Source organism: Convolutriloba macropyga, chromosome 3 (genome assembly GCF_964194025.1).
Source record: "Convolutriloba macropyga chromosome 3, txConMacr16.3, whole genome shotgun sequence".
Lineage (NCBI taxonomy): Eukaryota > Metazoa > Xenacoelomorpha > Acoela > Convolutidae > Convolutriloba > Convolutriloba macropyga.
The window spans coordinates 71,861,709-71,913,932 of record NC_134470.1 but is presented as its reverse complement, the minus strand read 5'-3'; the positions used below and the strand labels follow the sequence as shown (position 1 = coordinate 71,913,932).

At 33.2% G+C, this 52,224-nt stretch overlaps 1 protein-coding gene across 2 annotated transcripts; it reads right to left on the bottom strand.

Moving 5' to 3' along the window:
• Positions 1 to 13,488: 13,488 nt before the first annotated feature.
• On the bottom strand, positions 13,489 to 45,642 carry LOC142337271 (uncharacterized). 2 transcript variants are annotated; one of them, XM_075386435.1, is made up of 13 exons: positions 45,397 to 45,642; positions 44,728 to 44,960; positions 42,584 to 43,359; positions 38,641 to 38,739; positions 37,123 to 37,233; positions 29,333 to 29,425; positions 29,060 to 29,146; positions 28,166 to 28,288; positions 24,694 to 24,786; positions 22,977 to 23,069; positions 16,479 to 16,556; positions 16,050 to 16,136; positions 13,489 to 13,762 (listed from the first exon to the last, which is right to left on the bottom strand). In XM_075386435.1, exons 1-13 carry the CDS (start codon positions 45,568 to 45,570, stop codon positions 13,749 to 13,751), a joined length of 2,061 nt encoding a protein of 686 aa, XP_075242550.1. In that variant the 5' UTR covers positions 45,571 to 45,642; the 3' UTR covers positions 13,489 to 13,748. The 2 variants fall into 2 exon arrangements, with proteins under 2 accessions (XP_075242550.1, XP_075242551.1); XM_075386436.1 differs by lacking the exon at positions 24,694 to 24,786.
• Between the last annotated feature and the right edge of the window lie 6,582 nt (positions 45,643 to 52,224).

Genomic DNA, 52,224 nt, shown 5'->3' with positions numbered 1-52,224 from the left:
TACCCATATTTCGGTTTGTTCGGTCTGGCCAATACCCATATTTTGGTCTGTCCGGTCTGGCCAATACCCATATTTCGGTCTGTTCGATCTGGCCAATACCCAAATTTCGGCCTGTTCGGTCTGGCCAATACCCAAATTTCGGCCTGTTCGGTCTGGCCAATACCCATATTTTGGTCTGTTCGGTCTGGCCAATACCCATATTTTGGTCTATTCGGTCTGGCCAATACCCATATTTCTGTCTGTTCGGTCTGGCCAATACCCATATTTCTGTCTGTTCGGTCTGGCCAATACCCATATTTCGGTCTGTTCGGTCTGGCCAATACCTAATTTCAAGGCCTAGAGGTCCAGCCAAATAAGAGCCAAATTGTATAAATGCGTGCTGTATTGACTGTTTTTCAAAATAGCAGCCCATAAATGGTAAACGACATCTACTTCTAGATGATTAGAATACTTCATTAACCTTCTTTTGAAATTTGCATTTGTCTTTAAATCGACGCTTTTTTTCAATAATTTTTTTTCAAAATCTCATATTCATTTGTCATTCAAAAAAAATGAAACGAATAAATTGTAAATTTTAATGGATGCTCATACACGTTTAAATGAGTCCGGCTAATAGTCTGGCCTAGGATCTGTTCGGTCTGGCCAATGGTCTGGACAACGGTCTGGCGGAAGGTCTGGCCTACGGTCTGGACAAGGGTCTGGCGTAGGGTCTGCTCGGTCTGGCCATCGGGCTGGACAACGGTCTGGCGGATGGTCTGGCTACGGTCTGGACAATGGTCTGGCCTAAGGTCCGTTCGGTCTGCCCAATGGTTTGGACAATATCTGGTCAGTCTGTCCAATGGTGCCCAAAGTCTGCTCGGTCTGGTCAACATCTATCTTTGGGTATTGTCGGTCTGGCCAATGCCTGTTTTGAGTATGGTCGGTCTGGCCAATACCTGTCTTGGGTCGCGGACTTCATCCTGGGTATATATATATATATATATATATATATATATATATATATATATATATATATATATTGTATATTTTTTTTGTGAAAAATTACTCGACCACTATGGTTGCGAAGATAACTTGAGAATTGAGGGAGAGAAAAAATTATAGCAAAGTTTTGTGCGGTGATTTTCTGTTGCTCTGATTAAAAAAAAATGCTCTATTTCACTTGCAGGAAACGTTTTAATTTCAGAAGTTTGGTTCTAAATTTAAATTTATTATTTCAGTAAAAGAAAATTGAAAGTGAAAACAGAGGTTTATCTCGTCTCGTCCAAAAATTATAACAGGCTTAAGAATCCCAAGACCCTAATCGTGAAAAATTCCATACTTGATAATTCAGGTTCACAGCAAAAATTTTTTGAGCTATCCTGCAAAAACACTTATATGTCAGACTTTGGATATTTATGTTATGAAAAATGTAGCTGTTTGTAACATAAACAATGAAATCATACAACATTTATTTCTGATCACTACACTACTCGTGATTGTCTTGGACCTGGTTATTAGTCATTTGCAGTGCACTCTGCTTTAGATTTATTTCCACTCAGCATTCCTATTTTTTTAAGAATACGTTTTATATGCGTCTCGTCGTTCTAGTATGAAGTCGTCAAAAAATTGGTACTAGTTTGACTGGTTTAAAACAATTGATCGAGATCAAATCATTCAAGTACTTCTTCCAATTAATCACAAATACAGAAAAGCCTAAGCGTGCAGTGGCTATTTTAGGGAGTTTTTTTAAATGGGATGATCCATTGTAACAGACCTAATATTTTATTACTAGAAATATTCCAACTGTTTCATCTTTGTCACAAATAATCTATCACAATGCATCCTTGAAGTCCAAATCGCTAGCGATGTATGTGATTAAATTATTGAGGGCCTTTGCAGGCATTTAGGAGCCGATTGAAATAATACCCGATGTTAAAGTTTGCATTAGGTCTATTCAACTAGGTGGCTGTTAAATTTGGATCAATTTGGAACAGACCGCGACTGATATGCCACTTATAAGTACACATATATCTCTCCGTTTTCAAATATTTCATAGTTCTCTATTTAAAAATCACTTCAACTTTTAACGGTTAGGTGAATGTTTCTTTTGAATTTTTTTTTGGGTAACTCTGTTCTACCTGAAAAAAGATACCACGTTTCAGATTAATTTTATTTTAACTGGAACGCATCAGATGATCGAAATTTGAACAAAAATTTGTTGCCGCCTTGAATTATTTGACAGACATTCTGGCGTTCTTTGACAGATTAATTACATTTTTATTCATCTTTAAGTTTTCAGAGTGTTTGATTTTTGAAAATCTGTAACGTGTTATATTAGGCCCAATTAGGAAACAATGTTTATAAAATTTTTTGAGCTGTTTTTTAGGTTAAGAACTAACTGCAAGCATTCGTGTATTATTAGAGAAACTAAACTCAGCGGACAAAACAGAAAAAAGCAAATTTTATTTGTTTGTGCTTATTTTATCGGCGTGTTGCTATGCCTTTTTATTTTAAGCTAAATGGAATCAGATTGAAAAGTGGACTCCAATAAACAATTTGTGTCGACGTTGTAATTTATACTTAAATTGATTAGAAATACCGTTAGGTTTGCTGCCTTCATCGTGTAAACGTGCTCACGCAGTCCGGCAATAATTATATTTTTCTGAAATTCTCAATTTTTTCCATGCATAAATTATGAATGTCAGTTGAGACAATATTGAAAACTCACAGTCATCTATAGCTCATGTTGTATCTTTGATAGGACTCAGTGGATTGTTTTGATTTTTCTATTTAATGAAAATATTTTTTTAGTTTCAAAATTAAAAAGTTTTTCTCTGATAAAGTTTAGATGCGTAATTTCGATAGCTTTGTTGCTCTTTCATTTCTTGAAATAGTTTCCTTCACTAGCGCCAATAATATCAAAAATTTTAATCAAGACGATAGAATATTATCGGCTGAAATTGACGAGTTTCTTTTTTGGCTTTTTCTTTATATTTATTTTCACGTGCACACTAAATAAAGTTAAGGTATTTTTACCTTAACGCAGTTAAGGTAAACCGTTTATAAGGTAAAGTTAAGGTAAAGTTTACCTTAATTTTATCTTAACTTGAGTTAAGGTAAAAGTTTACGTTAACTCTGTTAAGGTAAAATTACCTTAAATTACTTTAACTTTCTTATTTTACGTTCTGCTGTAAAATTACCACAAAAATATTAGTACTGTAAAACAATCATAAACAAGCCTCCAATACTCCGCTTCGATGAATTACACGATTTAAAAGGCTTGATCCAAAAATTTTAACCTTTTTACCTTAAGTTTTGCCCCTTTAAGTTAATTTTTCCTTAAATTTTTATACATTAACCGGTTCAGGTGGAATTGCCCTGCCTGTATTCTACCTGAAGTTATCTCTGCTTGACTTAATTCCAGCCGTTTTTACCTCCATTTTACTTGAATTTTACCTGAAAAGTTAAGGCCTCACTACCTTAACAAATACGTTAATTTTACCCTAATTTCCCTTGAAATTACCTTTAATAATTACCGTAACTGTGGCGGTAAATTTATCCTATCTTTACTCTAACTCACTTTTATTGTTTACCCTAACTTACCCTAATTTTAAGGTAAATTCCAGGTTTAGTTAAGGAGAAGTTAAGGGAATTTTTAAGGTAATGCTAAGGAAATTTTTTAAGGTAATTTTAAAGCAAGTTGGAGAAGAATTTAAGATTTTTATAAGGTAGTGAGGCCTTAACTTTTTTGGTAAAGAACAGGTAAAGTTAGGGTTACCCAAGGTGAGTTGAGGAAAAGCAAATCTACCTTAACAGTTAAGGTGAGTTAGGATGTTTTTTAAGGCAAAATTTCCTTAACTGTAATTAGTGTGTGGTATTTGTGTTAATATCAGTTGGGAGTATCTTATTTGAAACTGATTTCATCTTATATCTCTCATTTTTCGTTCGGTTTTGAAAAGCATATTTTTTGTTGAGTTTAACGTTTTCCTTTACCTGGGGAGAAGGTTGATTGCGTCTGATAAAAACTTCAATTAATTATTGAATATAAACGAGACATTACTAAACTAGAGTATGTAGTGGACTGGGATTGTGAGAAGAGAATCATATATATAACTCTTATGGTGGTAGTTTCTATACTGAAAAAATTTATCATGAATCTATCCTTAAATTTTTGCCCTTCAGTTTTAACTCCTAATCAAAGCCGTGAAAAGAAAAATACTGCATACAGTTTAAAGAGAATTTTCGTTACAAAAAATAATTTTGTGTGACTTAATAGTGAATAAACTGAAGACATAATTGTAAGATCCATCATTGATGCCGTTTAAGAACCGCACGATACACAAATTCTGCTCGATCTATTGCATTTAAGGGTTATACGTGTAACATAGAAATATTTTGTTTGCGTTTGATATTCAATTTCTGACATTTAACAAACTGAACAATAATTTTAAATAGATTAAAGTCAAGCTCTTTTCGCCAAATTCTTGGAAACAAACGGAGCTAAAATTCCTCAGCATTTTTGTATATTAGAGGCGTTAGTTTTTCAGGTAATTGAATATAAGGAACTTGAATCCCAAAATTCGTACAGGTTTTCGCGAAGAACAGATTTCACATAAACGAAATCTTTCAGGGTCAGACATATTTATGAAGTTATTAGCTTCAATTGATACGCTCTGAGCGTTTCAGTTAAACGATTTATGTTATGAACAAGTCAGTTTTTTGATATTGATTGAACCGAATGGTGGTTCAAAGAGTGCATTAATTTTGTCCAGTAATTTCACATAATGCAAGCAAAAAAAATTTTTTTTTAAAAAAAAGAACTTCGTTTGACGTGCCATCTAACGTGACAAAAGAGTAGAGAAACATAAGTACTTTATAATGAGTAATTTCAACTGCTCGAGAAAGAGAGAGAGAGAGAGAGAGAGAGTAACATAAAAAATGAAATCATACAACATTTATTTCTGATCACTACACTACTCGTGATTGTCTTCGACCTGGTTATTAGTCATTTGCAGTGCACTCTGCTTTAGATTTATTTTCACTCAGCATTTCTATTTTTTTAAGAACACGTTTTATATGCGTCTCGTCGTTCTAGTATGAAGTCGTCAAAAAATTGGTACTAGTTTGACTGGTTTAAAACAATTGATCGAGATCAAATTATTCAAGTACTTCTTCCAATTAATCACAAATACAGAAAAACCTAAGCGTGCAGTGGCTATTTTAGAGAGTTTTTTAAATGGAATGATCCATTGTAACAGACCTAATGTTTTATTACTAGAAATATTCCAACTGTTTCATCTTTGTCGGCAGGCATTTAGGAGCCGATTGAAATAATACCCGATGTTAAAGTTTGCATTAGGTCTATTCAACTAGGTGGCTGTTAAATTTGGATCAATTTGGAACAGACCGCGACTGATATGCCACTTATAAGTACACATATATCTCTCCGTTTTCAAATAGTTCATAGTTCTCTATTTAAAAATCACTTCAACTTTTAACGGTTAGGTGAATGTTTCTTTTGAATTTTTTTTTGGGTAACTCTGGTCTACCTGAAAAAGATACCACATTTCAGATTAAATTTATTTTAACTGGAACGCATCAGATGATCGAAATTTGAACAAAAATTTGTTGCCGCCTTGAATTATTTGACAGACATTCTGGCGTTCTTTGACAGATTAATTACATTTTTATTCATCTTTGAATTTTCAGAGTGTTTTTTGATTTTTGTAAATCTGTAACGTGTTAAATTAGGAAACAACGTTTATAAAACCTTTTTAAGCTGTTTTTTAGGTTAAGAACTTACTGCAAGTATTCGTGTATTATTAGAGAAACTAAACTAAGCGGAAAAAAACAGAAAAAAGCAAATTTTGTTTGTTTGTGCTTATTTTATCGGCGTGTTGCTATGCCTTTTTATTTTAAGCTAAATGGAATCAGATTAAAAAGTGGACTCCAATAAACAATTTGTGTCGACGTTGTAATTTATACTTATGTTGATTAGAAATACCGTTAGTTTTGCTGCCTTCATCGTGTAAAGGTGCTCACGCAGTCCGGCAATAATTATATTTTTCTGAAATTCTCAATTTTTTCCATGCATAAATTATGAATGTCAGTTAAGACAAAATTGAAAACTCACAGTCATCTATAGCTCATGTTGTATCTCTGATAGGACTCAGTGGATTGTTTTGATTTTTCTATTTAATGAAAATATTTTTTTAGTTTCAAAATTAAAAAGTTTTTCTCTGATAACGTTTAGATGCGTAATTTCGATAGCTTTGTTGCTCTTTCATTTCTTGAAATAGTTTCCTTCACTAGTGCCAATAATATCAAAAATTTTAATCAAGACGATAGAATATTATCGGCTGAAATTGTAAAAGCAATGGGTACCTTGTGATTGTTTTCATGACCTTTAATAGACATGTTTAGTATACAAGCTTATCATTGTTGAAAAAAAACTTATTTTTTGTCCCGTCAGGTACAGGTAAGTTAGACCGATGCATCGAAGCAGTTTTTTTTTGAATTCAGTAGACTTGACGAGTTTCTTTTTTGGCTTTTTCTTTATATTTATTTTCACGTGCACACTAAATAAGGTTAAGGTATTTTTACCTTAACGCAGTTAAGGTAAACCGTTCATAAGGTGAAGTTAAGGTAAAGTTTACCTTAATTTTATCTTAACTTGAGTTAAGGTAAATGTTTACGTTAACTCTGTTAAGGTAAAATTACCTTAAATTACTTTAACTTTCTTACTTTACGTTCTGCTGTAAAATTACCACAAAAATATTAGTACTGTAAAACAATCATAAACAAGCCTCCAATACTCCGCTTCGATGAACTACACAATTTAAAAGGCTTGATCCAAAAGTTTTAACCTTTTTACCTTAAGTTTTGCCCCTTTAAGTTAATTTTTCCTTAAATTTTTATACATTAACCGGTTCAGGTGGAATTGCCCTGCCTGTATTCTACCTGAAGTTATCTCTGCTTGACTTAATTCCAGCCGTTTTTACCTCCATTTTACTTGAATTTTACCTGAAAAGTTAAGGCCTCACTACCTTAACAAATACGTTAATTTTACCCTAATTTCCCTTGAAATTACCTTTAATAATTACCGTAACTGTGGCGGTAAATTTATCCTATCTTTACTCTAACTCACTTTTATTGTTTACCCTAACTTACCCTAATTTTAAGGTAAATTCCAGGTTTAGTTAAGGAGAAGTTAAGGGAATTTTTAAGGTAATGCTAAGGAAATTTTTTAAGGTAATTTTAAAGCAAGTTGGAGAAGAATTTAAGATTTTTATAAGGTAGTGAGGCCTTAACTTTTTTGGTAAAGAACAGGTAAAGTTAGGGTTACCTAAGGTGAGTTGAGGAAAAGCAAATCTACCTTAACAGTTAAGGTGAGTTAGGATGTTTTTTAAGGCAAAATTTCCTTAACTGTAATTAGTGTGTGGTATTTGTGTTAATATCAGTTGGGAGTATCTTATTTGAAACTGATTTCATCTTATATCTCACATTTTTCGTTCGGTTTTGAAAAGCATATTTTTTGTTGAGTTTAACGTTTTCCTTTACCTGGGGAGAAGGTTGATTGCGTCTGATAAAAGTTTCAATTAATTATTGAATATAAACGAGACATTACTAAACTAGAGTATGTAGTGGACTGGGATTGTGAGAAGAGAATCATATATATAACTCTTATGGTGGTAGTTTCTATACTGAAAAAATTTACCATGAATCTATCCTTAAATTTTTGCCCTTCAGTTTTAACTCCTAATCAAAGCCGTGAAAAGAAAAATACTGCATACAGTTTAAAGGGAATTTTGGTTACAAAAATTAATTTTGTGTGACTTATTAGTGAATAAACTGAAGACATAATTGTAAGATCCATCATTGATGCCGTTTAAGAACCGCACGATACACAAATTCTGCTCGATCTATTGCATTTAAGGGTTATATGTGCAACATAGAAATATTTTGATTGCGTATGATATTCAATTTCTGACATTTAACAAACTGAACAATAATTTTAAATAGATTATAGTCAAGCTCTTTTCGCCAATTTCTTGGAAACAAACGGAGCTAAAATTCCTCAGCATTTTTGTATTTTAGAAGCGTTAGTTTTTCAGGTAATTGAATATGTGGAACTTGAATCCCAAAATTCGTACAGGTTTTCGCGAAGAACAGATTTCACATAAACGAAATCTTTCAGGGTCAGACATATTTATGAAGTTATTAGCTTCAATTGATACGCTCTGAGCGTTTCAGTTAAACAATTTATGTTATGAACAAGTCAGTTTTTCGATATTGCTTGAACCGAATGGTGGTTCAAAGAGTGCATTAATTTTGTCCTGTAATTTCACATGATGCAAGCAAAAAATTGTTTTTTTTTTTAAAAAAAAAGAACTTCGTTTGACGTGCCATCTAACGTGACAAAAGAGTAGAGAAACATAAGTACTTTATAATGAGTAATTTCAACTTCCTCGAGAAAGAGAGAGAGAGAGAGAGAGAGAGAGAGAGAGAGAGAGAGAGAGAGAGAGAGAGAGAGAGAGAGAGAGAGAGAGAGAGAGAGAGAGAGAGAGAGAGAGAGAGAGCCTCCGTTTAACTATGGAACCTTGCAAGTCATTTAATTCTGATTAACAATAGATCTAACTCTGGTTACGCATCAATACACTAAAATGACTTGGTCAGATAGTTATATCAGAATTTTTACAAAAGTGTAATGCCAGAGACAACCCAAACTCAGGAAATATATGATTTTCTGTAATACAACATATAGATCTAATTAAAACTTGTTTGCGGATGATAACGCCAGTCGACAACAGATGGTTATCTTGCTTCCAAGATGTTTAAAGATGATGGCTATCTTGCAAGATCTTGCAAGACGAACGGTTATCTTGCATGGTACTGGCAAATTCGTTCCTGTCAAGCTCTGATGAATACTATAACGGAGAAGCTTTCAAAAAGATACCTTAGTTAGGCGTGAGAGATAATTTGAAACAAAGTACATATCAGATGTTTTTTTTAAAGTACATCATAAATTCAGTCTGCTATGACTATTTTCATTGAGTTTTCTTCGAGCAAGACAAATACATATAGCGAACATCTCAAACTGTTCATTTAGTTTCATCATATTTGCAGAATTATGCATTTCAAATTACTTTCTTTAGAACAATGGAAGTATTTGATATTAATAACTGTTATTGTAGTTTTTTCACACTTTTTATTACAATGCATTTCACAATGTGAAGTTGACTGGGGAAGTTTTTTATTTTTGAAACAGAAAAGCAATTTGTTTGCTAAAATATTTGAATACAAAACAATTTTTATGCAGATCTGTGGCTTGAAAAAAGTTTGTAACACAATCTATTTTTTTGTGTGATAACGCAGATAAAACTGTATGTCAATATTCCGTTTTTGTGTAAAAATTGACAATTGACATAATTACAGACTGGCTGAATTTCCATGTAACTCAGTGGGACCTAAAACATGTTTTCTTGGTCCATAGACAAAATGTTATGTGATATCGAATAAAACGCACGTGCCTGCACACACAAGATATCATCGTTTTACATGAAAAAGTATACGAAATCTGATGTAAGCGATACAAAAATTAGCAATGAACATTCCGAAAATGTATCTAAAAAATATTGAAATGCACACGTAGTTGTCAACACACGATTTGCCAAGTAATCTCAAACACAAAAAACGGTGTGAGAAAAAATACAGGACATGTGACAACTCAAGTGAGCGCTATTGGAAAATCGAAAGTTCCTTTCGATATTTTTTTACAAAAATTTCGAGATAATTTTGGTGGCATATGGCACAACTTAAACCAGATGTTTGACATAAAGCGAACTTTAAATGTGTTCATCAAACAAGCTGACAAGTCAACTGCTTTCAAAACTAAGGTTTTCAAATGTTTCAGCAAACCAACTGCTGTTCTTGTATCAAAGAAAAAAAACTTACCATACACAAACATATTGTAGTTAGGCATAAGATATCAAGAAACACACGCACAAGGCATTAAAAGAAAGGAAAAACGCACAACGCCATTCATTTTTAGTGTATTAAAAGTCAGTTTTAAGAGCCTTTTGTAATCTGAAATGTACACATTGACCACTACTCTTAATACCAGTTTAATAAAAACAAATCGTCTGCGGTATAAATTGTCTGCAATATGCTTGTCGTTTAGTAACAAGTTTTTCAATACAACGACTGCCTAAAGTTAAGCATAAAATTACCGGTAACTTTATTACACTGCTGCTTTCATGATTATTCTTTTGTTCAAAAGTGCTGAGTTTTTTTTGTACTGAGTTAGAATATCTGTCCGGAGCTACAAAGTTTCCAAGTATGCAATGGTTGAACTATAATCAATTTTGCTGAATCAATTGTTGGATTTATGCTCGCATCTGGCATGCTTATGATCAGGAGCAATGAAAAATATACAAGAGTGCATTTATAAATTGGATTTACGAAAAATCAGGAGGAAAAAATTGAAAAAAAATTTGATGTCCAAGTTTTTTCTCTTTTTTTTTTGTTTTTTTTTCCAGTCAAGGTCTAACCTAAAAAATGGGAGAAGCAGCGCTTCTCCAACATTTTTACTCAACCTGTTCGACCATTCTTTTGCTGACAAAAGCTAGGATATGAAACACATGCTATCGCACATGACAACTGAAAAAATTATATAATCTTACAATCAATGCAGCTGAGGACATGCTTCTTACGTGACCAATGATCAAATAATAGGTATACAAGCACATCGATTTCGTTGGGCACGTGTACGACCCATGTTTCAAGATTAGAATTGTAACTCTATGTGAAAACCATTTTCATTAGGCTAATTTGCTTCAAATTTTCTTCAAAAAGGAATATATTTATGCACTCACTATTCAGGAAGCGTGTTTTTGGGGCTAGAGTGAGAACTTGAGACAATCGTTCGTCAGTAGTCTCCACGTTATAAGTCACATGATTCCAGTCTTCACTAATTGCAATAAAATTCGTGCAATAAATTTTTAGGCTAAATGCTTGTTCAAAGTTACGGCAATGATCTACGTCTATGTGTGAAAAATAGAAGGTGAGCCTTTTTCACATATAAACACTTTTTTCCATGTTTTGCGTAACTATATTCCTTTGTAAAAAATGATACGCATATAGTGAAAACGGGGGACAGAATTCAGTCACTCGATTGAAATAAAACAACATTTTTTGAAAATTTTGGACATTGGTCACGTACTGTTCGCAAGCTGTGGTCGTCATCACGTAAATAATTGCAGAGTTAGTGTCAGACAAAGGCCATCTTGAGGGTTAGAAAAGCTCCAAATTTTTTTTGCTTATGAAAAGTAATTATTAAGGTTCAATCACACTCCCGAGCCTTTGATTGAAGCAAAAATCTATGATATCACTCAAAAAAGAAATATAAAAAGTTAAACAGGATTGCACTGAAACTTTTAAACGCATGCGACTTCACGGTCATTAATGCAAATAACTCCTCAACCTAATTGTTCTTGTAATAATATTGCATAATTTCCGTAAAGGAATATCATTCAACTGTCCGTAAACCAAGACAAGACCCCAAAAAAGTACTTGGCTCATTCAAAGCAAGTTTAATAGTGCTAAGATACAAAACAAGATACCCATGTTATATCAGAACAAGAAAGAGAGAAGACAATGCTAGATATTAGCTCATTGCATGAACAGCATCCGACATTGTACGGCGTCTGAAAACAGGCCTAGCCTAATTGACGTACGTGATGTATTGATTATAACACACTCGAACGAATTTATTATTTATTATTATATCCGCGAAAACTGTTAGAGATGGACAGAAAACATTTGATTCAGCGTTTATGGGCATTATTAAAATTAAGAAGTGAGCTACAATTTAATAATGAAGCTGCACTTTTGAACTGATTATATGACTCAGATCAAAACTATGCCAACAAAGAATGTAGGTAAGGAACCAAGAAAAATCTATTGTTTTGTTATAATCAGTTAATACTAGTTCAAATCCGACGGTTATCTTGCAAGATGCTGCTTAGGACGTTTATCTTACATATTTTACAAGAAATTTGCAATTGTCTTATGAAAAAACCTTTTTTTTTCCAGAGAAAATATAACAGCACATCGATGATTTCATTGCCAATGATTTCAGTGCGAATGTGAAATGGAGACAAAAAACATTTAGATAGGTTAATTCAGTGTTCTGTAAAACTAATCGTAATACTAGGTAGCCAAATTATGATCGAGGGCAAGATTTAAGGTATAGAGAGGACCCCATAAAAACAACATTAAAACAAAAATCTTCACTAATAGTCAGTAGTAAATTTTTGAAAGCGCTATATATAAGATAGTATGTTGTTACCGTGGAGGTTTATTGATACAGTTCACAAGACAAGTTTGGTTGTCAAGCCATAGACCTTACAATTGAAGCGTTGTTGAAAATAACAGCAAAACTAAAAATATCATCGTGTAAGCTATTTCTCTGACCTCAAAAAGCCTTTGATAAAAAGTTTTTTGCCAAAAAAGGCTAGGTATTTCAAAGTTGCACCCGCTGTGATATAATTCTAAGAGTTGAGGTAAATGATGCGGCAGAAACAAGCGAGTTGCGAAAGCCCACAATTGTCTCTTTTTCTGGCTCAAATACAGAACTGTTCTTTACGATACAATTCAACAAGCGCTAAACTTTCGAATAAATATTTTGACATAAATATCGAAAAATTAAGCCAATGGTTGATAACAATCAAGTTTATTTGAATACAAAAGATCCAAAGGAGAGTACAGGAAACAATTAAACATAGCAGGTCCTGAAATACAATCTAAAGAATTGATTGAAAACAATCCAAAGAATTGAGTTATTGCCAGTATAACTGACCAGCAGGCTAATTTAAGAGTGCCAGTCAAACAGACATACACGGAAAAACAATCATAAAAAAGTTCAAAGTGTAAGTACTTTTTGGAGCATTGTCTTGAGTATCACCGTCATCGTTAACAAATCTTTTAAATGAGCAAAAGACTTAACAAATATGAAAAAATTAAAAATACACAAAGTTTCCAGAAACATGCAAAACCGCAAAATAATAAATAACTAGAAAAAAAGTTTTGCTAGTGTTTCTTGGTGTCAGCAGCTTCAAAATACAAGTTTTCTGTGTTCAATTTAACGCGTAAGCGCAGCACCGAGCGCAGAGAAGATTTTGTTGAAAACTTGATCTAAAAATAAATTGAAAATTACACGAAAAATTCCCAAAACTTAAACAAAGTAATTCAGTGCAAATTTAAAAAATTCTGCATTTTTCTATCTTTTCAGCCATTATTTCTTGCTATTATTTACAAAACAATCAAATTAAAGTCAAGCAGAAATCAGGCTACTCAATAAGTTGTGTTGTATCTTTTTAGTTTGCGCAAAACTTTTTCCCAAGTTGAGATGTTAGCGCCCTTTCAGTGCATTTTTTGTGAGAAATGAGCCAAAAACGCTAAAATTATGTAAGAATTGAACTTATTATTAACTTTTTCGTGTGGGAAAAATAGTTAAAAGTGTGAACTCTCCCATAGGTAATGAAAACGTGAACAAAATGTTGGAGCTTTAAGGATTTATCAATTTTCTTCTAAATCATCGGTAAAGGATTCCCGCAGCCAACAATTTCTACTTTTCACATGACAAATGGTAGAAAATTCATGTACAAATAGGATACATTTGGTCTTTTGTTAGGTTAGTTTGTAGCGGGTAGCTTTCAGCTTCTTAGATATCTTCATCTGTTCCATCAATTTAACTGCACAGCCGCCCATTACGCATCGGAGCCTAAACAACAACATTGATTTTGTTCCACTTAATAATTAAACCATGTGACGATCTCTTAACCATAACTGTATGCTAAGAATTCTTGCTAAAAGAAATATAAAGTTTATGCAGCAATAATTGCTGTTATAATGATAAGTTTTCACTATATCATTACATCGCTTGCAAGATTTGGCAAGAGATTTTGCAAAAAATTTTCCTTTTCAAGAGATAGAAAACTAGGAAAACAGGCTGAATCAGATCAGCTCTGGGTTTTGGTGGACCTGCTCAAAAGCGAACTGCAGAAAATAAAAATGGCAACAATTCAACCATGTGTTTATAATTAATTTTTCATGGTTTGTCACGAGGCTTCCGTCAGTGATTGTCTTGGACAACAGTTGTATGTTTGAAATGAGTTTTGTTTTCTTCGAGGATCTGATACATAGAGTACAGTATGTTGATTTAATTGATAATGGTAACAATTTATTTCTATTAGTATAATATACATCAAACTTGTATGTCAAATGAAAGTTTTATAGAATTAACTATAAACAATAAAAAGCTTGGTATTTCATGAAGTGTCGGTAAAAACATATATAGAAGTCAATGTCGCACGTGAGAACAAGTTTAATTCGTCAAGTAGTTATCTAGCAACTACCCTAGTCTAATACCGACGGCTATCTTGCAAGAATCTTGCAAGAGTCTTGTAAGATTGCGCACCATCTTGCAAGATCTTGTAAGGTTCTTGCAATATATTGCAAGATAGCCGTCGAATATGCAAGAATCTTGCAAGATAAGCGTCGAACTTGTAAGATTCTTGCAAGATAAGCGTCTGTTTTTTGCGAGGGTCTTGCAAGATAAGCGACGAATTCTTGCAAGGCCCTTTCAAAATAGGCGTCCGGAAATCTAGTTTTAGCTTGAGCGTCACTTGATGACTAGAGTCGGTGCATTGTTGGGCTCCAGAAGGAGCGAACCTGACCTACCCACTGAAGAAAAAAAGACTCTAAGGAGCTAAGACCAAGGGGTCACAAACAAGGGCGGGGTTTATCGCGCTGAAGAAAAAAAGACAAACATATAAACGAACATCTAAATGCACAAGAAATGGGGCACCGAAAAGGTGTCGGGGTTACTGAACTGAAGAAAAAAATAAACATCAAAACATCTAAGTGCACAAGAAGCAAACAGACAAACAAACAAACAAACAAACAAACAAACAAACAAACAAACAAACAAACAAACAAACAAACAAACAAACAAACAAACAAACAAACAAACAAACAAACAAACAAACAAACAAACAAACAAACAAACAAACAAACAAACAAACAAACAAACAAACAAACAAACAAACAAACAAACAAACAAACAAACAAACAAACAAACAAACAAACAAACAAACAAACAAACAAACAAACAAACAAACAAACAAACAAACAAACAAACAAACAAACAAACAAACAAACAAACAAACAAACAAACAAACAAACAAACAAACAAACAAACAAACAAACAAACAAACAAACAAACAAACAAACAAACAAACAAACAAACAAACAAACAAACAAACAAACAAACAAACAAACAAACAAACAAACAAACAAACAAACAAACAAACAAACAAACAAACAAACAAACAAACACACAAACAAACAAACAAACAAACAAACAAACAAACAAACAAACAAACAAACAAACAAACAAACAAACAAACAAACAAACAAACAAACAAACAAACAAACAAACAAACAAACAAACAAACAAACAAACAAACAAACAAACAAACAAACAAACAAACAAACAAACAAACAAACAAACAAACAAACAAACAAACAAACAAACAAACAAACAAACAAACAAACAAACAAACAAACAAACAAACAAACAAACAAACAAACAAACAAACAAACAAACAAACAAACAAACAAACAAACAAACAAACAAACAAACAAACAAACAAACAAACAAACAAACAAACAAACAAACAAACAAACAAACAAACAAACAAACAAACAAACAAACAAACAAACAAACAAACAAACAAACAAACAAACAAACAAACAAACAAACAACAAACAAACAAACAAACAAACAAACAAACAAACAATCAAACAAACAAACAAACAAACAAACAATCAAAGAAACAAACAAAAAAACAAACACACACACACACACACACTCACATACACTTACACACATGCAAACACACACCAAAAGTTATTAATGCAATCGATATCAAATTTTTTCCTCACAATTTATCATTTTGGAGAGCAAAAAATTCTATAAAATTAAGAATATTGAAAGCCATACTAACTGTCCTGTAGGTTAGATGTGCTCAACGGATGTTGGTGAGCAGAAACATTGTTTTTATCATATTCCGGCATCTCTCTGCTTGACTCGTCTAAATTAAATTTCAAATATTACAAATTAGTGCTTTAACATAATTGCAATGGATCACATTAACCTGGAGCTGAAGATTAACGATAGAAATTCGATAAATTTCCTTGTTTTAAAACTTGTCATGTAATATTTGTTTGACCTGTTTTTTTTCAAAATAAATTTGGAAGCAGCGTTTGTTAATTTGTAATTGAAACACCGTGTTTATTTATAATTTTGCATAATTATTTACTTTTAGTAATTTATAGTAGCCTGCACAGCATAAAATTTACTCGGTTAAGTTTGCAGCTACTGTTTATCAAGCAAAACAGTTTTGATTATCATTTGCTTATCAAAAAATGTTTACCCATTGTGCAGTTGTCCACATTATATGTCGTGTTGTTTGCAGAGGCGTTCAAAATCAATGCACTCGAATTGTCATAACCTGAAATAAAGCATCACAGTCAAAACGATCCCAATTCTATCGCATATTTTGTGCATTGCGCTTGCCCAGGTCGCCACTTCTAATTCGTCATACATGGATCATATATGATGTCATACAAATCATAACGCATTTCCTAGTACAATCTTTGTAATACTACTAAGAAATCAAATATGAACCAAGTATGATTAGACGATGAAAATCATGCATCTCTTTTTCATAAAATGTTGATGCCGGTAGGGCATATGCGCGCATATTTTGTGCATTGCGCTTGCCCAGGTCGCCACTTCTAATTCGTCATACATGGATCATATATGATGTCATACAAATCATAACGCATTTCCTAGTACAAATCATAACGCATTTCCTAGTACAATCTTTGTAATACTACTAAGAAATCAAATATGAACCAAGTATGATTAGAAGATGAAAATCATGCATCTCTTTTTCATAAAATGTTGATGCCGGCAGGGCATATGCGATTTCCCGGCATCAATTTGTGATCTGCCAAAAGACCCTAACGTACAATATTATTTGCAAAGTTGGGCACTAAATAAAAGAGCAAGACCAAATACATAACTAGAGTTTTGATATTGTCTGAAGCCAGTATATACTTATAAAAGCTCATTTATAAGAAATAATTGAAAATTTTTTGTCCTTAACCTAAAATTCGTTTTGTAAATATGTTCAAACTTCAAAGTTATTCTTTAAGCACACACAAAGAATCAAATGTGGATCGCAAATCGATACAATTTTTTAATATGTCCTCTGGCTACAATATGCAAGAATTTATGGCACCATTCAATCTCTTATATGTCATATATGACCTTGCATGATTTTCAAGAAAATTTTTCAATTTTTGATAGAAAATGAAAATTAAATATAGGGTTTGAAATTTTTTTTTCCCTGTGTGATTTCCAGGAAATCATATATGATCCTTGTATGACTACCAAGAGTTCATACAAATCATAAGTGTCTTAAAATGATTACTAAGAGTTATATATGACCTGGTATGACTACTAAGAATTTTATTTGATGAGCAACCCGGGTGTATATATATATTACTCCTGCTTAGCCAAAAACATGAAACTAACAAGACTGTTGTTCGACTGCTGTTATGGAATGTTAGGCATTTTCTCTCTTCAATTAGAGCGGGGCAACGGGTACATTTTATCGAAGTGTGCGTACGATAATCAGCGAGAGCAATTTTTGGAAACATTAGGTGAAAATTCTCAATAAAAAGTTTTACGAACATTTACTGATATTAAGCAGCTACCAATTAAAAAACGGAGCTTCTGTGAAAACCGGAGGCAAAGAAAGAATATATTTGATCGCATTCACATCAAATTTTGTCTAAAAACAACTCCAATCTCAAAGAGGGTTCCTGATTTTGACAAATGAAAAGGGCGGAAAGTGTTTATCATTGCCTATCATTGATTCCAAAAAACATACCACTGACAATTCGTGAACCTCTTAGCTGATTTTGTAACCAATATATTTGAAACTTTGAAACCGTCAGTTTATGAGGCAATGTAGCTAAAAACAACTTTAACCTTATAAGTTTTCTGAACGAAATCGTGAAAGAGATTTACAAAAATTGAAGTTCATAATCTTGAACTATTGCACTGTAGCTGCCGTAAGGATGCCTTCTTATAGTTCAATAGAACAGTCATCTAGTTCTTAGCAGATTTGACGAAAATGTAACTCAATACAAATACGATTACAATTAACCAGTTTTTTATCGAAGAAGTTTTTGAATTGAATTTGCTCAGTTTTTAAAACTCTGTTAATATGCGGATAAATTTTGAGATGTTTGAAAGATCTCCCAATTCAAGCGAACGTTAATTTTTTCCTAAAAGATCTGAAGTTTTGGTCAGAAAGGATTTAGAAAAATGCAAAATTATTGTTTCCTCTAATCTGTGTGCTCAAGGGTTTAATAACTCTAAAACAAAGCTTCTTTTTTGCTATCGTAACCAAGTTCCATGCATAATGAAATTATCATCCATGATCATAACCATTAACCCCATAAAATGAGACCTAATAGCAGTTGTAGATTTAAAAATAATCGAATTAATCCTGTGGACTGACGATGGAAATGTTAATTTTTTGGTAGCAGATTCATTCGCAGCAGCAATTTCCGATCACCTTCTCTTGACGTTTTAAGGTCGGCTGAAACGACAGTGGCCTGCATTTAACGAGAACACTTTTTCTACTCGCTGATTGGCAAAATTAAACGCTGATTGGCAAAGTTAAAGAAGCTAGAACGGAGAGGTTCTTAGACCGTGAACGTCTAATACGAGATGGTTTTCAACGCACGATTGTCTGACCAGATGCTAATTTGAGGGCAGTTAAAACGTAAAAACTTTTGTTGAAATATCTTTTAAGCATTGATCTGATTTGAGAAGCCTGTTTATGGAATAAAGAAACCAAAAACTAACCCTAATTTTGAATATTGTGGAATTTGAAAACTGGCAGCGCTCGCGCAAATTGTGGAAAAACGGCCGGCCATATATTTCTTCATAATATACCCAATCGCATTAGTTATAAAATGAACGGAGAAAAATGATCAATACGTTATAATAGCAGTTCTCACTGAGGAAGGTACAAAAATGGGTACAATTAATTTTTGTCTGAAACCCTTCGAAGGCTTAGCAAAGAAGATTGACAACTTGCAACAAAAAAAATTAAAAAGTTGGTAATCTTTGCAACAAAATCAACAGTCAAATAAAAATAAATGAACGCAATACAAAAACGCAATCAAATATATTTGATTGGAACTCGAATTCACAAATGGTTTATATCAAATTTGGTCTAGAAAGCAATCCTAATTGCCGAAAACAGAAATAGGATGCGATTTGCTAACAAAGGATCATGAATTATTTCCAAAAAGTTGATTTGATGATGGATTGATCAGCTCCTTAAAAAATTAACTTTAAAAGAGCGTAAAATTTAAAATTCTGTGGGTCTGTTAGCTTTAAATTGGTAACCAATACATTCCAAACTTTAGAACAATCATTTTTCGCAACATTATAGTTAAAATTGAATAGTGGATAATTTATCTCTAAGACGGGTAAAATTGTTTGCTTTTGAAACAAAACAACTGTCCAGAGCTATTCGGAAAAAAATAGACGACGGTTTTTTAAAAGCATGTTTACATAAGGTAGAATTAAGTACGTTATTTGCAGTGAAGATGCTTCCCAAAAACTTATGATATTATTGTGTAATGTGTACAATATATATTACAATAATGACATATTGGTCCTTTGTTGTCAGACCCATCAAAGGTATGCTTTTCTGTTTCAATATGAAATTATCATCTTTTGCCCATATGGGTTTTTGATTTGAATTTGCATTAATTTAAAAAAATTGCTGGCATGAAATACTTGCGTTTTGAAATATTGGACAACATATTCTTGGCAGGAATGTTGGTTTTCTCCTTAAATCTCGGACATTTTGGTTAAAGAAGAGTCACAAAAAACTGTATTTTCCCCTCTAATCTGTGTTCTAAGGGTTAAATGAATATGAACTTAATATACAGGTTGTTGTAAAAAGGGTTCGCAAATAATTGTCTAAATAAAATGTGGTAGTAGTAGTAGAAGACTCAATTCCTTGTAAGGGAAGAGTATAAAATCGTACAAAGAATGCTAAAACAAATTTTACAGATAAAAAGGAGAGTAAATTAAGAATAAGACTTGCCTAAAGAGCAGCAGCATTTCACAGGAAAAGAAATTGAGTTTTCCAGGTCAACGTATTCAATTCGAGTGCGTAAAAATTGGTCAATTGCATACGTAAACTGACGTTTAGCCATGTCAAAATCCATAATCTGCATTTGCATCAGATGATTTGCGGCTCGTTGAGAATGATTCAAAAATTGTTCATCTGTCTTAAACGTCTTTTTTTGAAATTTCAAAATGTCCAAACTGATGGGTTCTTGATGTCAAGCAGACACAATATGCATTGAGATTGGAATCATTAAAACCATTTACTAATTTATATAGAAGGAGTAAATTTGTTCGTATGAGCTGAAAAGAAACAGGCAAGATGTCCAAGACTTTTATACTTTCAAGGTAAGATTTTTTACAATTTAGAACCCATTTGAGACAGTTGTCTTTAAACTTTTCCGAATTTCGCAATGCCGAAATTGAAAGATACCACGCAAGCGATCCGTACTTCAAAATAGAGGACACCATCGATTTATATAAATGATTTTTTCAAGACACATAAACTCCGAGTGGAACACAAAAATTCAAAAAATCTAAAACTTTTGTAGCTTTTGCCATGCTGAGGTCAACATGCTTATTCCAACACAATGAACTGTTTACAGTGATTCCCAAACCTAAAATTGAATCAACGTGTTTCAAGCGCAACCCAATCAAGGAAAGGTCAGCATTGTTGTAGTGATTACTATAAGACAAAAGTTAACACTTGTCCGGATGAAAGTTCCACTCGTTTAAAATTGACCAGGAGGATAAACTGTCTATATCATTTTGAATTTTGTCGATTGAGGAAACAGAAAACAATTTAAGCTCATCGCAATAAAGAACATTTGCAGAACGTTGTACTGAGTCTGTTATTAACATCGTTAATAAAAAGGATAAACAGAAGTGGGCCCAGCACTCTACCTTGGAGAACTCCTGACGTCACCACTACTTCACTTGAAAAACTTACGTCAGCTTAAACAACTTTCGACGGATGAGATATGATTGAAATAGCATTAGGATATTGTGATCAAAACCGAATGAGGATATTTTATGTAATAGTAACTCGTAAGAAATTGAGTCAAAAGCTTTCTTCACATCAAAATATACAGTCATGCAATTGTGAGTGTTATCTTTAGCTGCATAAACTTAGGCCAGGTATGAAATGAGTTAGGTGACCGTGCTACGATGTTCACGATTTACTTTGGAACAGACTCGGGAGTAAATGAAGTTGAATATTAAAAGCTCAAAAACAATTGACAGTTTAGGTAGGATGCTGATAGATCTGTAGTTTGACACACCGGATATTGACACAGATTTGTGAAGCGGAGTAATAATTGACGTTTTCCACTGAGAAGGCCAGTGCCGAATTTTAGTAATTTGCAAGAAAAACTCGAAAATCAATGATGACAATTGTTGAGCACATTCCTTGAGTACAAAAGACGGAATTGAGTTCATGGCCATTGATGAATTGTCAGGACTCCTGCTTGGCAAATTGTCTACGTCGTCAATTGTGAAAAAGAGAAATCTTCCAAGTGGATTCCTAACTAACTTAGATATCTAATCAAGAGTTGAAAGAATTAATACTAGCCTCAAATTTCACGTGAACAAAAAAATGTTGTGAATTAAAACAACAGTAATTGAAACACGCTTTTGTCTGGTTTCAACAGAACATCAGGAAAACAAATTTTTATCTAACAACTAAATGTTGCAAATTTCCCTTCGCGCACGTCATCTTGAAAACTATTAATCTGTGTAAAATTGTATTGCAATTCTAGAAAGAGCAGCTTGGAAGTTTCCAAATAAATTTTCTCTTTGTTGAACTCAATTTCTGTGAACTCATCGTTCTTTGATTGTTGAGCATAACTGGTCATAACTGGTTGAGCATGGTTTTGGTCCAAACTATCAAATGTCATCATCAGAAGCTACTTAGAGATCATCAAAAATTTTGTCGTGAATGCGATATGCTGTAATCCAAATTACATAATTGCATTCGGTTATTATGATCAAAATTACATAAATTTTGATCAGATTTAAACAAAATTCAAGCGTTGAATTTGTTGCAAAACCTAATATTGTAATACAGAGAAACAATATTTGAACAACAGAAAATTGGGACAGAAATCAGGTTGATTACAGAAAGATTAATTTAAACGTTTATTTATCAATTTTTAAAATGGTGTCATTACAACTAACGCCGATAATTTGAGGGAATTCATCAATCTTCAATTTCTCCTCCTAAGAAAAATAACTTTTTGAATTGAATGAGGAGAAATTACAAGAGCATTTTGGTGGTGTACAAATATTTCCAATTTTGTAATTGCTTAATTAAACTTTATGCGTTAGAATTTTCAGTGATCAAAATTGAAAAATATATTTATCTTTTATATTGCTTGCAAGCAATATAAAAGATAATTATGTTTTTCAATTTTGATATATTTTTTGAATTTTTGAGTCTTAACTTATTAAACACATTAAACTCTGGATCATCATTTGTTTCTCAGCTCAAGCTATTGAACTAAAGAACTTTTTTTGTCATTCTGACTCACGAAAATTGACTCATTCCTTGCGCACTTTTTTGTGAAAAATTTGATAGCCTAGTTCTAATTCCCAGAATTCACTAACGAAAGTGCAAAACCATGTTTGCTAACCAATCATAACTATTGACATCATGAAGTGAGTTCTAATAACATTTATAGAATTAACAAAATATTGGGTTAATTACCTGAACTGACGGTGGAACTGTTCATTTCCTTGACAGCCGATTCATTAACAGGAGCAGATTTTTGATATCCATTATTTGACGTATCGTGATCGGCTGAAACAGCAGTAGTCTGTTTGGAAGTAGAACGACTACTCAAAAAAACTATAGTATATGAGATCAAAAAAATTTAAGAAGTTATATATAATGACAAGTTTTAATTTGAAGTTTTAAATTAATAATATTATGCTACATTCTTGGTCACAGAGTTGTGCTGTTCAATGTTTTCCCTGTTATTTTGGTAATTTTGGCAATCTGTAAAAATTTAAAATACTAAGAATTTTTTTAGTGCCTTTGGTTAAAGTGTGGTGAAATAACATTTTAATAAACAATTTTGATGTTAGTGTTTAACGTTTTTGCCTCTGTGGTGCCCTTGTAGAGATCCTTTCCCATGTGCTGTATATATAGTGTGCTTTTTTGTTTTTGTGATGTTTTGAATACAGGCCTATCCGGGATTACAATTAAAGTCTTAAAAAAGGTTGGGATCTTTTCCGCTAGTTCCCCCCCCGTCCTATATAGCTGAAATTTAGGCCAGCCTCCAAAACTAATGTTAAGGTCCTTTCTGAAAAGATTATTTATTTTAATAAGTACGTGCCGGGAACAATACATCAAAAACCACATTTGCAACAATTTTCTTGCAAAAATAATTTGTAGATCTCATTACAAAGCCCGTAACTCCAAAAAATACAATAAGTACAAGTTTTTGGTTGATGTTTACATTATATGCAGTGTTTTATTGCTATTCAAGTATAAATTTTAAACCTTTTCTCTATTAGTATTTTCTGAAGGCCTATTCACGCGTATTTATACGTAACAATTCAAATGCGTACGTTGTGTTTAAACATATACCAATGGGTGCCTAATTTTCTGGGGGGGGGGGTTTGGGGCAAGTGGAAAAGATCCAAAGATTGCCGTATAAGGAATGCCTCGTTTTTTTGTTTGGCTTCATGGAGAATTTGCGAACATAAAATCTGCAAAAGAGCTCATAAAATAATATTAAATAGCTTGGCTCTTTTCTGTTATTGCCCCCCACGTCTATTTGCACCCCCAACTTATACATATTATAGCGTATTGGTTGCATTTCATACACTTACATATACAATTATATACACACGGCATTTACAAATTAATAATGCAGCGAAGTTTTGAAAATAAGACGCATACGGTAATTCAACTTTGCTTATAATGTAAGCAGACAAAGAATAATGCATGTTTTAAATATTTTTGCGCTTTTCTTTCACAGGAATAGCTTTATGGCACTGATTTTTTGACAACTGGAAACAAAAATTCATCCATTCGTCCACCGGTACCAGCAATTTATTAAGACTAAAATAACGGATCTCTAAGGACCAAAAAGAACATATTTGGGGGGTGCAAATAGACTGGCTGGAGGGGGGGGGGGGGCAATAACAGAAAAGAGCCAATAGCTTGATAAATTTTCTTTTCAAACTTGTAGTTTTGCCAATATTAAAAATTTACTTTTGATTTATGAAGTTAATGTTCCATAATATGAAAGTTCTCAAATTAAAACTTTTTGTCAACCCAGTTAGCGAGCCGACATGCCATAATATAAACATACCATAATAGGGGCTATAATTTCTTGGGGGCTATAATGGGAAAGCCCCGAAAAAGTTATATAAAGAATACGATGACTATTTCTCAGGTTGATCAGGATTCTTACCATTGTTATCATCTGTTGTATTGAGAGAAGCCTGATAGGCTGAAGAATTTATTGGAGGTTGATTTGGCATGCTCATGCTGTCTTCGCCCAAATCTGAATCAACCCATTTTTACTATCAGAAAAGAGACTCATAACTGCGTCCTTGCAGGCCGTTGTCAGGGTAAAATTGGCCCATTTAAGGATACCCGATTTCGTTAACCAAAAATTTTCATTTACCTGTTATTTGCTTCAATCAAAAACCGCTCTGATTTCACTTCCATAATACACGAAAGTAATGTTCTCTATTCCCTTATATGGTTATAGTAACTTAAAAGCTGTAAAAATAAAAGCGTAGAAGAAATCAGTTTTGAAATTCTCACTCCAGTGTATTACAATTTTAAAACGGTTTTTTGTAATCATATAGTTAAATTTACCGACTGACATATATGCCGCATAAAACCTGGAAAAAACCAGTACTGGTTAGCGATTGAAAATTAATTAAACAGCAGAAAGGATTTAGGATCAGTTATCGTTCCAGCAAAAACTTATTAATATTCCAATGAACTTGCACTAAGATCTTCTCAATAGTTTAATAGTTTTTGCATAGCTTTTCTCAATTTTCATTATGAGCTAGCGCCTATATCAATTAAAGCGAACCATTTTAGCTAATTCTATCTAAAGTATCTTAATACTTATAAAAGGGCTTATAAAAGTGGGATATGGGGCAAAGAAACAATTATACTAATTGGTTTATACAGTGGATTTATTGTAAATTCTACAGCGATAGAACAGTTAACCGACAGTTTACCCAATGCCGTTATACCCAATGACAAAATAACCAATGCCAAAAAACCCAATGCCATTATACCCAATTCACATTGATATTTTCGTTCCACAATCCGAGTACTAATTAGCAGAAGATAGCTCTTACACGTATGATTTAACAAAAAGTAACATTAGGTATGTCAAAATATACGGGTATTAGCGACTGCTAATTTGTTGTTGGATTATTGAACAAAAATATCAAAGTACATTGGGTATAATGGCATTGGGTACATTGGAATTGGGTATAATGGTATTGGGTTTTTTGGCATTTGGTATAATAGCATTAGGTAAATTGTCCTGACACCGATAGAACATTACAATTGGTATTATACTTTACCATGCCTTTGTCTCGAAATTTTCCCTACTGGCAGAATATTAATTAACAGTTTTCGGCGGGATGCTGGTTTGTAAAATTAATCAGCTTTTTTTCAAAAGACACAGTAATTTGTTCAAGAATATCTTAATAATCAAAATAGAATTTTTGTACAAATTTTTGTAGAGCTCAAAAAACAGTTTCAGGTTGCAGTTTTTAATATCACCAATCATTTAAGCTTCCCAAGAATTTACTCAATCTTAACAAAAAAAATTGGTTTATACAGTGAATTTATTGTAAATTCTACAGCGATAGAACGGTTAAACGACAATTTACCCAATGCCATTATACCCAATGACAAAAAAACCAATACCAAAAAACCCATTGCCGTTATACCCAATTCATATTGGTATTTTCGTTCCACAATCCGAGTACCAATTAGCAGAAGATAGCTCTTACACGTATGATTTAACAATAAAGTAACATTAAGTATGTCATAACATATGGGTATTAGCGACTGCTAATTTGTTGTCGGATTATTGAACAAAAATATCAAAGTACATTGGGTATAATGGCATTGGGTACATTGGAATTGGGTATAATAGTATTTGGTTTTTTGGCATTTGGTATAATAGCATTAGGTAAATTGTCCTGACACCGATAGAACATTACAATTGGTATTATACTTTACCATGCCCTTGTCTCAAAATTTTCCCTACTGGCAGAATATTAATTAAAAGTTTTCGGCGGGATGCTGGTTTGTAAAAATAATCAGCTTTTTTTCAAAAGACACAGTAATTTGTTCAAGAATATCTTAATAATCAAAATAGAATTTTGTACAAATTTTTGTAGAGCTCAAAAAACAGTTTCAGGTTGCAGTTTTTAATGGCGCCAATCATTTAAGCTTTCCAAGAATTTACTCAATCTTAACAAAAAAAATTGGTTTATACAGTGGATTTATTGTAAATTCTACAGCGATAGAACGGTTAAACGACAGTTTACCCAATGCCATTATAACCAATGACAAAAAAAACCAATACCAAAAAACCCAAGAGTTTACCTTATCTTAACAAGAAACCTCTGAAAAAGCATTTCCGATGATAAAAAGGAAAGAATATGTTCTCTAGTGAACTTTAACCGAACAAACAGATTAGCTTTTGTAAAAATTATAGGAAACATTTTTTCCATTTGATTGTTATCTATTATCAATGTAGAATTAATTTTTCTGAAATACCAGCGTTTTTATAGCCTTCAAATGTTATACTTTTAAGATTGTGTAATCTACTAAAAGTAGATGCCAATATTTAAAAAAAATTGATGAAGAGCATTGACGAAATTTTGAAAGATCTTGGTGTAAATGTACAACATCCTATCCAATTTCACAGAATATTTTTGTTTTAGATTTGTTCAGACGAATCCCAGCAGAGCACAAAATTCAGATTTGAGCTCATATCGAAATTTTCCAAGCGTAATTGCTTACTTTTTAGGTTGGAATCATCAAAAAAAATCATTTGCAATACTTTTAACGGGCAGAAGACTCACAACGAAATTGCACAACTCTTATTGTTAAGGATTGTTTTTCGATTCACCACAATATTGCAGTGATTTAAATGGCATAAATCCAAAATTTAGTTAGGGTTGCCAAGAAAGTTTCCGGTTATAGCTGGTGAAGAATTTAACAAGGTCAAAACAAGAAATTGCTCGGTTTCTAACAATTGTTGGTAAAATATCGCATATTTTGAGATAATTTTTTTGCATCTTTTATAAAAGTGGAGAAAGTTTTGTTCCTCTGGGCTCATTCAAGCACTTGGAGTGTTTGTTTCTACTTAAGCGATGAAAAAGATATTTCACCAATGGACAGATGAAAAAATAATCCAATTATTAATCTGTGAAAATAATATCCGAACGTTATTTGAATGCGTCTAAAATAGTAACTCAACGCTGAAATTCGCAATTCTTGTAGTAATCCACCGCTAAACATTAGCAGTGGATCATTACAAGAATTGCAACTTTTAGCGTTGAGTTACTATTTTGGACGCATTCGAATAACGTTCGGTTATTGTTTTAACAGATTAATAATTGGAAAACTTTCCAACAAAACTTTCTACACTTTTATAAAAAACGCAAAATAATTATCTCAAATTTTGCGATTTTTTACCAAGAACTCTTAGTATCCAAGCCATTTCTTGTTTTGACCTTGCTAAATCCTTATCTAGCTATACCCACAAATTTTCTATTTTGGACGCATCCAAATAACGTTCGATTTTTTAAATACGTTTATTATTGTTAATACGTTAATTATTGCTGCTTCCAATAATCAACGCATTCAGTACAGTAACTTTTTGTAAAACCTACCATTACTGACACATGAAACGTCAATAGTGTTCTGTTCATCGGGTGGATTCATAGAAGGCTGCGGTTGTGGACCTCTCATTGAATCATCTGCTATATTTTCACTTCTTGTTGAGTTATTTGAATCTAGAATAAGAACAAACAAACGGTTTTTTTGCTCTCAAAGCTCAACAACCTGAATGCCACGGTTTGCTTTGGTTGCCTTACTCCCCTGATCTCAGAACACAATTTGTAGAAAAAAAAGGTTTGTAAATGTTACAAAATTGATATTTTTTCTGTAAATAATGTATTAATGTTTAACAGTTTATGAAGTATATATTTTCTGCAATAATTTTACAAAAATTTGCAAAAAAATTGACGAATGACTAGGCGAATTGAGCTAGTCGGACAGTATTCTTGGACAATTTCGCTACATCAATGCGTCATTAAGAGTCCGTGTGTGGAGACATCAAATTCTGTGATTCACAAAAGCAATGATTTGAATGATGGATTAAACCACATGAAAATTTTAGCCCCTCAAAAAGAACAATACTCTTCATATAAAGAACATGTTGAAACTAGGGGAACTTTAAAAAGGAGGGCAGATAAGATTAAGCAGCTGTTGCCTAATGCTGTTCTGCTGCGATTATTTTTGACCATTAATGTTTTTGCAACATTAATGGATATAACAAAACTCGTTACTCTGTGAATTGAGCAAACTTGAGAATGTGAACTTAAAACTGCACATTTGCAATTTGTTCTGTGTTTAACTGCAGAGCTGTGATTGGCTAATTTTGTAAATTTGAAATCAAAACAACTTGCCTAAAATTATTTTTCAATTTCGATGTGCGCGAAGATGTGGTTCATTTTACAATTTGTTGTTGCAAAATGCGAAATTCAAAAAATCTTTTTATTTACCTTCTGTAACGTTTGTAAAATCCAAGGTTTTGTTTGCGGATTTGTTGACTGGAGCTTTCTTATCCATTTCAATGGGGCCATCCAAGCCTGAAAATAACAAAATTTTCATTCTGTGCTGAACTTTATGAAGCGAAAATATTAATGTTGCGTTTTGTAAATATAGTTTCAGAGTTTTCAACAACTTATCGTAAGACAATGAAAAGCTACATATTTTCTCCAGGTGAATTGCAGAGAAAAATAAATGAGCTTATCAAAAATTGTTTATTTTCCTACCTGTGGTAACATTGGTTGTGTTGATCGTCGAATTGTAGGGTGAAAAATTGTTGGGTGTCTGATTTGGCATGTCCATAATTTCATCGTCCATTCCTAAAGGGTATCAAATTCTAACATACTGTGTCATTCGCGATGCGAATTACGTTTACTTAAGCGGATTTAGTATACCAGGATTCGCGACGCGAATGCACTGTAATTTTCGTCAGGGGATTCCATTTCATTTTGATTCAACAAAATTATGAATTCGCTCCGCAAATTCGCTTATTGCTTTAGAAGAACAGATTCGCTATGCAAATCATACCAATAACTTCAATCAGAATTTTAGACTAGCTTTCGCTGGGCCAATTTTTGTTTAGAAGACGACCAACTGAAATTTGAACCATAATAAAAAAATAAAATTTAGTTGGAATTAAGATTTGAACAGATTTTTATTCATAATCAGTCCACTAGGCGAAGTGAACAGCATTGTAAACAAAACTCAAATGACTAGATGTTAAGTTCTTATGTGAACGGAAAATGAATCAGAAATGAGTTTAACAAGAAATGAAAATTTAGGATTATATGATTTCTGAAAGAAAGATAATCGCACGTTTACTTTTGATTTTCAACGCACAATCGCTACTTTCCGCTTGATACTATTTTGGTCGAAAATGGCCCTATCCAATCTTACAATCTCAAGTTCTAACAATGTTATCAAAATCGTTTTGCAATAAAATTTGTTTAGATCTGGAACGGTGCATTTTTTAATAATGTGGCGTTTTAAGTGGGCGGCGAAAATGTGCCTCAAGGTACGATGCATTGATATATTAGGTCCGCAAACAGTGAGTTGATATTTGATAGATTTTATTAATGTTTTGAGATTGAAATTATTGTGAGTTTGCTTTTCTAAAAAAGCAAAAACTTTTTCGAATTAGCCTTTCCAATATTAGAATGGAATTTTGTAGGAACGTAAATATATTACTTGCAATCGCTTTATCAATTAGTTCAGCTGTCGGAAACTTAGAGAATCGGTCTACATATAAATTAAATCCATTTCCTGATTTTTCGCGTTTTAGAGAGATTCGATAAAATCTGGTTGATTTTTTTTTGTTTTTGGTACTTTACTTGATTCAATTGGTTTCCGTTTTTAAAAAGGTATGATAGGTTTCACATTTTCCCCATTTTGACACATGCGTTGCATTTCGCTGCTTTTGCAGGAATATCCCTGTTCACGTAGTATCACCACGCATGAACTGGTCTGCCCGTCGTGCCCCAACTGCCAGCAGTTTTGCTATGAATCGCTTTGAGGTATGCATCCTTGATCGAATTCGGCATGGCAATTTTGTCATCCACTGCCACACATAGTGACCTGACATGCAAATTTTTCAAAAACTTGTGAATGAACGGAGCAATTTGTTTGCAGCTATCCTCATTTTCGGTAAACAAGCGATCACTGATCTCTGTTAATACAGAGCCCTTTGAAGTCAAGCCTCTCAAAAATATTTTTGGAGATATTTTCTCAAGTGGTAAAAGCATCAGTGTGAAGGTCTGTTGCTGTTGACGGGGTGTTGTCTGCGGAACTAATAAGATCTGTTGTTGCCGTTGAAATTGTTGTGATTCCGGGCACATAAGAGACCTGCTTGGTCAATTAATCGTTCCTCCGAAGGTGTGGATTGCCATAAACTGTTTAGGTTTTCTTCGTCTTAACTCGACATTTTGCGAACGGGTAAAAATCGTTGGGGAATTTTATTAAACTTATAGAGCAATGTTCTATTAGGTTTTCAGCGTTTTTGAAAAGTGCTGTCAATTATTGTTTTTTTTTTCTAACATAGAGAAAAATTTTCTAAGATAACATTGTTTCATAAGGAAATGTATCAGTTTTGCTATTACAATTTTTGTAGCAGTCATCAAAGATCATTTGCACATCATTTCTGTCTTTTAACGTTCAAGCGCAGAGAAAAATATAACGAAGTAAAAATGAGTACGTATGAAAAACGAGATAAGTTCTGATCATGGCTGTTTATCTTTTGGTTGGATCTGATTGTGGCCAATTTTACTCTGGATGGTTCTATTCATTATCGCACACCTGGACTATATTTTCACTTTTCCTACTAGTTAGAGCAAACTTTTGATTGAAAGCAAAGCGACTTGAGCTTCAAGCATCATAGTAAGAATTATTTAATTCAGATTTCCGTTGACTGAATTTGTTTTTAATCAACATAACGTAAAAGTCTAATTCAAGTGTCCATAAATCAGCAAAAGTTTCATTCATTATTGTTTTGAGTCATATCTGTCAACAATGCCAACACATCGGGATAAGGACTGTTATGAGTAAAGCCTAACTGATAACAGTTTTTTTGATAACATTTCGGGTCAAAGTGTGCTTAGTTACAAGTTTACATTCCAAAGTGATATTAAGATTTTTTAGAGGAGACGGAGGCATGGAGAAGTTTTACAAGAAACTTATAAACCCAAATCAATTCTACTTTTATGTATTCAGGCCCACAAAATAATTAATTTAGTTCACATTTTTTGGTATTGGTAGCAACTGATGGAATCAGAAAGTTGAACAGCCTCTCAGACAGAAAACTTAACAGCTTCATATCAGTTGCTCTTTTAAATTAAATTGTTCATCATTACATTCTATAATCAAACGCTCCTCTTTGACCGATATAAAGCATTGAATTGATTGAAAGGGATACAAACAGTTTAAATTTTATATTCTCATCTGATGACATTGAAATTGAAATTCTAACCTTCAGCGGTTGGTTATCCAAATAGGGATAAATTTGTGAAGTTGTCTCAAAATTAGACAAGGACAAATTGACTGCAGATGGTTTGGCAGTTGAAGTGGTTGTGGTAAGCTTCATTGTGACAGAAAGTTTGAGCAGTGATAATTGTAGAATGTTCAAATTCATCCACACAAAGAAGAAGAATCAAGTACAGATTTTGGCAACAGTATTGTAGCAAAACTTGGGGAACTCGATGGTCTTCCCAGTGCACAGAGCGGAATCACCAAAAAGGAAAAACTCAAAGTTTTTAGTGACTATTCACAAAAAAAGGCAAAAACTCAAACTTTTTAATGACTATCCCAACAAAAACCTGAAAATTAAATCCTACAATATGGAACTAATAACAAATTGAAGTCTAATAAATCTAATGGTGATAGTTTTTCAGAATTAAAGAAATGGTTACAAAATGTACAAAAAGTTCAGACAAATTTGAAAAAGATTAGATTGTAGTTTGTGAGGTTACACTTTCAAAAAATCGGCTCGCTAATAAGGTCAGAAACAAAGTGATTGATGAATTTCATGATTTACAGCAAAAGTTTGAAAATGAATACATTGGCTCTCGCTCGCCTAAACTCAATCAAATAATTCGGAAATCTAATAACTTGGTTGTAATTGGATTATGCAGGACTAGAACCAACTTGTCCACGATAATTTTAACATAGATTATTTCTATGGTGTACCAATGTTTCAAAACCTTCTACCTAGTTATCTTATCAGAACTTTAGCTGGTTCAGTAAATACAAGCGGTAGTATATACAATGAAGCTGTATATAACTTTGGACCAACTAAAAACAGTCTTACTCAACCCGTATGCAAAAATCAAAAACCGTCCGGCAAACCCAGTTTCTGTAAAATTCGCCGGACTCATTCAAATTGTTAACCGTAATAAATGATGCTTCAAATAGTGTAAAAAATTAAATGCTGAGTTTTAATAATAATCATCGGGTTGATTGTGTATGAAATATCGGCGGCGTTTTTTTTTCTCACGCGCCACCGGATTTCAATCAGAGGATCAACCTGTAACGAGAAGCACTCTAAAATAAGACACCAATATATAATTATTTTCCAAATATTTGCTCAATTTTCATCTGCTACTTTCTGATATTTCTCTGATCTAATGGGAACATTCAACTAAATCCTGACAAGATGAGATAACCAATAAAGTTTCCAAAAATATGCAATGGACTTCCCCAAAAACTTTAAAATTACTACAAATAAATTGTTGGAGTATAACTAAAAAATTCCCCGAACTGCGACATCTGAACAATGACAATCAGTCAATTGAATAAATAGTTTCAAACAAACTTGGTTGTTTAGGTTTTCAATTTGAACACAATTCAGAAAGCAGAAAAATGAATGGATTTGTTTAGGAAAGGATACAGGCGATAGTAAAAAAGAGGCGGTTATATATTACCATAATCAAAACACTGAACGCCAAACTGCGTATAGACTTTGAAGACAACTCTGAAAGTTGTGAAAGCATGTTGGTATATCTGAATAATCCAAAAAACGGCTATTCAAGGTTTTGTTCATAGTCCGTCTTTATCACTGACCCAACAAAAAATTTGCTAAAGACCTCTTGAAAAACTAAACGAAAAGAATTGATTGGGCGCTTTCTCAAAGTATACCGGTAATTTTGATGTGAGACTATAATTTGAACTATCGTGAACCAAAATGTTGCTCAAAAATATTACAGTTACTCTTCCTTACGGTTTGTGGATCGATAACTTGGGGTCAGCCACTAGATTAGGAGACCAAAAGGGAACAGTTTTTGATTATATTATACCAGATGGACCAACAACAAGAAACAAAGCATACACCTCTGATTCTATGATCAAAAGGGGCAACTTGGCAACACTTTAGATTCTCTATTTAACAAGGCCAACAAAATCAACCTTCACTTCAAATCTGTGTACGATAAGACAAAAATGGATACAAAATTTTGTAATAAAACAATTCAAGTTTCAGATTGGAATCTTCCTTCCTCAATACACCATGTAAAAATCCCCGATACAGTTTTTGATAATATTGTAGTCAGAGCGATAAAAATTTAGGCTACTTTGAAAAAAAATAAGTACGAAACGATACATCACATTCTTTATTAGCACAAGAAATTGTCAGATCAACAAATAAACAACTACAAATTCAAAAACAATTTTTAATGGCCAATAAAGGAAAAAATGTTACTCAACAATTAAAAAAAAGTGTTTTAAAAGTAACTCAATGCAAGAAAACGATTGAATTCCTGCTACATGAAAGATATTAAAGACTTTTGGAAACATCTTAGTGGGAGTTAGTTTTGCAGTTGAAAGAAATGGACTGGTATTATTGAAGTTAGAAACTGCAAAGAACAACGGCTACAAAAAACGTTTCAATGAATATTTTCTTAAAATCATAACAAAAAAAACATGAGATTGCTAATCGCTTGAACTATATATTTATACAGTTGGGAACTTTTAATCTTAACAGAAGTGATGGAACCACCAATCAGTTCCTCTCAATTTTTCGTTCAGATTTGCAACTAGCTTCCAATTTCTAAAAGTGCTTCCTGCCTTAAAGAAGAATATAACTTTGGATTATTCCAACATGTCTGCTTGGGCACTAAAAAGATAACAAAAAAATGTAAACCCTTTAATTTATTATTAAAGCAATATTTGAAAGCAGAGCAGTTTCTATCGTCACTCACTTTTGCTCACATCACAAAGTTGTTAAACAAATTTGATTTTGAAAATGCAAAAATCTATAGGCCAATCTCGTTAACACCAGCCTTATCAAAATTTTTGAAAAATTGCTAAGAGAGTAAATATAGAACATCTACACAATGAAAAAAATCTACCACAAAACGCAACTTGATTTCAAAAAATCCTTCAATCGATAGACGTACTCCTATATTTTACCAACGCATAACATTGCAAGATTGTTCAAAACGATGTATAGGAGCCGTTGTCTTCGATTTGTCCAAAAAACATTCGATTAAATGACCATTACAATATATTTGCAGAACTCTAATGCTTGGGTTTTAACGGTTCTGCAAAAATGATTAACATAAATTCTCTAGGTTGTAGGTTTCATTTTGTCACAGTAAACACTGTTGTATCAAATTGAAAAAAATTAGTCCAAGGAGCCCCACAATGTACGTTAACAACTTCTAAGCCAATATGAACTCTAATACAGTTCAAAGAGCAGATGACACAGTCGTTTTCTCATCCAAAAAATGTCAAAGAGAGCTTAAAAAACTCTTGAAAATAATGCAAAAAACTGATAAACGAATTTGGTTGCAATTCCCTTAAGATTAAGGCTGAAAAAACGGAATTCGTTGCAATTGGTTTTATTGAATCTAAAGATCTGTCAATAACACTATATGGACATAAGATTATGAAAAAAACAGAAAAAAGTAATATATCTTGGTGTTATATTTCAGTGGGAGGTAAAAAAAATTACGTAGCATGGCACAAGGCATAAATTCTGTTTATACCTTATGAAACTGCGTGCGAGAAAACTTCATTTGAACACTGATAAACTGTCTCGTTATCAGTCACCTCTTTATCGAGCAGTACTTCTCTGCTCAATACCTCAGAATCTTATAACAAATTATAAAATCAGTTAAATTGGCTGTCAATGACTGCTACAATAGCAGAAATTATGCTTCATTTCACAACATAAATTAATTAATAACAAATTAATAATATTTCCTTTGTTAATTCACTAAAAGATTGTACTATATACTCAACAAAATTTCAAATAAAGCAGTCAAAAATTTTAATAATTTGTAAATTGAATTTTTGAAAACAATTTTGGGATCCCGCTTCCAACGGCAAACTTTTTTTCAATCGGACAAGAAAAATAGATAATGAATTTTTCTCTATATCTAAAAACATTGAACAATAAAATTTTTTCCTCTTTATTTTATCAAAGTTTGAACTCACATTCTGTATGGGCAGTTTGATAGTAAACTTGAAATAGTTAAGCCCTCGAAACCAAAATTACATCCCAAATCAATTTACATCAATACAATTTTTCGGATTTTTTGTTTCACTTTTTAAGCTATTTTTGTACTATGCAACTTTTCTCAAGTATGTTTCTAGCAGTAATTTCTTGGGCGACGTAAAATGATTGGAAATCTCAAAATTAGCTTGCATTAATCATCGTTGAGAGAAAACTGCTGAATTAAGTGAAATGGATTAGAAAAACGGTCGAATTTTACGGTATTTTTTGAAATAAGATGAATACTTCTAACTATTTGTTCCATTTTCCGGTTAATATTTGAATGCAATTATTAGATTTCTTTTGAAGAGGCGGACAATTTTGCAATCTAGCACCATGCTGCTACAATATTTCCCTGTTTTTTCGCCAGGTATTCAAAAAGGATGTCATTTGATATCTGTATCTTGATAAGACAAAAACTGTCGAACTACTAACCACAATTCTTAACGAAGTGCTATTGACAGTTGCAGGTAATTTGTTTTTTTTCTACTCGAGGACCAGAAAGTGACAAATTAGCAAAAATATATTTTCAATGTATTTTACAAATCTTGTAGTTAAAACTGTTCCTGAAAATTAAAATGTACTTACTGGCCAGACTCCTGATAACTTAAAGATTCTTCGGAAGAGATTACAGAGCACGTGACATTACATGATCCTTCATTATAAGAACATTTGGCAAGCGCGTCTAAGGGTGCAAATAAAAGGCACCCACTAAGCGGGGAAGGGGGCACAAACGGAAAAGATCCAATTTATTGTTCACCACAATTTTTGTTAAGTGGACGCCAAACCGAACCATAGTAAAATAGTAAATCAGCGCTGAATCATAGTATTTCTCTTAGAATCCTTTAGAATACTATGCAACAGTACTGATATAGCACTTCAGAAGTGCTATAGAATGATTCTAGAACATTATGAATCAGTACTGTTTTACCTAGATTTACTATTACACTAGTGTCCGGGATAAACCACAACTCGTTTTGCGCTACACTGAATTCAAATTAGACACCCAAAATGATGAATCATCAAGATACAAACCTTCTGAATCCTGTGTTTGGGTCAATGCGTCTTTGGTGTCGACTTGAACTTTGATCGAGATCTTTTCACCACCCTTCATCCCATGATCATCAAAGGGAAACAATTTCTGACCTGAAGATTAAGGCAATGAATCAACAATTTTCATGTTCTTTTGTAATTTCCGTTTTTGCCGATACGATAGATATTTTTTCCTATCTGTCTCAAATAAACAGCTATCCTTTTTTAAAAATTTACTTTGTTGATAGAGTTACAATATCCTCTATCAAATTTCTGTTGCAAACGAGCAACCATTTTCTACATTATTTTTGAGAAGGCTGTTTGCAGCACAGCAATATTGCTATACTAATTCGGTGAGCAAAAATTTGATAGCATAGATAGGAAAAATTTCAAAACAATAGAAGTCATGCCAAAATATTGCTTAGGTACTTGCTTGATATTCAACGAGAAATCTTTTGTTTCAAGAAGTCTTGAAAAAAATGCAACAAGAAGTCTTCTTTTTCTGAAAAGAAATCAGTGCATATACTCTATTTTTGCTGAGTAAGTCAATTACAATAGTATTTTACAAAAAATGTTATCTCGTAAGAGTTTTCACGAGTTATTGCCACGTTCTTCAAAATTTTATAAGATTTTTAAAAGAAAATGCGTGAATGATGAAAAAATTTTGTCGGAGCATGTATGATTGCTGTTAAACAAAAGGTACAACTGTGAGCAAATGTCTAAGTATTCATATATAGAGCTTTCCCTAGTCCAGACCTGAAATTATTAAAAGACCCTCCTCGGCCGTTAAAAGGCATTAGAAGAGAGTCTTTTATTGACTTTTGGTATGGAAAGAAATTGTCTGGATTTTCAGTGATGTCCTCAACTTTGGCTGGAACTGGAACAATCGTCCTCAAATTTGGCAAGACAATTAAACGTGTCCAGGATTTCAGCTGAAAAAAAATGTTCTAGATTTTAGCTGGACAATAAAACCTGTCCTGGATTTTGGCTGGACAATTGCACGTGTCTTGGAATTTGGCTGGACAAAAAATATTTCCCTGAATTACGCTCGCAACCGTAGCAATGTCTCGATTTTAATTTCCTTTAAACTTGAGGACATGTAGCGTTATTGGTTAATCATTGGGTACGGTTGAATAAATTCAAGAAGAGTGTTGGCGGAATGTTTTAGTTTGACTCATTTTTTTTATATGAAAAAAAAAATTTTGGCTGCACTTTAACAGGGTTCTATTTCCTCGACCAAGTTTTTTTTCACCTCACCCCTCAGGTTTTATAGGTCTTTTCATAAGTTGAGGCTTCGACCTTGATTCCCTTAGAAAGTTCATAGAAAAATTATTATTTAGGCACAGCTCTTCAACATAAATTTTGCGTAATAAATTTGAATAAATTTGAATCATTTCAACCAAACGCTGTCCCATTCGTAAGTACATATATCTAGGATGATATCATGTCTAAAAACAATCAAAAATGTTAACTATTAGTATTTTGGGAATATATTTGAGCATCCAAAAAAGTAGAAATTACCGTTTAGGTTTGCTGGAGAAGGGTACGAAGAGTTCTCACTCGTTGTTGGAGTATCCGATGACTCATTTTCCTCCCAATTTTGTTCCACATATCCGCCGACTGAAGAAAAAAAAGAACATGAAAAATGAATTCGTGCTCATGAGAATATAGGTATTAAAAAGTCCACTTCTGTTTTGGCACGTCAAATGGATTCCTATACTAAGTAAAGCAAGAGTCTGGGTTTCCGGTTGATACTGAAAGTGTAGAGTTAATTGTGCTGCGGCCGGACGTCAGAGAACCAAGGCCTGCTTCACCGACGCCAGTTTTTGCCCCAGTCGAGACTGGATGATTAACTTGTAAGAACTTGCAAGTTTCTTACCAGTTCTTATAAGTTTATGCAACGCCATAAAAGTTTTTCTTACAAGTTCTCATAATGTTACCAACGAACTCATAAAGTTCTTACAAGTTTACTAACTAAACCTTGCAAGTTCTTGCAAGTCAAGCATCCAACTTATAAGTTCTTAGAAGTTTACTGTTCGAGCATACAAGATAACCATCAAAATTGTAAGTTATTACAAGTTAAAAATCTGACTTGTGAGTTCTTGTAAATTGGCAGCCATCCTGTCTCGACCAGGATGTGGTGTTTGGGAAAACCCGGTGCAATTTTTCTTTTAGGCACTATATGCATAGACTACACTTTTGCCCATTTTTCGATAACAAATTAGCATTTTTTAGATTTACGTTATAAATCTTTTTTATTGCGGTGAATAAATTCAGAACTTTTTAGTATAAATTAAATAGCACTGTTTCTCTGCTTGATGGATAACTGCCATTTTTTATTGATACACGTTGACTTAGCAAGCGTAATTTTGAATATTTTTTTACAGCTATTTCATCAAACAATTAAACCACAGTTGCTATAGAGCGCTTACGTTGAGAGCTTTTGGTTGGTTTTGAATCAATATTCAAGATTTTTCTCAACTACTATAAAATTGAATTTATTTGAATGAATTTGATGAAACCTGCCAAAGGAAAATCAAGGAGTTTTTTTTATCTTATGTTACTTATTCATAAAACATACTGCTGGAAAACCAAAAAGTTCATCGGCTTATTTGAGCAATTGTAAAGGAAAAAATATGGTGAATCTCAAATTTAAAAAAAATTTTTCAGCAAATTTCATTAGCTTCACTTTTGCAACAAAAATGAACGGCAAAAATACTCCAAGCACAGTTACAAAAAAGAAGTCAACCTATTTATTTTCTCGGAGTGTTGATCAAATTTAACGCACTTTTATTGGAAAATTTATTGCAAAATTTAATCACAATTTTGGACGGGCAATCGTTTTGATTCAATTGTTACCCTTGAAATTCTTTGCGTTGATTTGAGTTGGGTATCATAGAAGTAGTATTTGAAATACACCTGCATGATTAGCTTTTGTCTTTTGTATGTCTTTAAGTGTTTTTTTCATAAGAATCCATTATTAATGAAGCCTTTTAGAATTAATATTGATTGTAACTATAGTAAGTATTTGGTTTTTGCTAGACAATTAGTTTTTGGTAGACAATTATTGTTGGTCTCACAGAAATGAAAAAGAACTGCGATGCTTCTTCCATGAAAGATGATCAATTTTCAGTTTCATAAAACATTTTTTAGAAAAACAATTTTTATGCAATATTTTTGTTACGCTACTGTTGTCAAATTAATTGGTAGTCTTGTTTTTGATTTTTTTAAATTGATTTTCTTCAAAACCAAGTGAATATCAAATGAAATCTTTTCTATTTCAGAGAATACTATTTTTGGTTTAGATTTGTCGATTTATCTCAACAACCTTCAAGTGTACCTGTCAACTAAATTAAACCATTTTGTCCATTTTTTTCTATATATATATATATATATATATATATATATATATATATATATATATATATATATTTAAAACATACCTTTATACACTTAAAAAGGCCAGTGTGGATATGCAAAAAAACAATTGGGCTAATAGGTTGATACTAACAAACTTAAGAGGTAATATTTGATAAAACACTATATGTGATATTACACTGAACAATGATTATATCTCAAAACTCCAGGGACTACCGTTAAAAAGATAACAATCCACAAAGCCGCTGGCTCCAAATTAATTCGTTTTGACAAAACAAATCATCTTATATAAAAAATCTCAGCAGATCTTTTCCATAGTTTTATTAACAAGGCAGAGCTTCATTGGTTCTCATAGATCGGAAAAACAGAATACAAAAGAAAAAAAACACAGGTTTTCATTTGAAAAGTTCTTTTTTTTTAAAAAAAAGAGAATAGAGGATTTTTGTGTTTCTCAATGTTTTCTTTTTACTCGAAAAAACTTTATACCGCTCTATGGATTTCTTAATAGTTAAATTCAATGACTGTTTTACTGAGCCAAAAATATAAAAACAGTTGTTTCATTGAGACAAAATTGAACGACTATAAAAACTTGATAACAACATGAAATATCATCATCTCAAGGTTTTTGTATGCGAAGTGTCTCTTGAATGTTAAATTAGTTATTTAACCAATTTATATGATGCTCTACAATTGTTGCTCAGGCGTATAGAAAAATAATTATGATGATAGATTGCAGGTCAATATTGAACAAAAATAAAAAAAAATAAAAAAATTGCTTATATCGGTACAAACTAATTTAAAGATAGAAATTTTCGTTCGTTTAAGTAATCGCACTAACATTTGACAAGTAAAATGGTTCAAAAAAGTAAACTTCTAATGTTGTTTTTTAATACTCCCACATAATCAAAAATCATCTCGCTTCAAATGGTTTAATTGGATGATTGCAGAGACGGTAGCATATTTTGAACTTAAATGCACCCAATCTTTTAAGCAGAACAATTACTAAAGTAAGATTGAGCTAATGTTGAAGTATCAAAAAAACTTTCTGGGTCAATTAAAGATCACAAGTTTTCCTGCTATAATCGAAAACCAAAAAGGGTAACGAGCAATTGGTTATACACCCTCGTGTACGCTCTCAACATGTTTTATTTTTTCAGTGGATACAGGGCACATTCAGTAGTTTTTGAGTTGTTCAAGATAAAGAGCACTAAAAAAATGAAAATCCATAACAGTATGAAAAGCAAGCGACAAATGAATGTTTAAATTCGGTCATTTTTTTTACTCTCTTTCGTTCAATCATTGGCAAAGTAAATTGCCTTCAGATCAGCAATTTTGTGTAAAAGAAAAAGTTCTCAAAATATATCAGGACGTAACACTAGAAAATAACAATTTCGTAAAGGTGTAAAACAGAAATTCAATAAAACTGGGAAAATCTTGCATCATCTCAACGATATCTTTTGTTAGATTTGTAGGAGCTATCTACTTAAGCGTATCTAGTCAACTAACTAAAATTCATGACACCCTTTCAAAGTACAACTACAAATATGACAAACGGATGGTAGAATGGATACGGAAAAGTCTCATGCGGAATTATTTTTTTCTTTTTGAAATAAGAAACTGCAGTTTTCTGTACTATAAACGGTTTCTTAACCTTAGAAATTTGAGTGTTTGTATTCTTCTGAGATTTTCAATTTCCTGTGGAAACGAGAATTCATTTTCTTGACGTACCCATTCTCTTTCTGTTCCTGAGACACTATTTAACTATTAAAAAAATTGGGGACTCCTTATAATAGTTTTATGCCCAAAAAATTGTATTCAAGTCAGTTTCGAATTGTAAGATTACTGTCGCAACTAACTATGAAATTAGGTATAAAGTGAGACAGAAAATTAGGTTGAAAACGACAATATTTTCTGATGCAAAATTCATTTTGTTGTCTGTGAACCTCTATATCGAAGGGCCTAAATAGAATGAACACAAGAAAACTCAGTTTAGAATAGAGTATCCTCCATCCCATTGAAGTTATTTTAAACAAGTGTCAATTATGCCGAAGAAAGTTAAGAAAGCTGAGGCAACAGTTATACTTACAGAACAACTTTGAATTGGAGTCTTTTTTGAATTGGATCATGCTTAAATCAGGAAGGTGATGAGTTTTTTGTCCGCGCCAAGCAACAAACATTTTTCGTACCGCAAAAAATGCAATAATACCGAGAATTGTTATCAAAGCCAATAAACCAAAAACTATCAGCAAAATTGTCAATTTCGGCTTTGAAGAGTTCTCATTTTCAATTTTGCGACAATTTTTCAGTAAATACGGTTCACGGTCCAGTCCCGGTTGTCCGAACTGATAAACAATCGTTGCTGCTTCAAAGTAATATTTTACAGGGCATTCGTATCGTGTAATAACCTCACCGAATGAATTTGAAACTGTGACAAAAGTGCGGTCAATATCTGTATTAGGAATGAAGGTTATAATCTTTGAATCGACCGTCGCTTTTGACTTTTTAACATGATGGCTTCGCAGATTGTGGTAATAATCGTCCTCGTATTCAGTAATTTTATAAGAAATCAATTTCTTTGATGAAACTGTTGGAATAATTTGGGAACACTTGTCTTCCTTTTTAGTAAGAATTGGTAGTTTCTTTGTTTCGGCCAAAGTCAAGCGTTTCGGGATGTTTATGGTCATATTGTGACAGTAGCTGCCAACTTTTCCGCAGAATGGCATGGGACATATTGTTAGATCGAATATGTCGTTTGGTCTGTAGGGTTCCTTCAGCGCCACTCTCTTCAGCTTGTTGAAATCTTGAGGCTCGAGGGGACCGCTCAAGAACCGAACAGAGGTTTCTCCGTAGAGGGGATGAACTCTAAAACAGAATGATTACAAAAACTCTGTGTCACGATCTGGTGTTAATGTTGCAAGATCTTTTGAATATAATGCAATTGGTAATATTGCAAGATCTTGAGGTGACATTGCAGGATCATTTGGTAATTTTGCAAGATCTTGTGGTAATATTGCCAGATTTTTCGTTAATGTTTCAAGATCTTTTGGTAATATTGCAAGATCTTTTGGCAATAATGCAAGATCTTTTGGTAATCTTGCAAGATTAATATAGAATCTCGACTAGTGTCGCAAGTGATCTGAACTGATTGCAAGAATTTGATAAACATGACTCGAACTTTAGATATAGCGTGAAATGCAAAACCAAAACAGAAATTACCTTTTAACATCTGTTAATAAACCTTTTTGGGGCACGCTTGCATCAAAATTTAAACAACAGCTATGTTTTGGGGGGGGGGGGGGGGTATAAAGATAAATTGTGTGTGAGTCAAGCATTCAGCCCATTCTCATCTCAAATAAATATAAATCGTTGCTCTACATAAAAGCAACTACTGACAAAAAAAGCTTATTGCAGTTTAAGCGTTGTCACTTCTTGTCAATGATTTGGCTCGCTATATCTGATGTAGAGAGTGAAAATATAGTCTGCGCACAAAAAGTGATATGAGCTGTATGTGGCCCAATAGAATTTGAATTGACATTCGCGGATGATAAAAATTGTAAATAAATTGGCCCGAAAATTTCTCCTTGAATTCTCATTTCGGACAGCTTTGAAGTCTTTTATGCGAGAGATAACTCGAATTTTCATGAAATGAGATGTAACTGTTGTTTGCAACTGCTGGAACTGATTGCTTCCGCTCGAATAATTACCCGGACCGAGGTGTTTACCCGTATTCCAACATTATTAAGGGGGAATAAAGTAAAGCCAATTCCACTCTTAATTGGCAGGGAAAAGAGTGCCAGAGTGTAAAGAAAATTACACTTTTATTCACACATTTTACACTCCTTACTCCACTCACTACACTCATAAAAATTAATTAAACACATTAAATACACTCTTTAATCCACTTTTATTATTTTTTTTCCCTGGAGAAGATTTCCTGGTGTCGGTAAAATACTCGATGATCTTGTTTTGATTTTGTTTTTATATATTTTCCCTGGTCATGATTTTGTTTTTTTTTTGATTTTGGTTATATTTCCATGATTTTGTGTCCGGGTCATTACTTTGTTTTTATTTTGTTTATATTTTCATGATTTTTTAATATTTCCCCGGTCATGATTTTATTTATACTTTTCCTGGTCATGATTTTGTTTATATTTACAGTGGGCAATCCAAAAAACTCTGTTTTCCTCAAAGAATTGTAAAGAACATACATAATGACGCATAGTATCTTACCTATCATGGCTCTCATAATAGATCCAGAATCCGTTCACGTCACTTAGTCCATTGGGATCTAAATTGAAAGTAATAAGGACTGTCCAGTTTGATTCGTTGACCTCTGGGTTCTCATTGAAGACCAGTGAGACCCTCACATCGATGAATATATTTCTTTTCGAAGGTGGGTTGCATACTGGTACCCTGAATAAAGGGGAGGAGTCCACGGCATCAGTTGCAATTGCCACACCACACTGGAAAGAAACCAAAACCTTCGTTTACTTGATAGTACTAAATTGTTTTCAAATACGTCGGAAGCATTACTTAAAATAATCAAGTCACAAAGAAACAGCCCACTTACTGCGTAATAAAATGGTCTTTTAGGTACTAGTTGGGTAATGTACATTGCCCGGGTCGAGGATCTACCCGGCAAAACAGAATAGATCCTAGTAGTCTAATAAGGAAGCAATTGTCGTAATGTTTATTATTTATTCGGCGTTGCCGTGTTATTTCTCCCGTGGGTCATTGATTCGTTGTTATCGCAACAATAGTGGACTAAACTTGTTTCTGCAATCACTCAAAAGCAGTTCATCTCGCAAAATGATCCAGCCATCAATATTACTGCAGAAGGATCTGAACAATAGGGCATTCAATTTGAGTCAAAGAAACCACACAGAAAACTATACTTACACGTGAGCTATTTTTGTCTCCGCCGGGCCTCTTCCACGTATATTTGAGCAATTCTTTTTGCGTTGTTTGCTCATCTTTTTTGTAAATAAAGTCTGGTTCTAAGATGGAACGACCATTGTTCCAAAGACTGGCTATTATCAAAAGAAAGTTGAGTGTTCTAGGACGGACGGACATAACACTTGTTAACGTAGCAAAAAAAGAATACAAAAAAATCGAACGAACAAACAAATGAGACAAAAATTGATATAAAACGCACGTTTTTAGTTTTAACGTTTGAGTATTTACTAAGTTATTAAAAGTGTCTGCATGCTTTACAAAAAGCCAAAGTAACGTACAAGGTAAAATCAAACGACAAGAACCAGCGGTTAACCAATTTTTATTTTCAATGACATTATAGTTGTTGTTTTTCACAAAACGTCAATACTGCATGTTTCATCTTGCTTTCGTCTGCAGTTAAACCAGAAACAGTTTATTGTATGTTTTAGGCTGTGCGTCATGAAAATTAATTCAGCTGTGTTGTAACTGCCGAAGAATTCAAACTGGTTTATAAATTCATAAAAGCGAACGATTCATTGGACCACTGTATATAAATTTTAACTAAAAGCTTATTATAACTTGGCGATATGTTTTACTGTTAAAGAGTGCCAAAAGTCCACAGAAAAGGTCGCCTACACACATTTCTTTTGAACCAAATTTTCAAACTAAAAATCGTTAAAAGGTAGCGCAATAGCGAATGGATATCAGGAGAATAAGCGAAACTAGAAAAACTCTTTTCTAAGGCGGTGAAGTCAAATTCGAGCCTTATACGATACGACCAATTCCACGCCAGCCCGTGTTGCTAATCATAATTGTTTTTTAGCAATCATAGAAAATCATATATGATTCTTCGTAACCATACAAAGTCATATTTGACTTGTATCAAATCTTGACATTCATACTAAGATCATAAGAAAAATTAACTTGAGCTCAAAAAATTAGCAAAGCAACACTTCCTACCATAAGTTTATCTAGAAAGTGAACAAACGACCAAAAGACGCCTACATTTACTAAAGCATCTTAGTAATCATACTAAGTCATATATAGTTATATGAAATCTTGACAACCATACTAAGACCATACTAAAAAATGAATGCCGCTGAAAACAGAAAAAAAGCAAAAAATATACGCTTTCCCCATACTTGTCCCATTATTTTGTATCTCTTCCTTGCCTCTATATATGTTATGGTGCTACATTTGTTGTTATGGTGCTAAATTTTGGTGCTTTGTTATTTTTAGGTTCTTTCTTATCCGGAGCCTCTTGGTGTCTTTTTAGCTATCAGAGCCTCTGTTTTTTTCTTGGGCTGCAAAGGAAAACTCGCCTAAATTGCGCACAGTTTTTCTTGCAGTTCGAGATATTGAGAGGTATCACAAAAAAACCCGAACACATTCATCATACTTCTTAAAAATCATACTCAGATCATATATGATTTCTTAAAAATCAAGCTAAGACCATATATGGTTTCTTAATACTCATAGAAAAAAATCACATATGCTTGTTCGATATCTCAGCGAACGTCATTGCTTATGGTTTCTTGGTTTCAATACAAGGATCATTTATGATTTCTTAAAAATCATACAGAGTCATATATGAAAAAATTGAAATGTTATTAAGATTATACTAAAATATAGTATATGATTTGTATGATATCATATATGATCTTAGTATGATTACTAAGAAGTGGCGCCTCGGGAGCTTTATGAACACCAAACTCATCCAAAATTTATAACCATCAATTTTTCTTTATACAGCTGCGTAATGGACTAACATCTGGAAACTGGACCTCACTAGGCTGCTTGACCACCATTAAGAAGGACAAAGGAAACGAGAAACAAGAAACAGATTTATAGTGACATTTGACAGCCTGCTATTTGAAATCTTTAAAAGCTATCGAATATGAGGTTGAATTATTGCTCATACAAAAGACAAGGAGGCTCGGTAATGTGCGTAGCTACATAATGCTCCCGCCCCGTGCATTCACATTTTTGCTTAAATGTCTAACAGAGGAAAACTTAATTGTCTAATGAGGAAAAGAAAAAAAACTTTCAAAATTTCAAACTTCCATCGAAAGTAACTGCTGCATGAATAAAATTGCTTCTAACTCAGTCATTTAAGTAAAGCAGATAATGCCAAATTAGAAAGCCGAGGAGACCTTCCATTATTAAAACTAAAAAATAAGACGGACAAAAAAAAATCAAACAACAGCAACAAACACTACTTACATTCAAATCTCAGTCTATTCTTTTAAAAACAATCTAATAACAAAATTAAAATAGCGTGAAAATAAAACCTAAACTAAATAAATTGGTTCTTATATCGTCAGGAAAACATGGTTTGAGTTCTTAATGAGACTTGGTAATAAGTAGACTAAAAAAAGTCGAAGTTAAAAAAAATAAGTTTTTTCTTGAAAACAATTAATTTCATATGAAGAAAACCATAAGATATCAATTGAATTCTTTTTCAAAAAATTTTTGTTAATTTTTATCTCTATGTAAAGACGTTGAGACCTCAATAGCGATTATGAAGTACGCCTACAAAAGCAAACCACAAATACCGACTAAAAACAAATCTTCAGAGTTGTTTTGCGGGACAACGGTGTTGAAGCCGTTAGTGCCATAATCTATTAGGTTAAACAAAGTCATAGTAAATTGTGCTTTCGTTCAGCACCAATAATGATATGTGCGAATTCTGAAAGGAGAGACGGTCTGCGAATTAGGTAAGAAGAAGGTAATAAGTCAAAAATCTTTAATTATCAATTGAAATCCATAATCTAACTGCTTTTTCTCCCCATAGAAAGCTATTGGTATCTGTCAACGATCAGAATGTTTCATGCAACTACAAAAAGAACAACAAGCAGAGAAAAAAACATTTTTTTGTGAAAACTGGTAGTATAAACGCCAAAAAAACATTACTTAAAACAGCAATAAAAACTGATTCGTTTGGACAACAAAAACCATCTGAAATGTTACTGCTAATCTTAAGCTAGAAACTGACCAAATAGGGAAAAATTGCAAAACTAGCAATTATCTTTTGTTTCCGACTTTTTAGTCTTTTGCTATCGACTAAAAAACAAGATAAGCTGTGTTGAAAATTGGTCGCAAGTCAGTGTTACCTGTCATCCCTAGGCCTTCGTGTGAGTTGTTCTGTTACGTAATTAACGTGAAAAAAATCAAAAATTGCAACATTTTTTGAAAAAGACAGCGACTGTATTCAATCCGAACTTCTTATTCTGTCTGTAGCTATTATTAGTCTGTAAAAACAACGAATAGACAAAACAACAACGACTAGCTTCGATGGTGGTGTTTGTCATTAGAAACACGTAATTTTATCCCTATGTTATAGATATAGATAATTTGACAAAAAGTCAATATATCTTGAATCTAGTAAAATTACCGAGTTTTTCAAAATATATGGCAATTCTCCTTGGAATGCATAAAAATAGCCCGCTTTGGAGTTAACGGAGTTTGTGTTAGCAGTTTGAGTTGTATTATTTCAGCAGAGTTAAATAAAGTTGACTAAAGGAGCTTATTTTGTTACATATTTGATGAGAAAGGGCTCATTCTTGAAAAGTTTAGCAAAATTTTCCGAAAAATAAATAGTTCAAACGCTGGACTGGTTTTCTAATGATTTGACACATACATTTCCAAGATTAAAATATCGATAGGCCAAAATTGACTGAACAAAAAACTTCCCGCTAAAATGGGTCGGAACAAATATTTGGGACAATGAAATTGTGTTAGAACAAAAGTCTCTTACTCGATTGACCTCAACTGATTTTCATTTCAGTTTGGATCTTGAACCTAAATTCAATTATCTAGCGAAATCAAGTATAAAAAAGATCTAATCACATCGTTTTTCATAAAATCTATAAAAAGTAGAGTAACAATGATGTCTAGATAAAAAATTTCCGTCGCTGACCAATGGGAGCCACCGAATAGCTGACAAATGTGCCGTTTAGACGTTTTGCAGCGGGACTGAGTGTTCGCAAAAAAATCGGGATAAACCTGGAATTAGAAAACTATATGGCCGGAAAACTCTGGAAACGACTCTTTGCGAGTGCGATTTTTCAAAATGTTTCTCCAGATCACATAATAAAATGTACAAAAAGCAAATCCTAATTTATTGTCACTGTGGTGGCGGATCCACCTGGAGAACATGTAACAAAGTATCCTACGTACTAATATAAACTCGGATAAACTATATTACCTATATTTATATTCCTGATGGAATGAACTCATACTCTTTGTGGTTACTTTAGTTAGATTACTATCACCAATAGGTGATAACATGGTTGTAAGTTTTGAGTGACAGCTTTGTTACACACAGTTCATATAGTGCCAACTGGTACTCTGTCTAAATCACGAAAAGCGTGAAAAGCTAATCGCAGTCTGCCTTAAGCTCATCGAAAAGAAAGTTGCAAATTCAAGTTTTGTGCTTGCTCTTTTATTACCGATTCGTATCTGACACGACATGGCGGAGACAGTAATGGCAATCTCCCCTTGGAGTTAACTTCTTCTGGGAGAAAGGACATCAACCGGATCTAGACTGGGATAAATGGATAGCAACAGTCAAATAAACAATCATGGTAAAGGAAAATATACAAATAGAAAAGTTGTTACAACCTAAACCAGGAATCGAAGACCTGGATTACCCGGCACAAGCACATTATGAACCACCGCAACCAGACAAAACCACTGCCGAGAAAAGGCAACGCGAACAGCGAAACCAAAAAAGGAGAACCGATTGGCAAAACGATTGCAAAGCGATAGAAGAAAAAGGACCAATGGTGGACAATATCCCATGGGATGACGCAGATAATAAAGCAAAGAGCTTAATCTACTTATCATTAGGAGCAGAGGCTACAAACATGTTTCATCAAAGATTTCCACACACGGACTTACAAAAATGCACCACAGACGCACTCGTTGAACAATTAAAAGAATCATTCACACAACAAAGAAACGAAACATTCGACAGGTTCCAGTTCTTCCGATGCCAACAAAAGGAAGGAGAATCACTCGAAGTATTTCATTCACGAATAGCAAAACACGCAGCACTATGCAATTGGGAACATCTTGAAGAAAGCTTAATAAAAAGCATATTTATACAAGGAATGCGAAATCAACAAATCCAAATGGACTTACTCTCAGAAGACAGATCACCAACAGAAACATTAAACTATGCACTAGCAAGGGAAAGAGGCCAAGATAATGAACAAAAAATGAACAACTCACAATCACCACAATCATCAACCTACAGAGACAACCCATGGTTCGAAAAAGTACAGTACATAAAGAGACAAAACAGAGTACCAATCCTACCAACCCCACAAACAGGACAGGTACAAAACTGCAGAAGATGCGGAAACAAATTCCTGCCTGGACACCTGAACATTTGTCCCGCAAAAAACGAAGCTTGCAGCATATGCAAGAAAATCGGCGACTTCGCAACATTATGTAGGTCAGAAATACCACCACGCACTACATTCAGACCACAAAACAGAACACAACCAACGAACACAATACCACAACCACAGCAAAGACACAACCAACTGGCACAAAGACAAACACAACATAAAATAAGAAACATAAACGATGACACGGAAACAGAAGAACAAACTGAAACAGAGGAAACAATCGATCCAGAATCGACCTGCTACATAAGAGAAATGATGGAGGACTGGCAGAATATAAATTTCATAAAAACAATCAACTTTACTAATGAAAAAGTATCGGACATAAACAAATCCAACAGAGGGGAATTTTGGATCAAAACAAGAACAAACAATCAACAAATTGCATGGTTAGCGGACACAGGAAGTCCACGAAGCTTCATGAACTTCGATACAGCACAAAAACTATTGGCAAATGGAAAAACAATAATAAAACAGCCAAACAAATCAATTGGAGAATCCAGATGCTTCAACAACAATAAGATAGACATAATCGGTACGATCCAAGTGGACATCACATCAGGTTCATCGAACGCCAACAATTGCACAATACTACTTGTGAACAACAACACCATCAATATCATGGGGAGAGACATCATGGACAAACTGGGCCTACGTCTAACAATGACGACAACAAAAAAAGGTGAGAATAATTTATTCAACATTTCAAACACACACCAACGAATATCCAAATGGATATTCAATAAATACCCACACTTATGCACAAGATTGGGACGTTCGAAAAACCATGTGGCAAAATCAACGTTTAAAAAAGATTTCCAACCCACACAACACAAAGGACGAAGAATCCCATTACACTTAACAGAAAAAGTCGAGAAGGAACTAAAAAAATTGATTGACGAAAAACAAATCAAAAAATTAACAAAATGTTCTGACGAACACTTCATCAGTCCCGTAGTCATAACAGTTAAATCAGATCAATCAATAAAAATAGCACTAGATTCAAAAATATTAAACGATGCAATACATAAAAACAAATATCAAATGCAAAGCATCGATCACCTAATGGATAAAATAGGAATGAAAATATCCGAACTAAAATCTAGAGAAGGAACACTATACTTTAGCAAAATCGATCTCAAATACGCATACAGCCAATTACCTCTCCATCCAGACACACAAAAACATTGTAACTTCAATATACTTGGAGGCAACGCCACTGGCACGTACAAATTTCTAAATGGATTTTACGGGCTAACAGACCTCCCGGCAACATTTCAAAAAATGATGGACACAACGCTAGATGGATTAAACTCAACAAATGCATTCCTAGACGACATAATAATCATAACAAAAGGCACAATAGAAAAACATGAAG

Excerpts from the sequence above, each read along its gene's own strand:
- LOC142337271 (XM_075386435.1), bottom strand. The coding sequence starts at position 45,570 with ATGTCCGTCCGTCCTAGAACACTCAACTTTCTTTTGATAATAGCCAGT. Across the intron at positions 29,426-37,122 it reads CCAAACACAGGATTCAGAAG|GAATGGACGATGAAATTATG; the intron begins GTTTGTATCTTG and ends GATACCCTTTAG. Across the intron at positions 28,289-29,059 it reads TTTTACAAACGTTACAGAAG|ATTCAAATAACTCAACAAGA; the intron begins GTAAATAAAAAG and ends TTCTTATTCTAG.